This window comes from Globicephala melas, chromosome 5 (genome assembly GCF_963455315.2).
Source record: "Globicephala melas chromosome 5, mGloMel1.2, whole genome shotgun sequence".
NCBI classification, from domain to species: domain Eukaryota; kingdom Metazoa; phylum Chordata; class Mammalia; order Artiodactyla; family Delphinidae; genus Globicephala; species Globicephala melas.
Genome location: NC_083318.1, coordinates 108283992 through 108355790, shown reverse-complemented (window position 1 = coordinate 108355790; position 71799 = coordinate 108283992). Strand labels below are relative to the sequence as shown.

General features: G+C 44.4%; 2 protein-coding genes across 2 annotated transcripts; both read right to left on the bottom strand.

Annotated features, from left to right (window-relative positions):
* Positions 1-15743: 15743 nt before the first annotated feature.
* TMEM154 (transmembrane protein 154) lies at positions 15744-56603 on the bottom strand. The gene is made up of 7 exons (XM_030878238.3): positions 56488-56603; positions 39235-39480; positions 39106-39144; positions 32927-32954; positions 31654-31739; positions 29506-29566; positions 15744-18061 (listed from the first exon to the last, which is right to left on the bottom strand). The coding sequence occupies exons 1-7, from the start codon at positions 56573-56575 to the stop codon at positions 18046-18048; spliced, it is 564 nt and encodes a 187-aa protein (XP_030734098.1). The 5' UTR covers positions 56576-56603; the 3' UTR covers positions 15744-18045.
* Positions 56604-61712: 5109 nt separating this feature from the next.
* LOC132597303 (syncytin-1-like) lies at positions 61713-63281 on the bottom strand. Its single transcript, XM_060298709.1, has one exon. It carries the CDS (start codon positions 63279-63281, stop codon positions 61713-61715), a length of 1569 nt encoding a protein of 522 aa, XP_060154692.1.
* Between the last annotated feature and the right edge of the window lie 8518 nt (positions 63282-71799).

Sequence of the window (71799 nt, the reverse complement as noted above, 5' to 3'; positions counted from 1 at the left end):
TCGTTGCGGAGCACAGGCTCCGGACGCGCAGGCTCAGCGGCCATGGCTCACGGGCCCAGCCGCTCCGCGGCATGTGGGATCTTCCCGGACCGGGGCACGAACCCGCGTCTCCTGCATCGGCAGGCGGACTCTCAACCACTGTGCCACCAGGGAAGCCCGAGAAAGAGAATTTTAAATGGAGAATATTTTTGCTCTTTATTCAAAATCTTCTTCAATGTTAAATGATCCTTAGGGCAAGAAAATGAAAAGAACCCTAGTGATTAGATATTATGCATTATGGGGAGAGAACATCTTTCCCGGTCTGCCTCAGTCTTGTTTAGCTTCTCAGGGTCCTGACGATCGCCTTAGCCTCCCCTGCTTCTGTGCTGAACAGTAACTTCATCCACAGGGTCTCTACAGAGTTCCAGAAAATGCCCTGCTTCTCCCATAGTCTCCAAGGAGAGAGAGGCGAACTGCCTGGCTTACAGGAGAGCATGTAGAAAAATCTATATATTCTGCCTTATGGAGCAAGTTTTTGAAGGTCTCTTACCTTTTTCTTTTTTTCAGTATCCTTTTTCCTACCTACAAAAAAATGGTCCTGGTCATGTACACCTAAATATAGTCAGTCAGCTTCGCAACTAAGTTTCAAAAGACATTTATGCTGCAAGAATATCAGACATAAAATTAGGATTTTTCTATGTTTTGGTTCCTAATAGTTCTGCCTTGGTTAATGAAAACTTACCCACTCTGTTCTTTTTTTGAAAACTTGTACTACAAAGGTAATAGATATTTACTGCAGAACATTTAGGAAAGACTTTCAATGCACAAAGAAGGATGTGAAAAGCATCGGTAAATCCACCATCCTGAGAACCTGGATGGTTCTGGAGCTCTGACTCTCTGCATGGGTAAATGAGTGGAATGGAAAAGAAAAGCAGACCTAGTAGTAAATAACTGTGTACTTGGCTGGGCCCGAATGCCCTTCATCTGGTTGCCACGCTCTGATTCCCCTTGGAAACTGCTTCCCCCGCATCCTCTTCTCCTCCACCAACCAACTAACCAACCAACCAACTAGTCAACCACTCACCTACCCATCCACCCATCCACCCAAGCAACCAGTGCATGCACACACATGCACAGACTTCAGCTTGTGGCCAGAGAAAGAAATGTCCATTGCAGTCAGTCCCAATCCCCATTTTCACGGGGTTAGACATAAAACCCAGATGGTCTAAAATACTTCCTTCTGGGGGACTTTTCTTAATTTGATGCAAGGAAAGAGATTCCCTTCTACTCTGATGGACAAGATGGAAAGATGAGCTCCCTGGAGCTACTAGCTGCAATCGTTATAGCCCTGTGGAGAAAGTTGGTCTCAGAATGAAGGATAGAGAGAAAACAGGAAGCCTGGTTGTGTTGCAGTCCCTGGGCTGGCGTCCCTCTTTCCAGACACCCCTGGCACTGGCTGTCTTCCTGCCTTTCCCCAGTTTGGGTCCAGGAGTCCCTAAGTTTCTTGGTCTGGGCCAGTTTGAGTGGGACATTTTCTTACTGGAAACAACAGTCTTGTTTAAACAAACACACCAACATTTAAGAAAAAAAATAAATTAGGAGAAGTATGTTTATTAAGGGTAATTTTTTTGTTTATTCAAAGGAAAGCATTGGGCCTTGCCCTGTCCACACCTCATGTCACCACTCTGGATCTGGCCAGAGACATAGGTGGCCTGCCCCCTCCCTCAGGTGGCCCTGTCAGCTCTGACAGGAGTCGGGTATGTGCCCTGTGCTGTGGGGACACTAGTCCTAGCCCAGGGTCTGCTGTTCATGCTGTCTCCCTGGAGCTGGGGTCCCTCACCTGACAGGGAGGGTGTGCAACTCTGGCGAAGAGAAAGCATTAGCTCTTCGGTGTCTTTCCCGCCCTCCCACCGTTAGGCCAGGCTGACCACCACTCCCTGTGCATCCAGGGGCCAATAGAGGCAGGCTGTGGACATCTCGGCTCCACTGTGGAATCACCCAGAGCCCCTCATCCCACTCCCATCCCTTTCTAGCCCACTTCTAACTCCTGCCTCTAATCTGTGTCCCAGGCTTTGACTCCTCTCCTGCCTTTTTTTTTTTTTTTCTTGCGGTACGTGGGCCTCTCACTGTTGTGGCCTCTCCAGTTGCAGAGCACAGGCTCCGGACGCACAGGCCCAGCGGCCATGGCTCACGGGCCCAGCTGCTCCGCGGCACGTGGGATCTTCCCGGACCAGGGCACGAACCCGCGTCGCCTGCATCGGCAGGTGTCCTCTCAACCACTGTGCCACCAGGGCAGCCCTCTCCTGCCCTTTTTTGATCTTCACAACGAATCCTGGTTTCTCCTGTTTAACCAGAGAACTCCCTAAGAATTTTTTCTCACATTCTCCCCCAACCCCCAGCCCACTAAGTTCTCCTTGCTCACTTCCCAGCCCCACTGAGAACACAAATCCTGACATTAATCCCTGTGGCTGCTTCCTCAGGTATATCTATCCCAACTCCCTGAAGGTGGAAGTTGGGTGGCATAAGCACAGAGGAAGAATGGAGGTCCCTCTGGAATGAACAGGGGCGGGGATACATTCACACCAGGTAAAAAGTCATCAGTCACCACTTGGAACAAGATGGAGACATTTCTGTCCAGATTCATGGACGTGTGAAATAAATGGGTCTCCTACTTTACTATCTCGCCCCGTCAACTGGCTTGGCTGCCTTCACCGACATCCGGCGCTGGCTGGAGAACATCTCGGCAAGAACGTATAGCACCTCTTATCTAGTTAATCTGTCTTCCTGCCCAGAGAAGAAACAACCCATATCTTGTGCTTGTATCATCACCTTAAATAGATTATTTACTCTTTGATTAATAAAACCTGTATTTCTTTTCTCCATGGACCCTCCAGAGGGCAAAGAAGAGACGCCCAGAGCTGAGGCAGAAAGAACTGTGGAGAGGATCTTAATGATCTGCTGGGCTCCTTCCCCAGGATTCCTTCACCCTCCAAATTGGGGCCACTTTATCTCCTCCAGCTCCACTTCTTGTTAGTTCAGTTATGATTGTTCTTTGGCTCCTTCCAGAATAGATTTAAGGTAGCTAAAAATAAAACACACATACAATAGGACAATTTCAAATAAAGATAAAAAGTGATATCAGAATCCGCTAGATGGAAGGTGAGAAAAAACACAAACTGGGAAACTTGGAGAGAAAATGGTGATGGAAATTGAGTAATTCTTTGGGTTCTGCTCTCTCTGCTGATAAAGACTGACTAGGTACCAGAGTAAGGGTAGTACCGTGACTCTTAGCTCAGTAGGCGATTGGTTTTTCCATGATTATTGAGCATCTACTAGTGCAAAACACCGTTTGGGATACACTTGCCTGAGACTTTTCCACTCCTATCCTCAAGGTGCTCACAGCCAATCCGGTCCCGTCATAACCTTATGTACTGACAATAGTCATACATTTCTATGTGTCTGACCCACCCACAATCTGTTCTGTGCCACGGCTCATGCTCATGAAGTGGGTGAAACCAGTTCTACCACCTACCAAAAATTATTGGACCAGGGATGTATATCTAAGCCAAAGACAGCCATGGGGGCACTGGCTTCGAGAGGTGTCATATATTCCTGAGGACACTTGATGTGAGACCACCTAACATATTTCCTCTGTAATGCTTAGGGCTACACCAATTTGGGCAGATCGTATTTTCCAAAGATGCCTACAGCGTATCTCTTATCTCACTTGTCTTCTCACAATGTGACCTTGGCAACTCTACCCACTGAGGGGTAGAGTGTATGTCCTCTCCGCCTTGAACTCTTTACTGTCTCAGAGTATGACAGAAGTGATGGAATGTGACTTCTGAGTCCAGCTTAGTTGCGGCATGCATGTGGGATCTAGTTCCCTGAACAGGGATCGAACGCGGGCCCCCTGCATTGGGAGTGTGGAGTCTTAACCACTGCACCACCAGGGAAGTCCCGATGCTTGGCTATTCTGAAAGCCAGGATGACTGTGATTGTGAAAGAGGTGATATTTCATGCTATTTTAAATTCTTTCAAATTCTAACATCAACACCCATTCTTAAATTGATTTTATTTGTTTATTTTTGGCTGCATTGGGTCTGCTTTGCTGCGCGCAGGCATTCTCTAGTTGCGGCGAGCAGGGGCTACTCTTTGTTGCAGTGCGCAGGCTTCTCATTGTGGTGGCTTCTCTTGTTGTGGAGCACGGACTGTAGGTGCGCGGGCTTCAGTAGTTGTGGCACGTGGGCTCAGAAGTTGTGGCTCACAGGCTTAGTTGCTCTGCGAAATGTGGGATCTTCCCAGACCAGGGCTTGAACCCATGTCCCGGGCATTGGCAGGCAGATTCTTAACCACTCCGCCACCAGGGAAGCCCCCAACACCCGTTCTTGAGAGTATCTGGGCACGTCTCTCCATTGCAACCTTCAAAAGCATACCTGCTATCCTGCTGACCTCAGCTTCAGCAAGTGGGAACTTCATTTTTTTTCCCAGATGACCAAACCCTTACCAGTACCCGGGTCCAGAAACTAGGCTTTTTCCTTTTCACCCCTATTCTAAGCCCTGGCCTTTTTTCTCAGCATGATACACCATTTCCACTGGCTCTGGGGTCTTGCCTTTACTGCCATGCTGCAGCTTCTGTTATTTATCTCAGGCAGTGCCCATCTTCAGGCCTCCTTGACAATGATTAACACCTTCTGAAACATTTTCCTATTGCTTATAGTGGGGGGAGGCAGTGTCAAACAGCGGTCTAAAGAATGTGCTTTGCAGTTAGGGAGACCTGAAAAGTATACTGTAGCATTAAAATGAGATGACATATTGTTTATCACCTATGGCCAGGATTGCTACTCCATCAAATGCCCAATATTCTTTCACTGCTTTGTGAAACAGAACTCTCACTGTTGGGTGTGATAGGTTCCAACCATAGAGACTACACTTCCCTGCTGCCTTCCAGATGGGCTGGCCAACGAGATGCAGGCCGAGGTGTTTCATTGGGCTGGTGGGGAAGAGTGGCTGACCTAGTTTGGAGCCTCACCCTCGCCCTGGTTCCCTCACTCCCCTTCTTGTGAATATCATGCTGGAGCTGGGGCAACCATCTTCGATCACATGCTGACCCCGTGGCTGGAAGCTCAGCACTGATGGACATGGGGGAGAGTCAGCAGAAGCCCGGGTCCCAGATGACCATGGAGTTACGATACCAACTTACCTCTCTACTCCTTCATGTGTGAGAGAAAAACCATCTTTTCAAAAACAATTTTATTAGAGGCTGAACTTAATCCATATCTGATACACATAATAAATGCTAGTCGAAATTATTGTTCTCTCTAAGCATCATTTCCCTAACTCTGTGAAACTGTGGAAACTGTGTGCTCTTTGGGGCCAAGTCATCTCCAGGCAGATCGGTCCCATCACTTCAGTTGCTCGGTCATTCCAGTTAAAATAAGAAGGAAATCCACACTGCAGCAGACTCTAGAGGCCTATCGATGCCATAACTGACCAGGTTTACTTTATTTATTTAAACAGTTGGTACTATTTAAATATATATATATATATATATATATATATATATATATATATATATATATATATATATATATATATATATTCTTTTAATTTGGCTGCACCGGGTCTTAGTTGCAGCATGCAGGATCATTGTTGCCACATGTGGGATCTTTAGTTGCGGCATGTGAGCTCTTAGTTGCGGCATGTGGGATCTAGTTCCTTGACCAGGGATCAAACCCGGGCCCCCTGCATTGGGAGTGTTGTCTCTTAGCAACTGGACCACCAGAGAAGTACCTGACTAGTTTTACTTTAATTGGGACCATGAGGAGGAATCTTTCCGCTCATCATTTGTCAATGTACTGACTACTTTTAGTGACCTGCAAGAATGCATCCCCATTCAAAGAAGTCTTCGTGTTTTCTACGGCACGAACCTACCAGTCGGCCTTGCTGTAATTGTTACAATGTCAAGGTGTGGAAAATGAGATTAGAATTAAAGGCATGAAGAAAAGTGAGTAATCAGGAAAAAGAGAAGGTTTTATCTCTAAGATTTTTCCATTTTGACTAAAAATATTTTAAAAAATTACATTCCCATAGACAATTAAAATTTTATTCCTCAACTTAAAAACACTTTGTAAGAAAGAAAAAGACAAGAATGGGTAATAATACCTTTTTGATATGCAGATAATCCAATTAATTTTTCGTCTCGACCATTTTGCATAAAGCAGGTTCAATTCGATGAGAATTTTTTGCATTGATATTGCTTCATTTATTTTAAAGGTGTATATGGATCAAAAGAGTATGACTATGAAGGTAACAATCCTTTTTAATAGTCATGGAAGTTAAGTTAAAAGGATTTTCCTTTAGAAAGATGCATAATTCACCTCTTTATACTAAGTCATCAACATTTTAGTAAACAAATATCTTATTTTCAAATAAACATTTATTCTAAATATTGGTATACCTTAATTACCTGCATATTAACGTAGAAGGTATTCTTTTCTCCTATCTTGTAGAGCTTTTACAATTAAATTTAGAAATGCTTTTCAGTCTATCACTGCTGAATGAGCAATTTGGCGTATAAACATATACCAAAAACCATGCAGCTGAGAATAGAATTTTATATATATATATATATATATATATATATATACATGTATACCTGACATTTATGAAGCCATAAGTCATAAAGAAAAAATATTATTATATATATCATTCTCAGCATGCAAGGTAGGAGAAAAAACCTGAAACCTTCAATCACTCTTAAAACTTTGATAGTTTTGCAAATCAGTTGCAGTCATCAGCAATGGGACCACTTCTTGTATGAGGCTTACAAGGTAGAATTTATACGTTGGTGGGACAAAAGCCAAGTGATAAATATGACATCTGATGATCTTAGTGACCTCCTGAGGAAATACTTTACATTGCTTGAAAAATGAGACCATCTAACACAGTATTTTTTTTACATTAATCTCACTTTTAACTTTAAAAGCAAGATATACACATACTAAATTATTGCTGATCTATCAGATTGTTTTTTAACTTGTTGAATCACTACAATTCTTGTTCTTTCTGAAAGCTGACATTTATTAAACATGCAGTTTTCCCATGTTCCTTATGTTATTTATAATTTCAGGGGTTTCACCTAAGTCAGACTAATACAGTGATTACTCTCAACTGATCTTCTTTTCTTTTTTTAACATCTTTGTTGGAGTATAACTGCTTTACAATGTTGTGTTAGTTTCTGCTGTATAAAAAAGTGAATCAGCTATACGTATACATATATCCCCATATCTCCTCCCTCTTGCGTCTCCATCCCACACTCCCTATCCCACCCCTTTAGGTGGTCACAAAGCACCAAGCTGATCTCCCTGTGCTATGCGGCTGCTTCCCCCAGCTATCTATTTTATATTTGGTAGTATATATAAGTACATGCCACTCTCTCACTTCGTCATACCTTGCGCTTCCCCCTTCCCGTGTCCTCAAGCCCATTCTCCACATCTGCGTCTTTATTCCTGTCCTGCCCCTAGGTTCTTCAGAACCATTTTTTTTTTTTTGGTTCCATATGTGTTAGCATACAGCATTTATTTTTCTCTTTCTGACTTACTTCACTCTGTATGACAGCCTCTAGGTCCATCCACCTCACTACAAATAACTCAATTTTGTTTCTTTTTATGGCTGTAATATAATATTGTATATATATATATATATATATAATATATACAATGTTCCATTTATATACGTGCCACATCTTCTTTATCCATTCATCTGTCGATGGACACTTAGGTTGCTTCCATGTCCTGGCTATTGTAAACAGAGCTGCAATGAACATTGCGGTACATGACTCTGAATTATGGTTTTCTCAGGGTATATACCCAGTAGTGGGATTGCTGGGTCGTATGGTAGTTCTATTTTTAGTTTTTTAAGGAACCTCCATATTGTTCTCCATAGTGGCTTTTACATTGGTAAGGGTTGGTGGCTTTTACATTCCCACCAACAGTGCAAGAGGGTTCCCTTTTCTCCACACCCTCTCCAGCATTTATTGTTTTTAGAGTTTTTGATGATGGCCATTCTGACTGGTGTGAGGTGCTACCTCATTGTAGTTTTGATTTGCATTTCTCTAATGATTAGTGATGTTGAGCATCCTTTCATGTGTTTGTTGGCCATCTGTATATCTTCTTTAGAGAAATGTCTATTTGGGTCTTCTGCCCATTTTTGGATTGGGTTGTTTGTTTTTTTGATATTGAGTTGCATAAGTTGCTTGTATGTTTTGGAGATTAATCCTTTGTCAGTTGCTTCATTTGCAAATATTTTCTACCATTCTGAGGGTTGTCTTTTGGTCTTGTTTATGGTTTCCTTTGCTGTGCAAAAGGTTTTAAGTTTCATTAGGTCCCATTTGTTTATTTTTGTTTTTATTTCCATTTCTCTAGGAGGTGGGTCAAAAGGGACCTTGCTGTGATTTATGTCATAGAGTGTTCTGCCTATGTTTTCCTCTAAGATGTTATAGTGTCTGGCCTTACATTTAGGTCTTTAATCCATTTTGAGTTTATTTTTGTGTATTGTGTTAGGGAGTGTTCTAATTTCATTCTTTTACATGTAGCTGTCCAGTTTTCCCAGCACCACTTATTGAAGAAGCTGTCTTTTCTCCACTGTATATCCTTGCCTCCTTTATCAAAAATAAGGTGACCATATGTGCGTGGGTTTATCTCTGGGCTTTCTATCCTGTTCCATTGATCTATATTTCTGTTTTTGTGCCAGTACCATACTGTCTTGATTACTGTAGTTTTGTAGTATAGTCCAAAGTCATGGAGCCTGATTCCTCCAGCTCTGTTTTTCTTTCTCAAGATTGCTTTGGCTCTTTGGGGTCTTCTGTGTTTCCACACAAATTGTGAAAATTTTTGGTCTACTTCTGTGAAAAATGCCATTGGTAGTTTAATAAGGATTGCATTAAATCTGTAGATTACTTTGGGTAGTAAAGTCATTTTCATAATGTTGATTCTTCCAATCCAAGATCATGGTATATATCTCCATCTGTTTGTATCATCTTTAATTCCTTTCATCAGTGTCTTATAGTTTTCTGCATACAGGTCTTTTGTCTCCTTAGGTAGGTTTATTCCTAGGTATTTTATTCTTTTTGTTGCAATGGTAAATGGGGGTGTTTCCTTAAATTCTCTTTCAGATTTTTCATCATTAGTGTATAAGAATGCAAGAGATTTCTGTGCATTAATTTTGTACCCTGCTACTTTACCAAATTCATTGATTAGCTCTAGTAGTTTTCTGGTTACATCTTTAGGATTCTCTATGTATAGTATCATGTCATCTGCAAACTGTGACAGCTTTATTTCTTCTTTTCTGATTTGGATTCCTTTTACTTCTCTGATTGCTGTGTGTAAAACTTCCAAAACTGTGTTGAATAATAGTGGTGAGAGTGGAAAACCTGGTCTTGTTCCTGATCTTAGTGGAAATGTTTTCAGTTTTTCACCATTGAGAATGATGTTGGCCGTGGGTTTGTCGTATATGGCCTTTATTATGTTGAGGAAAGTTCCCTCTATGCCTACTTTCTGGAGAGTTTTTTAACATAAGTGGGTGTTGAATTTTGTCAAAAGCTTTTCCTGCATCTATGGAGATGGTCATATGGTTTTTCTCCTTCAATCTGTTAATATAGTTTATCACATTGATTGATTTGCGTATATTAAAGAATCCTTGCATTCCTGGGATAAACCCCACTTGATCATGGTATATGACCCTTTAAATGTGCTTTTGGATTTTGTTTGCTAGTATTTTGTTGAGGATTTTTGCATCAATGTTCATCAGTGATATTGGCCTGTAGTTTTCTTTCTTTGTGACATCTTTGTCTGGTTTTGGTATCCGAGTGATGGTGGCCTCATAGAATGAAATTGGGAGTGTTCCTTCCTCTGATTTATTTTGGAAGAGTTTGAGAAGGATAGGTGTTATCTTCTCTAAATGTTTGATCAAATTCTCCTGTGAAGCCATCTCGTCCTGTGCTTTTGTTTGTTGGAAGATTTTTAATCACAGTCTCAATTTCAGTACTTGTGATTGGTCTGTTCATATTTTCTATTTCTTCCTGGTTCAGTCTCTGAAGATTGTACTTTTCTAAGAATTTGTCCATTTCTTCCAGGTTGTCCATTTTATTGGCATAGAGTTGCTTGTAGTAATCTCTCATGATCCTTTGTATTTCTGCAGTGTCAGTTGTTACTTCTCCTTTTTCCATTCTAATTCTATTGATCTGAGTCTTCTCCCTTTTTTTCTTGATGAGTCTGGCTAAATGGTTTATCAACTTTGTTTATCTTCTCAAATAACCAGCTTTTAGTTTTAGTGATCTTTGCTATCGTTTCCTTCATTTCTGTTTCATTTATTTCTGATCTGATCTTTCTGATTTCTTTCCTTCTGCTAACTTTTTGTTGTTGTTGTTGTTCTTTCTCTAATTGCTTTAGGTGTAAGGTTAGGTTGTTTATTTGAGATGTTTCTTGTTTCTTGAGGTAGGATTGTGTTGCTATAAACTTCCCTCTTAGAACTGCTTTTCCTGTATCCCATAGGTTTGGGGTCGTCGTGTTTTCATTGTCATTTGTTTCTAGGTATTTTTTTGATTTCCTCTTTGATTTCTTCAGTGATCTCTTGGTTATTAAGTAGTGTATTGTTTAGCCTCCTCGTGTTTGTATTTTTTACAGACTTTTTCCTGTAACTGATATCTAGTCTCATAGCATTGTGGTTGGAAATGATACTTGATACGATTTCAATATTCTTAAATTTACCAAGGCTTGATTTATGATCCAAGAGATAATCTATCCTGGAGAATGTTCCATGAGCACTTGGGAAGAAAGTGTATTCTGTTGTTTTTGGATGGAATGTCCTATAAATATCAATTAAGTCCATCTTGTTTCATGTATCATTTAAAGCTTGTGTTTCCTTATTTATTTTCATTTTGGATGATCTGTCCATTGGTGAAAGTGGGGTGTTAAACTCCCCTACTATGATTGTGTTACTGTCGATTTCCCCTTTCATGGCTGTTAGCATTTGCCATAGGTATTGAGGTGCTCCTACGTTGGGTGCATAAATATTTACAATTGTTATATCTTCTTCTTGGATTGATCCCTTGATCATTATGTAGTGTCCTTCTTTGTCTCTTTTAATAGTCTTTATTTTAAAGTCTATTTTGTCTGATATGAGAACTGCTACTCCAGCTTTCTTTTGATTTCCATTTGCACAGAATATCTTTTTCCATCTCCTCACATTCAGTCTGTATGTGTCCCTAGGTCTGAAGTGGGTCTCTTGTAGACAGCATCTATATAGGTCTTGTTTTTGTATCCATTCAGCCAGTCTACATCTTTTGGCTGGAGCATTTAATCCATCTACGTTTAAGGTAGTTATCAATATGTATGTTCCTATTACCATTTCCTTAACTGTTTTGGGTTTGTTATTGCAGGTCTTTTCCTTCTCTTCTGTTTCCTGCCTAGAGAAGTTCCTTTAGCATTTGTTATAAAGCTGGCTTGTGGTGCTGAATTCTCTTAGCTTTTGCTTGCCTGTAAAGCTGTTAATTTCTCTGTCAGATCTGAATGAGATCCTTGCTGTGTAGAGTAATCTTGGTTGTAGGTTTTTCCCTTTTATCACTTTAAATATGTCCTGCCACTCCCTTCTGGCTTTCACCGTTTCTGCTGAAAGATCAGTTATTAATCTTATGGAGATTCCCTTGTATGTTATTTGTTGTTTTTCCCTTGCTGTTTTTAATATGTTTTCTTTGTATTTAAGTTTTGATAGTTTGATTAGTATGTGTCTTGGTGTGTTTCTCCTTGGATTTATCCTGTATGGGACTCTCTGTGCTTCCTGGACTTGACTACTTCTTTCTCCATATTAGGAAAGTTTTCAACTATAGTCTCTTCAAATATTTTCTGAGTCCCTTTCTTTTTCTCTTCTTCTTCTGGCACCCCTATAATTCGAATGTTGGGGCATTTAATGTTGTCCCAGAGGTCTCTAAGACTGTCCTCAATTCTTTTCATTCTTTTTTCTTTATTCTGCTCTGTGGTATTTATTTCCACTATTTTATCTTCCAGGTCACTTATCCGTTCTTCTGCCTCAGTTATTCTGCTATTGATTCCTTCTAGAGAATTTTAAATTTCATTTTTTGTGCTGTTCATGATTGGTTGTTTACTCTTTAGTTCTACTAGGTCCTTGTTAAATGTTTCTTGTATAATCTCCATTCTATTTCCAAGATTTTGTATCATCTTTACTATCATTACTCTGAATCCTTTTTCAGGTACACTGCCTATTTCCTCTTCATTTTTGGGTCTGGTGGGTTTTACCTTGCTCCTTCATCTGCTGTGTGTTTCTCTGTCTTCTCATTTTGCTTAACTTACTGTGTTTGGGGTCTCCTTTTCACAGCCTGCAGGTTCCCATTGTTTTTGGTGTCTGTCCCCAGTGGCTAAGGTTGGTTCAGTGGGTTGTACAGGCTTCCTGGTGGAGGGGACTGGTGCCTGTGTTCTGGTGGATGAGGCTGGATCTTGTCTTTCTGGTGGGGAGGACCGCGTCTGGTGGTGTGTTTTGGGGTGTCTGTGAACTTATTATGTTTTTCAGCAGCCTCTCTGATAATAGGTATGGTTTTGTTCCTGTCTCACTAGTTGTTTGGCATAGGATGTCCAGCACTCTAGCTTCCTGGTTGTTGAGTGGAGCTGGGTCTTAACGTTGAGATGGAGATCTCTGAGAGAGCTTTTGCCATTTGATATTACATGGAGCTGGGAGGTCTCTTGTGGACCAACGTCCAGTACTCAGCTCTCCCACCTCAGAGGCACAGGCCTGACACCCGGCCGGAGCACCAAAACCCTGTCAGCCACACGGCTCAGAAGAAAAGGGAGAAAAAAAGAAAGAAAAAAATAAAATAAAAAGAAATAAACTTATTAATTTTTTTAATTATTAAAAATAAAAAATTTTAAAGTAATTTTAAAAAAAGAAAGAAAAAGAAGAGAGCAACCAGACCAAAAAAAAAAAAAAAAAAAAAAATCCACCACCAATGATAACAAGCACTAAAAACTATACTAAAAAATAAATAAATGGACAGACAGAACCCTAGGACAAATGGTAAAAGCAAATCTATACAGACAAAATCACACAAAGAAGCATACATATACACACTCACAAAAAGAGAAAAAGTTAAAAAATATATATCTATATATTTAAAAAAAAGAAGAGAGCAACCAAATCAATAAACAAATCTACCAATGATAATAAACTCTAAATACTAAACTAAGATAAACATAAACCCAGAAACCAGTCAGTCACATACAGCAAACCCCAAGTCTACAGTTGCTCCTGAAGTCAACTGCCTCAGTTTTGGGATGATTCGTTGTCTATTCAGGTATTCCACAGATGCAGGGTACATCAAGGTGATTGTGGAGATTTAATCTGTTACTTCTGAGGCTGCTGGGAGAGATTTCCCTTTCTCTTCTTTGTTTGCACAGCTCCTGGGGTTCAGCTTTGGCTTGGCCCCGCCCCTGTGTGTAGGTCGCATGAGGGCGTCTGTTCTTCGCTCAGACAGGATGGGGTTAAAGGAGCAGCTGATTCGGGGTCTCTGGCTCACTCAGGCTGGGGCGAGTGAGGGGGTATGGATGTGGGGCGAGCCTGCAGCGGCCGAGGCCAACATGACGCTGCACCAGCCTGAGGCGCGCCGTGTGTTCTCCCGGGGAAGTTGTCCCTGGATCACGGGACCCTGGCAGTGGCGGGCTGCACAGGCTCCAGGGAGGGGAGGTGTGGAGAGTGACCTGTGCTCGCACACAGGCTTCTTGGTGGTGGCAGCAGCAGCCTTAGCGTCTCATGCCCGTCTCTGGGGTCCGCGCTGATAGCCGCGGCTCGCGCCCGTCTCTGGAGCTCCTTTAGACTGTTCTCTGAATCCCCTCTCCTCACACACCAGGAAACAAAGAAGGAAGAACAAGTCTCTTGCCTCTTTGGCAGATCCAGACTTTTCCCCGTACTCCCTCATAGCTAGCTGTGGTGCACTAACCCCCTTCAGGCTGTGTTCACACCGCCAACCCCAGTCCTCTCCCTGCACTCCGACCTCTCCCTGAAGCCTGAGCCTCAGCTCCCAGCCCCGCCCCTCCCCGGCAGGTGAACAGACAAGCCTCTCGGGCTGGTGAGTGCCGGTCGGCACCGATCCTCAATGCGGGAATCTCTCCGCTTTGCCCTCCGCACCCCTGTTGCTGTGCTCTCCTCAGCGGCTCCGAAGCTTCCCCCCTCCGCCACCCGCAGTCTCCGCCCGCGAAGGGGCTCCTAGTGTGTGGAAACCTTTCCTCCTCCACAGCTCCCTCCCACTGGTGCAGGGCCCGTCCCTATCCTTTTGTTTCTGTTTATTCGTTTTTCTTTTGCCCTACCCAGGTACGTGGGGAGTTTCTTGCCTTTTGGGAAGTCTGAGGTGTTCTTCCAGCGTTCAGTAGGTGTTCTGTAGGAGTCGTTCCACATGAAGATGTATTTCTGATGTATCTGTGGGGAGGAAGGTGATCTCTATGTCTTACTCGTCCGCCGTCTTGAATGTTCATTCAACTGATCTTTACACTGGAAAAGATGTCACCTACTGTTTGTAGTATCTAGAGATCATTATCTTATTCCTTTCCATGCAGACCAAAGAAGTGAAAAATGTGATGAATAGGCTTTTTGTAAAAGTCTAGTTATTTATTTATAACCTACCAAAGGTCAATGATAATAATATGACGGCAATGAAGGAGGATGATTAACTGAGCCTTCTGCACCTGGAGACCAATTGGCACAGGACCCCATCCACCTTTGGTTGTCTTAAGCAGTTCAACATATATTTCTAATCTTGTACAGCAATGAGATTAAAGTCCCTATGTTACTGTAAGTACTTTGGTTTAAGAATTTAACTTCTTAAAATATCATTTCAGAAAGGGCTTAGAGTATCCATAGAGGTGATTTAAAAAGTTTTATTTTATATAATTGTATGGATTGCTGTCTCATGAACATGACGTATTATTTAGAAAAGATAAGAGGGCAAAAAACAATACAAACCCCATCAGATATTTACAAAAGGACTAAGAGGAAAATAAAATTTGGCTACTAGACAAGACAGTATCAAGGCAAGGTGAAAGAGCTGTTCAAAAAAATAAATAATTCAGGCAATTGGGTGTTTGGTTTTAGCAATTATTAATAACCAATTTGACTACGTCCACACCATACTAATATACGGTGATCTTTTGGTTATTGTAAGAGCAAAGAAATATAATCTATGAATGAAGCTACTTTGGACCACCTATTGTAGATATTAAATAGACAGGCCAGATTCATCCTGAGTGTGAAAAAGCAGCATGTGTAAATTTAATTCAGTAGAAAATGTCAATGTTTTCCTCACAGTGAGAATTTCAGCCATGTCTCCCAGTGTGAGCCATGTCTTATTGCTCTACTCTATTCAGAATATGTACTACTTCTGACAGAAGTTGAAACTAATGTGTACACTTTATGTTTACTCAACATAAGGGCCTTCTTACAGAGATGGTGAAAACTGATAGTTTAAACAACCAAAACAAATGAATAGACAAAAGTATTTTTTAAAGCACCCGTTTACATTGCTAGAGCTACAAGGGTGATCAGAAGCATCTGTCACCCCATGGATGTCAAGATTGATCCATGCTATGTGTTCGCTGTTTGGATGACAATGACCTTCCCAGAGAGAGGAGTCACATCGCTGAGTTAAGACTGAGATTTTCACATATTTATTACCACAAGTTTCCTGAGGAGTTCAACAAGGCAATGTTGCTAACTTAGCTTACTTAATATGTACAAAAATACGATAAAATTTACACATTTGAAAATATTCTAAAGTCAGATTTTTCTCTGGTTGGCTACCCAATTAGGGCAAATTATTAAGATTTTTACTAACAGTAAACTGAAACATAAAAATTAAGATTAGGTTTAAATACAATTCTTGGAATGATCATAATCTATGATGCCTCTTGACTGGACAGTAATAAAAAGATACAGAGCACTGAACTTTGGCTGTTTTGACTCATACTAATGTCATATATCTTGCCAGAGTAAACTCTTTTTTTAAAGTGCTTTGCACATGATGCAACTATAGAGGTTAGTACATTTTTCAGATATAAACACAATGACATACTGCTGAAGCTTGCTTCTTCTGGAATTTGAAGTCATTTCAAATACCGAATGAGAATATGTGTACCATATCATAAAATATCACTTCATCAGAGTGAGACTCCAAGACCTCCTATCCTTCTCTGAACCGCTAAAGTCCATTATTTGATAGGGTTGGATGACACTTACGGGCCCAAAAGTTCAGCAAAAATCTTAGCTACCTAGAGAAAGAAGAGACTCTTTACAGAGTCAAAATGTGGATGAGAAACAAGGTAACAAAACAGCCAGAAACGATGATTTGGAAAGTAGCGATTTTGGCATAAATATCTTGAGAGTCACTATGGACCACAAGTTGAATATGAATATGCAAAACGGCAAGGAAAACAAAAATGCCATATCAGGATGTGCTAAAGAGAATACAACAGACAGCTCTGTTGTGCTTCTGTACCATGAAGACTGTCTTTTGCCAAAGCTCTTTGCAACCCCGGGATGGCATAAGAGCAGTGGTTAAACACAGCCAGATAGTTCTATCTTTCACTGCGGTGGAAAGACCTCCCTGGCTTGGAATTCTGCCTTTAAAATTGTGGGCATAGTTCAGAAGGCAAGTGCTGGTTAAAGGGATTCTGAAAAAAAGGACTGTTTTTCATTATGCATTAAGGCAGCCTTTCAAACACAAGACCCCAAATAACAGCAGCAAATATTTGGTGAACCTCAACCCCTCCTCCGTTTATATGCGGGGAGTAAGATACAGTTCTCATTCTTGGTTTCTTTCCTGGAATAAAACATTAGGTGCCGTGGAAGAGCTGAGGGCTCCTAATTTGCTAGATTGCTTTAAAGGTCAGAATTGGAAAATTAAGGATTAAATGGTGATTGATTTTACGTGAGTGGGAGTGATAACTAGGCCCTTCTGCATTTTGCACCATTGCTTCTAGCAGGAGGATGTCAACAAATATCACGTAGAATGTCATCTCTGATGACCGGTGGTGGCCTCCTGGGAGCTGCGTTGAGGACACGAGCCCTGGTCAGGCTGGCAGGAAAGATCCTGAGTATGAGGAAGGGTACCTGCCTCGGGCACAGACAGAGCCTATTGCTGGTCTCTTTGTTCCAAACAACCTTAAAGATCTCAGAGACACAGAAGGTGGCAGAGGAGGCCCAGCTGAACACATCTATCCATACATCACACGCGAGGGAGTTGTGGTGAGGGCGGGGATGAGCCGTGGGGAAATGTGAACAAGCAGCTGATTTTCTCTGAGAAGGAAAACAGGTGCTCTTTCACTGAGAATTCCATTCCTCCCTCACCTGGCTAACTCAGGGTCAACACGTCCCCAAACAGCATCCCTTCAGGACTGTGGGCTCTCACACTGTGTCTCATGGCAGGTGGAAATGAGCTTACCCACCCTCTGGGATGGGGTCCACATTGAAACACTTGCTTTGTTTGCTGTCTATTCCATGACATAACTCACCTTGAGCAAAGTTCCCACTGAATGTAATTGACCTATCAGAGAACTTAACTCATGAGAGGAAATTATCCAAAGCTAGCTAGGTCGCAAGGTGACCCAGAAGGAAACCATAGACAGCTTCCTGATTTGTACCCTGAGGAATGAAGCAGAAAGGTAACAAGGGCTTGAGAGCGTGGCCAGGGTGATGGTACAGTCATCTAGAGGTTGGCTGGGCGGAGGAAACACCCACTGATAAGCGCTGACTGCATCTTATGGTTCCTCCACCCTCAGCGATGGATGGCAGCCACGCCTTTGCCCAGCACTTCTCAATCGAGCATTCTTCCAAGTACAGGTGATGCACTGGGCGTTGGAAGAGTGGGCACTGGAAGCAACAGCAAAAGGTTCTTGTGTTTACATTGATTTGAAATTAATTAAATTCGGATCCTCTTCATCCTCTGCTGGCAGGCCCAGCAGGCTCCCTCCGGGGCTGCTTTCTCTTGGAAAACATTAGCACCATTCAGTTTCAGGATTCATTGTCACTGCAAAAAACAGAACAATAGTATATTTCCAAGAAGCTACTGAGAGCTGGTCACTCGGCTATGGAGGTGACTCAGGATAACATAGCAGTCAGGGAGCCGACGGTGTCCAGATTACAATTTCTGAAACAAAGGTCAGTTCAGTTTGGATTTTATATCTGAACCCTGAGGAGGAAATCTAGGAAAGCCAAGAAATAATCCCTAGCTCTGGTTGTAATATCTTCCCCAGGGCTGATGTGGAGAGAACCAGATGGAGCCGGGGTTCCCCCTTTAAAGAAATCGGATCCCATTCTCTATGGATAGATGCCAAACCGCCTTTTCTTTTTCCTTAAAAAAAAATTTCGATATGTTATTTTCTCTCAAGGGTTTGTGGTCCTGGCGTGTTTTCAAAAGCCCATTTTTTTTCCCAGGCATAGAGGATCTGGAAGTGCCTTCTCAGTGTCATTTAGAATTCAATCATCAGGCATCTTCAGGTGTGAGTAGACATAAGTTATAGACATGGTGTGTGGACATAACCATGCTCGCGGGCTAATTTCTGCTTTTGTTTCTCACTTGGCTCTCTCAGCCACAGGTCTGGCTCTATAGCTCTTCCCCAGTGAGACCATGTCTCCACCCAAGTCTCGTGGAAAGCAGACTACTTGACTTCCCGCACCTCCACCCGCTTTTTAAAAATTTTGTGTCCTTTCACCCAAATTCTAGCATGTCTACACTTGAAGTGACCTGTGTTTCCAAGGAAGTGCCTGAATGACGATCATCAACAGGACCTGGTGTCTCCTTAGCTCAGAGGCTCGTAGAGGCTGCAATAGACCATGTTTTTCTGACTCCTACCTCAGTTCTCGCCTGCTCAGTGACACACCAGGTGTTTCCAAAAGGTCTCTGAAACAACTTGATAGATGATAGAGAGCCAGCTAGCTAGCTAGATGATAGAGAGCCAGCTAGCTAGCTAGATGATAGAGAGCCAGCTAGCTAGATGATAGAGAGCCAGCTAGCTAGCTAGATGATAGAGAGCCAGCTAGCTAGCTAGATGATAGAGAGCCAGCCAGCTAGCTAGATGATAGAGAGCCAGCTAGCTAGCTAGATGATAGAGAGCCAGCCAGCTAGCTAGATGATAGAGAGCCAGCTAGCTAGCTAGATGATAGAGAGCCAGCTAGCTAGCTAGATGATAGAGAGCCAGCTAGCTAGATGATAGAGAGCCAGCTAGCTAGATGATAGAGAGCCAGCTAGCTAGCTAGATGATAGAGAGCCAGCTAGCTAGATGATAGAGAGCCAGCTAGCTAGCTAGATGATAGAGAGCCAGCTAGCTAGCTAGATGATAGAGAGCCAGCTAGCTAGCTAGATGATAGAGAGCCAGCTAGCTAGATGATAGAGAGCCAGCTAGCTAGCTAGATGATAGAGAGCCAGCTAGCTAGCTAGATGATAGAGAGCCAGCTAGCTAGCTAGATGATAGAGAGCCAGCTAGCTAGCTAGATGATAGAGAGCCAGCTAGCTAGCTAGATGATAGAGAGCCAGCTAGCTAGCTAGATGATAGAGAGCCAGCTAGCTAGCTAGATGATAGAGAGCCAGCTAGCTAGCTAGATGATAGAGAGCCAGCTAGCTAGATGATAGAGAGCCAGCTAGCTAGCTAGATGATAGAGAGCCAGCTAGCTAGCTAGATGATAGAGAGCCAGCTAGCTAGCTAGATGATAGAGAGCCAGCTAGCTAGATGATAGAGAGCCAGCTAGCTAGCTAGATGATAGAGAGCCAGCTAGCTAGCTAGATGATAGAGAGCCAGCTAGCTAGCTAGATGATAGAGAGCCAGCTAGCTAGATGATAGAGAGCCAGCTAGCTAGCTAGATGATAGAGAGCCAGCTAGCTAGCTAGATGATAGCCAGCCAGCTAGCTAGATGATAGAGAGCCAGCTAGCTAGCTAGATGATAGAGAGCTAGCTAGCTAGCTAGCTAGATCTAGCCAAGAAAGAGGAGGAGAGACATTGTGTATGTGTTTGTGTGTCTGTGTCTGTGTTGTGAAGACAGGGGGAAGAAGCTGTGACCAGGAAAGCTGACCAATGGGAAAGAAAGGGGAAAGCAGACATGGATAAAAGGACAACTTCTATAGGAAAACTTATTTAATGGAAACCTGACTGCAAATGAAGACATTCTTTATCTGAAGAACGAACGTAACAACCCGTTTCATATGTCACACTGAACAGCTCTTAAACTGGGCAAGGAGGCTTCCTTTCTTGGAACTTGGGTGGTAGCAAGATAATATTTCTGAGATCCAGGAGTTCATCTCTATGGAGCATAAGTCCCTGAAGTGCATGTTTTCCTTCTGTGGCCTTATCTTGACATTTCAGCTACTCTAAGCAGACCAAAATACAAGGCTGTACAGCAATGGGCACAGTCCCTCGTTTGTCCACAACGTTAATCTGTGTCCAGCAGTTAAAATAGAAGTGATTTTTAAAGTTAATTATTATAAGACCAATCCATATTCATTGTTGAAAAAATACAAATAAGCCAAATAAAAATACTAACAACCTCACTACAGTTAACATTTTGGTATTTATTCTTCCAAACTTTTTTCTGTGATAATGATATATATTCTTTTTGTACAAAAATGGAATTATGTTATGCATATTGTTCTGTAATCTGCTTTTCTCACTCTCATTCATATATAGACCTCTTTTCTGGCTAATAAATATACCATATCTTTTTAATTGGCTATAGAGCACACCATTGTCTCACATTGTCTCACCAAGAACATTATTTTTAGGCATATCCTTATTGTTAAACATTTAAGCTATTTCCAACTTATAATTTTTATTTATTATAAAAATTGCTACATTTTTGCATGCTTCCAGTTGTTACCTTTGCATAAATATCTAGAAGAGGAATTGCTAGGTTAAAATGTATGCAATTTTAAAGCTTGACCAGCCCATTGTCCAATTACCCCCCTTCCCTAGAAATTTACCTTCTCTTGACACTTTCCTTTAGGGAAATATCCTTTCCCCAACATTCTAATACTGGATATTATTATTTTTAGCTTTTGTAAATTCAATAGGTGAAAATAATCTAATATTTACCTTAACATATTCTTGGGTTACTTTTTTTTGTTACTAGGAAGACTAAAGTTTTTTTCAAAGCTCTGTTGGTAATTTTAATTTCTTCTTTTGCCAAAATACTTACTAATATTCTTTGCCCATATGGGACATTATCTTTTTATTGATTTATGTATTAATAATAATTCCTTGTTCATCATACATATCGCATATACTTTCCCCCAATTTGTCATTTTCCTCCTAATTTTATATTGTGTTTTTGGAAGTATAAAAAATTTGAGTTTTTAATGTAGTTAAGTCTATCCTTTTCTGATACGGTTTCTGACTGTGTGTCATGTTTTCAACCAGACCTCACCTTACAGTTATAATATTTATCTTTAATTTTTCTGGATTTTCTTTCTTTCTTTTTCACATATAAACTTATCTGGAGTCTATTTTAATCTAAAGTGTGAGGTCGAGTTCTAAATTTTCCCTCCCAATGTTAGTCAGTTGTTTTAAGACTATTTACTGAATAATCCACTTGCTATGAATTGCTACTTTCATAATATATTAAATGTTTACATATACTCGAGGCTGTTTTGAATATACTATTCTATGCCAGTAATACTTATTTGGTTCTGGGTATGCACAGTTTTAATTATTGGAGCATGTTCCCTGCAAATCCACCTCCCCACACACAATTGTTCTTTTTCCTTCTTTTAGAATTACCCTATCTGCGCACAATTATTCTCCCAGATGAAATGCTCACTGGGATCTTTAAAAGACTAAGTTGAATTTAAAAGGATAATTTTCACACTGTTGAGTCTTTCATTCAGAAACACAGTACGTCTCTCTCCATTTGTTTATATCTTTGATATCCCTCCATAAAAATTTGAACAATTTCTTTTTATATTATCCATACATTTTTTGATTAAGTTTTTGCCTAGGTATTTCTCTTCTTCGGCTGCTTCTATGGTTGAGCCAAATGCTGGCTTGTGCTCATGGTGGCTTTTTGAGCCCAGGGTCAGGTGGGCAGAGCTTAAATCAGGGCTCAGCCACTTTCTCGCTGTGTGACCTCGAGCAAGTTAACATTTCTTAGCCCATCTCATCTGCAAAACATGCATAATAATACCATGTGCCTTAGAAGGCTGTTGGAAAAAAATCAATGAGAAAATGTAGGCGAAGCTCTCTGCCACGGGCCCGACCTCCAGACACATGAACGGGTATTCTGATTTTGCTAGATTCTATGCTAGTAAATGTTCAGTTAAACACAAGCTTGAACATTGCTTCAAATATCCACAGCCTTTAAGAAACCATCTTCCAAAACAAACTTTCAGTTTCTGAGGACAGTGTAACCTCAATGCAGTTTGTTTAGAACACTCTACAAACGTTATGAAGGCTTAAAGTGTGACACTGCCCACCAACCAGAACCCATTCATTTAAAGCATCAAAGAGCACAGGACCTCATGCATGATATGTGTGGAACTTACGTGCTTATAGATCTGGCCACTGACAACGTGCCAGGCCCACCACACTAGAGACAGTCCCAGTGTGGGTACAAGTTGCTTCAGCAGTGAGTCAGCAGGTCATTCCTAGTGTCGCAACTCTCACACGCGATTTTCACCGGTGGTGTGATGGCCAACGTGCCTGTTAGTAAGTCAGCAACCCGGGACCTGGCTCCCCACCCATGCCCGAGCCTGGAGGCATTATTCTCCCTCACGCTCATTCCTTTATTGAGTTAGATGTGTTCCCTGCTATCTTTTTGGCTATTTATCATCTCTGTGAAATGATCGAATCAGCCCTGATGTTTCCAGCTCTGGCAAATGCTAGAATTCCCTGTTAAAAATATCTTGGCAAACTGCCACAGAATTGCAACAAATAAAATCAGTGATCCCGCTTCAAACCTCTGTTGTTTGCCTTGATGTTAATTCGTACGGCTTTGGTCACTTATCTGTGACAGTAGCATGAGTGAGTGATTTTTCTCAGAGGGTTATATGTAGATATTTTAAGAATGTGGGGTAGCTTTCCAAAAAGCTGTATAGTAACAAGCCTCCAAACTGTAAAAAACCAATTGAATTGATTAAAAAGCATCATCTGATGATTTTTAAGAAAGCATTTAAGTGGAACACCACCAGTTAAATGAGGAGGTGCAATTGTAACACCTGGTTTCATAACTGCCCCTTGGTTGCGGTCAGGATCAGATAAGCCATCTTTGTCCTTCTGACCAGTTTACCTTGTAACAATCCCTCTTTCTGACCACAGCTAATGTTGCCTGCCTCCCAAGATGTAATAAACCTATGCTAAACCTTTCTCTAATGATGATGCTCTCTAACTTGGTTTGGGGAGGAGTGCAAAGTTCAGTTTAGCACAAAGTCACGGAACAGTTAGATCATGCTCTCTTCCGCGTCATCAGTAGAACGTCCCTTCTCCTTCCCGTAAGAGGCCTGCCCAGGTGGAATTATAGAGACGAGAATCTGGCTGCCATCAGAGCCAGGCCCAGAATTGGTCCAAGACACATAGATCATGCCCACGGTGTAGACACAATCTGGGCTAGTATTCAAACGAGGCTGTGGTGTATTGAATTTAGTGCATCTTCTCTCACCCACCACAGACAGGCATAGACACACACATACACACACACCCCTACATGTTAACCATGTCATTTGAGGTTAGCATCCTGCAGGATTATAAACTGTTACTTTGTATCCCTCATGATACTTAGCTCGGATTTGAGGGAAATCAGTTGGCACTTAATATACTTAATATTTAATACTTGTTGACTTTTAAATGACTAGAGGGACTGGAGAGAAAAAGAGGAAGGAAACTCATAAAGTAATTGGAGGCGGCCACAGAGATTTACTGGAGTGGAGAGGCCAGAACGGTTCACACAAAACTGCTGTTTTCTTGCAATTCATGGTTCAGTCTTGTCAATGTCTGCACTGCATCAGCCACCGAAGACTTTCATAGTTGGCCTCATGGTGGATGGCTTGCTTGCTACTAAGGGTTCTTTTTAAAAGTTTCTAATTTGTCTTTTCATTTATGGAATATCTCTTTTATTTTAACTAATTAGTCAAAGAAAATGAAAATCCAATTTTAAACTCTTCTCTAGATTGAGCTTCATCAAAAACTTGCTGTGCAAACTTGGACAAATCACTTAACCTCTCTGATTTCCAGGTTTACTCAGATGGATTGTTTCATTTTTAGCTGGTTGTCTTGGCATGATGTGGACAATGCCAGGCACATATTAGGCACTCAATAAGTATATTTGAAAAATTACACTGACGATCATACTTTCTCCAAAAAAACCCAAAGAGAAGGGAAGAAACAGGGAGAAATTCAAAAAATTCTCTATTAAGTTAACCTGCATTTTCCTGAAAAATACTAAAGTGATACATTTTTATAATATTATTGAGCTCAGACATGAATCATAAAATGAACAATGGAGGGCTTCCCTGGTGGCGCATTAGTTGAGAATCTGCCTGCTGATGCAGGGGACATGGGTTCGAGGCCTGGTCTGGGAGGATCCCACATGCCGCGGAGCAATTAGGCCCGTGAGCCACAATTACTGAGCCTGCGCGTCTGCAGCCTGAGCTCCGCAACAAGAGATGCCGCGATAGTGAGAGGCCCGCGCACCGCGATGAAGAGTGGCCCCTGCTTGTCACAACCAGAGAAAGCCCTCGCACAGAAACGAAAACCCAACACAGCAAAAATAAATAAATTAATAAAAATACATTGGTGTCTGAGTCTCACACCCAAGATTCTTAAAAAAAAAAAAAAATGAACAATGGAATTATTACAAAAGCAGAACAGGTATACTGTTACTTACCTTCTTTGACTTGGTTAATTTCCTAGGTAGTAGTAGCTAGGTATCTGGTATCTAGAATAAGTGTCTTATTATTGTTGTTATTACTGTACTTTCAAATTTATAAATTGACTTGGATGAAATCTAATTCTCCCCCAATCTTTCCCAATGCTGTTACTCAACATAAAATCATCACTGTGGCCAACAGGCATAAAGGGAAAGAAGACGTGCGCTTGGCTAATATTTGCAATTCCTTTTCTGTGGTTATTCACCTAAGCTTGCAGAGGCAGAAACACCACGCTTTCAGGAAATTGTCTAGTTATAAAGGCCTCAGGAAGAAGGAAGAGACTGCCCAGACTGTAAGCACCAAGATGAAAGGAATTCCATCTTGTTTTTGCCACTGTCGAGTGGCATTAGAGAAGGTATTGTAAGGATGGGGGTAGACAATAAGGGAGTGAATTCTTTCAAGACAATTTAAACAATAATAAAACCAACAAAATGGATCTGTTTTTTGTTATCAACACACGCTGGCAAGGCTGAACAATGTCGGTGATGAAATTCTCTTCAACTCTAGGGCAGACCTCAGCTCCACCCTGACCACCCCTTGGACACTGTTCCACTGACACTGTTCCCGGTACCCCATACGTTGCCTGGCACATAACATGTACGAATTATAGGGAAAAATGCTAAGGTGGGAAATAAGGATATAGAATTCCCCTTCCCCCACCATTCCTTTGCTGTCTTTTCCCACTGATTTTTTTGAAAACATGAAAACCATACTTTAAACTTCCCATGGTACTTTGCACATCCCTGGCCCTTATTAAAATCCTGTGCTAAATTTCAGATTCCACAGCTCGAGGAAAATGTCCACTCAGTGAGGACAAGGCGAAGTAATGAGGAACTGCTGGCTAATGGGATGTGTGGGAAAAGTCCGGAAAGACCTGAGATTATGGACCTGAACAAGAGAAGGTGAAGGGTTGAAGTCTGCACACAGTGTAGTGCATTAAGTGTAGGATGGTGACCGGATCACCTCGTTTTTCCCAGGATCAGAGTGGACTTTATGGATAACAGAGGCTCAATGTCACAGTGTCTTTCTAACATCAAGAAGTAAATGGATTCCAGGAGTCTTAGTTTCCCATCCTCCTGCTAGTCCAAGCAGGATGGGGAAGTGTGTTTTCCACTACGTTCAATCTGCAGTGACTGTTATATACTTTCTGAAGCATTAGAGTCACCCGTATACTGCTTAGACGGTAGAGGAAGGATGATTCACAGAGGTCAAAACCACTGGGGAACTTTGGACGTAATGATGTGTCAAAATAGGTTAACCGATTGTAACGAAGGTCCCGCTCCCCTGTGGGAGCCAGGGGTATGGGGGACTTCTATGTACTTTCTGCTCGATTTTGCTGTGAATCTAAAACTGCTCTAAAATAGAAAATCTTAAAAAAAAAAAAAAAAGTCAGTTGGAGATGATGGGGAGAATTATTGCCAGAGCATAAAAGAATTCATTTCATTTCTGTGGTGCTTTAAAACTTACAAAGTTTTGGGCTTCCCTGGTGGCGCAGTGGTTGAGAGTCCGCCTGCCAATGCAGGGGACGCGGGTTCGTGCCCCGGTCCGGGAAGATCCCACGTGCCGCGGAGCGGCTGGGCCCGTGAGCCATGGCTGCTGAGCCTGCGTGTCCGGAGCCTGTGCTCCGCAACGGGAGAGGCCACAGCAGTGAGAGGCCCGCGTACGCAAAAAAAAAAAAAAAAAAACAAAAAAAACAAAAAAAAAAACTTACAAAGTTTTTTTCTCTCTTGGGATCCTGTGAAACTAGAAGGACAGGTGGCATTATATCCATTATGCAAGATGAGGAAACTGAAGCTTACAGAGTTAAAGTGACTTGTCTTAGTACAAAGAATAAATGATCATCCAAGTCGGGTCTTGAAACCAGTCTTCTGATTCTAAGCCCAGTGACCATTGCACTCACCACCTGGATCTCTAATGATTCACAAGCTTTCAGAAAAAAAATCTTCTATCTGTCCTGGATTCAAGGTTCAAAGTAAATGTTTCGTCAATTATCAATGTAATTAAGACAATAAGAGAAAGAAATGTAAATAAAATCACGACAGAAAAGATTATCCAAACTACAAGATAATCCAAACTACATACCCTTTCAAAAATTCCGGACGGCTGAGAGGACTATTCTGAAATCACCAGCATATTACCTACGCTGGTAATGGATGGGGAACCTAAAGGCTCCAGATCATTACTAGGGGATGAAACAAATTCATAATTTCTCAGGATTGGTAAGCTCCAAAAAGAAGTCCCCCGGGAAACCAGGAGCAAAAAGAATGCTCCACATACTAGATGTGCCTGGACCTTAGGACACAGGCTCATTCACCCAAAAGGCAATAAGTTTATGTATATCAATTCTAACTTTTTATAATAATTAAAAATAACTAATACTTATTGAGAGTTAATTTTGTACCAGGATTTGTTCTAAGTGCTTTGTACTTTTCTGAGTTTTTAGTGAATAAAAATTAAATTTGCTCTGCAATATCATGATACCCTATGAAGTAATCAGACAGTGTCATCAGCACCAAAGACTGGGGACTTGCCACTCTTGGTTCTATAACCCTGGTCCTGGCTTCATCAAGAGGGAATGAGGTGACAGCTTGACAGTTGTCCTGTGAATTAAAACCAGACCAACAGAGGAATGTAGACATTCCCTTTAAAATCAATAATTTAGCATGAAGCAGCTCTCCGACCAGGTTAAAGCTTTTTGCCTTAGAAGCGGAAATGTGGTAGAGCTTACTTCAGAGACCAGCCTCTCGGTATTTCAAAAACATGATTTCTAAGACGCTTTTAGCACCATACAATTCTCTAACGTTAAGCTTCTTCTATGTTGCCAATAATTTCAAGGAACAAGAGGCAGGTATATAAAAACCAATGACATCTCACATCTTTTGAGGGTGCACATCAGAGATGCAGTAATAAGATATTTATAAGGTTTTGGGGGGTGATCTGAGCCCTAAACTGGACACACATAGATGTTCATTTTTAGGTAAAAATGCAAAGGAAATAATTCCTTCGTAATGTCCTCTGTGATACTCCCACGAGCATTCTTTTTTTTCTTTCATCTTCTTGTTAATGTCTGATATCTCCTTTAAATAGGATAGACTCTTTTCTGAACCAGTGGTGAATTCTAACATGCAAGTACCCGCAGAGGTAACAATGACTGACATCTACAATAAGGTGCATATCCTGCATCAGAGCGGAGGCTCACCTCAGTGAGATTATGGTGGCACGACTTCTCAGGTAAGGCTTAGGGGAGGAAGCAGAACAAGGGTCTGGAAGACAAACATCTGACTGCCCCAATCACTGTCTAATAATCAGTCTTTCCTCGCATCGCTCTGGCTTCAGGAACTGCTTGTGACAAGTGACTGCGCTCTGGAAACATTTAAGGGGACTGGTGCAGGGCCTCTGGTTAACTTGGAAGGAGAGACGGTGGGTGGTCTTTATCCTGCTTTGAAAATGTATTCTGTTTATTCCGACAGAAGTGTAATATCTCAGTTACAGGCTCAGTCAAGTTCCCTACTCGTCGGTCATCTCGGAGTTACCCCATCAGCAATTCTGTGCCCCCCAAATCACAGCAGTGCTCTGTGGAGCAAGTCCCTGACTTACTGAATCATCAATCCTATTTCCTGCGAGCATGTCCCAGGTCCTGACCAAAGGATTCTCTGATCAAAAACACCCAGACACGGTAATTTCTATCCTCACAATAGATAATATAATTTAAACAAGACTGTGGAAGGCTAAAGGACGCACAGGCCCCAGTGCGCTAAAATTTTCTATTAAGCAGAGCCACCTAGTGGTAGAATGGAGTATGGGTTTTTTAAAAATTCTCATTTAATTTATCTCATATAACAATCCAATTCAGGCGGGGTTTTCTTTTGTTTATGTTCATTTTACTCACTCTTGTTTACAGTTACCCCTTTGAGATTGTCACCTCCATCTGTTTTCCTTACCAAACATCTACTCATCCAAGGTCAACAAACCTACAGTTTGTCATAATCAGAAAGTTTTAGGACTAAAACAGAAGCCAACTCAACAGTGTCTCTTTAGAAGGGCAAAAAAATGTCACTACTAATTTATTTCTAAAGATAAAGAGTCACTAGGATATTTAATTTGTACCTTTCTATTTTCCATAACTCACACTTTCGTTTCTCCATACACCCATGAAAACTGTCACATAAAATTTATAGGCACAGGGACTTTCCTGGTGGTCCAGTGGTAAAGAATCCACCTTCCAATGCAGGGGACATGGGTTCCATCCCTGGTCAGGGAACTAAGATCCCACATGTCGCGGGGTAGCTAAGCCCGCACGCCACAACTACTGAGCTGGCGCCCTGAACTACAGAAGAGAAAACCCGCACACCACAACTAGAGAGAAGCCCGCGTACCACAACAAAGAGCCCATGTGCCAGCAACTAAGACCCGATGCGGCCAAAAATAATAAAATAAATAAATGAATAATAAAGAAATCTTTTAAAAAATTTATATGCACAGAGAAGGTGAGCAAAAGTCCTCAACTGTGGTCTCCAATCTCCCCCTCCCAACCATATATAATCTGTGGTAGAAATTAGAAGTACCTTGGGTTGCTGTGGTTTGGTTCCTTTTCTTCCTCTAAAGTAGGTAAACACTCATAGTTGGCTAGGACAGAATAAAAGCAAGCTCATTGTTAGTCACTAAAATTCTGTTTTTTATCTACAAAACTCGTGCAGTTGAGTATCACATTTCTCTGATCTGTATGGTTAGTTGTGCAGAAATGGCCTCACCAGGGAGTTTCAGAGGTTAAAAGATTAATGACGGCAAGGCTCTTGAAATGGAAAAAGCACTAACAGCACAGATACAAGACTTCAACGTGCCTCTGGCCCCGTTGGAAAGGGCACAATTCATCACTGCTTGGTTATTCAGTCCCTGAGGAACACCACTGGGGCTCCAAAGGCTAGAATCTGCATGGATCAGAGTAGACACAGGAATAAAACGGCTTCACCCAAGGTCCTGATGTGTCTGCAGAATGATTTCAGTCTGGAGGCACAACAGGAAAGAAGCAGGTAAAGTGGGGAACAGTCGACCTTGTTAAAGTCATCAGAATTCTCTCCTATTACACGACTGCTGTTTCCAAGGGGGAGAAAAATCCATTGGATCTATCACCTATGTGTCAAAGCCACTCTCTGCTTTAGCTGTCAAATGGAAATGCCTTCTTCCAGATTTCTGGTTTTAGTGAGTGTAACAGGATCATGATTTTATATTACAATTATCTGAGTCATAAAAGGAAATACACCAAAATATTAAGAGAGATTGGTTCTGGGTGGTGGAACATTTTCTTTTTTTTTTCCGAAAAAAAAAAATTCTACTGTGTACGTATATTATTTTTATAAACTAAAACAAAACTAAAAACAACAAAATGAAACTACTTTAAGGACTATCTCAATGACCCACTCCATCCTCAAATGCTTTACAGAACCATTCTTCCCTCAATATTGGACTATGAAAAACTGTTCAAAATTGTACAATTTAGTTAAATGGTTCTCATCTTCTGGAAAGCTCATCTTGATAGCCTCTGGTACAAAAATTCTGGTACAAAGCTCATCTTGAAAGCCTCTGGTACAAAAATTCTAACACCAAGCCTCTGGATTTGAGAACTCCATTGTAGATTGTTGAATCTGACAGCTCCCAGGGTATTTTCTTTAAGATAAATGTTAAAAATACAAGTGATAGGATAATATAAATAGTAGATTGTAGTAGTTTAGCATGAGCATTAAAATAATTTATTGATTTTTTAAAGGAATCAAAAATAGAAAAAACAGCTGTCATCATTTTTACATCTAAATGTTGATTTAATGAAAAGTAAGGGACATATACTACAATTACTGCCAGATATCAATTGGAAACTAAGTTATAATTGGATATTTATATTACTATCTCTATTAGTGCTGTCCAGTAGAACTTTCTACAGTGTTCTAGATTTGCACTGTCTGATATAATAGCTGTTAGCCACAGGTGGCTACTGAGCCCTCAAGATGTGGCTGGAATGAGTAAGGAACAAAATTTTAAATTTCATTTAATTTTTTAAATTTTAAGTTAAATAGACATATATGGCTAGTGCCTACTAGACAGACAGATCTATGTAAACCATATTTGATAAAGTTTTATATTTATATACAGATTAAAATCACAGATCTCTAGATTCTATAATATATCAGATAATGCCAGATGGTAACTTTTTCCAGATAGTTTGGTTTCAAGAGATTTCCTTGCTCGAAAATAAGATCATTTTCAAGAAGAAAAAGACCATTTGAAAAACTTGTGCAAAAATACAAAAGAGGGCTTCCCTGGCGGCGCAGTGGTTGAGAGTCCACCTGCCGATGCAGGGGACGCGGGTTCGTGCCCCGGTCCGGGAAGATCCCACGTGCCGCGGAGCGGCTGGGCCCGTGAGCCATGGCCGCTGAGCCTGCGCGTCTGGAGCCTGTGCTCCGCAACGGGAGAGGCCACAACAGTGAGAGGCCCGCGTACCGCAAAAAAAAATACAAAAGAGTAGCAACCATTGATGCAATAATTAAACTGCATATTTAAGGATGGTCAGACACCCTGCTTACTTCGTGCATGTGCCAGATGTAATGTGGGTGGGCTCACAGGGTCCCTCTAGGACTCATGGCATAGTTACAAATTGGGGGCAGCCTTCTCTTACCACAGAGCACAAAAAAACCCACCTTAGGTTATTCCACACCACATACCATTTCTATTCATGCTGTTCATCCACTTATCAAGCTCTTCCATTTCTATTTCCATCACAGAGGGTGTGTCTTCCTCAAAAATAGGGCTGGAGAGAGAAAATAAAGAGCTTGTGGGAAAAAACAAAACAAAAACCCAAACCAACATGTGTGATGTGCTGAATTTCGTTTGAGGAGCGCCTAGGATGTTGACCGTTGGCTGTGAGGAAGGCGAACTTGATTCAGTGTCTTACACTCCAGGATAGGCTGGGGGTTTACCCTATTCAAGAGGACCAAACTCTAATAGGAAAAAAGGCAAAAACGAAAATAAACCGTCATCCATTACTGATGATGGGCTGAAAGGCAGCCCAGGAGACTCTGCTCCTCCGGAAGGTACCAAGCCCGAGACTCCTCCGGGGAGTTGCCACATTTAGCATTTTAGCCTTGCTCAATTTCACTTCCCTTTCTTTGGGGGTTTTTGATCAGTGCTCCACGTCCAGAGGCCACGGTCAACAGGCTACTTTCATCACCTCGCCCTTCCATTCCCAGGCTTTCCTGCCATGAAGAAGTGGAGCCCTTGTGCTAAAAAATCCACCGTCCTCCCTAGCCGGGGCTCAGCGCGCAGTTCAGGGTAGAAGCCCAGGTTAATGCAGGTGGGGTTGGGGGAGGGGACCACCTGCTCTGACTGCTGCGCTGCGTAGGCGCCACCCTGCAGAGGAAGCCAGCCTAGTGTCCAAATAACCGGGGGTGGGTGTGTGTGTGTGTGTGTGTGTGTGTGTGACAGAGGTGGTGGTGACATCGCCCCAGGCCACTCCTCCGGGTGTCATCCTCTCTTCCTCTCTCTCCTCCAACCCCTCCTGCCACCTCCATTCCTCTTCTCGCCCCCTCTCCCCACCACGCACTGCTTCTCAACATACAAACCTCAGGCTTCTACCAGGGCTCCCCTCCCTTAATAACCAGCTAAAGTCTCTTCCCTGGAGATAAAATTTTTAATCAGAATAAATGAACGGATGTCCTTGAAATACACCCAGCGTCAGCATACTCAACCAACAATGCATTTGGAATCAGTAGCAGTCAGAAAAAAAGTTCTTTTCTGAACAAAGGACCCTGCCCTCCTCTCAGATCTCCCCTGGGGTGAGGTGTGGGCACTCGGGCACATCCTCCTGGGGCTGGGGAAGCCAAAGGTCCCCGGAAGGGGTGTCAAACCCAAAACTATTGAAAAGCCGGCTCTCTAATCTGTTCATCCCCTGACATCCTGGCCTATCCCGAGCTGGACTGGAGGCAGTGGGGAACTTACAGTTTCATGTTTTCACTTCCCAGGTCATCTAAAAGAGAGTAAATATAAAAGTCGTGTTAACTTTCAGTGTGTGTAACAACTTTTTATTTCCAACAGCTGAAATCTCCTCTACAAAGAGAGGAAATTACTTCAAGTAGATAACGTTTTGAAAGGAGCAGTAGTTAACCTCTATGTCAAACAAGGGCAGACTGCCATATTGAAATGAGGTCCCATCCACGTGAAATCTGTTCTTTTAGATCTGGTGGCCCTCTGAGAGTGCTCACTTCACAGTGGATGTCCATCCCTCTTGACTATTTTTATCCATAGGAAGAGGAAAACAGTGGTAAGATGGAGAAAGGAGGAGTTGAAAAGAGGGCTTGTTCCTGGGCCCCCAGATGTGCCAGTTCAAACCACTGCTGTCTCATCTCCTTGCAACACACTGTCCCTTTGTCCCGGAGTAGGACGTGGGTTATCAATCACCAGCTCCCCCTGGAACTCTCCTCTCGCCCTGCTCTTTGTGTGGGTGGATCTCTCACAACCTTCTGGTCTCAGTGAAACCAAGTCCCCCCTGAAACAGAAGGTCCCCTACCAAGTGTATGATCAATCTCTCTATCCAAATCTTCATTCCCCTTCTTGTTCCCTCTGACCTCAGTCCTGTGCTAACTGAACACTAACCAACCAGAGTCAGATGACTAAAACTGCTGTTATCGATAACATCGTTAATGGACTAAAATTGCTGTTGTAGATCTCATCATTAAAGCACAAACTCAGGTTGTTTCTCCAGGGCAAGTGGTGCTCACAGACCCCCAGCCATGGACCACCTCGTCAGAGAATCGTAAACCAGAAACGTCCTGACTCCCAGAATCACGATTAAGAAATGTCACAGAGGGCTTCCCTGGTGGCGCAGTGGTTGAGAGTCCGCCTGACGATGCAGGGGACACGGGTTCGTGCCCCGGTCTGGGAAGATCCCACATGCCGCGGAGCAGCTGGGCCCGTGAGCCATGGCCACTGATCCTCCGCGTCCGGAGCCTGTGCTCCGCAACGGAAGAAGCCACAACAGTGAGAGGCCCGTGTACCACAAAAAAAAAAAAGAAAGAAAGAAAGAAAAAGAAATGTCACAAGACGATGATTAATCGCAGCTTCTTTGTTCTTCTTTAAAAACACCCCTAACTCAGTGATCAAGTTGGACTGGATCTGAGGCTTGTCTCCCACCCCCTTGCTTGGCGCCCTGCAATAAATCCTTCCTTTGCTGCAAACTCTGGCTTCCTTTGCTCTTTCAGAGCCTGGCTTCCTGCACCCTGGGCACTCGAGCCCTTTTCCCAGTTACATCAGCTTATACTCTTTCCTCAGAGAGGCCTCCCCTACCTCCTCTGTCTGAAGTAAGGCCCATCTTTCCTACTGCTTCCCAGCTCAGATCCTCGTGTGCTCCTCCATAGTGTCTGCCACAATTTGTCATTGATCAGTTTCTCTGTTTAACTCTTTTTTGTCTGTCACTCCCACTAGACCATAGCTGCCAAAGGGCGGGGATCATGTCTGCCTTGTTCACGGTGGCATCCCCCAGCCCTACCCCATCCAGCTTGCACGGTACCTGACAAACACCCCGTAAATATTTATTGAATAAATGAATAGGTCTTCATCTGGATTGTCCAGCCCTGGGGTTAAATGTGTGCCCAATGTTTTGGCTTTAACATTCTCATAGTAGTGAAACTTCCAACAAGCCTGCTTTTTGTTGCTGTTAGTTGAAGTGAGTCAGGTAACAGTTTGCAAAATGGCTTGAATGCTGACCAGACTCCAGATGAACACGGGCAAGAATTAGAGCCCAGGGCTCAGACTCTGTTTTGTTTGGCAGTGGAAACAATGCACCCAGAGAAACGAGGCAATGATGGCCAGCGAGTGGATAGCACAGCCCCACTGCACCTTCTATGATGTGAAAACCACTGGGAAGGAAACCGCTTTGTAGAGGTCCACTGAATAGTCAAATGGTCTCGATCCTTAGCCATCAGAGGCCGCCTTTGTCTGGCCGGCAGAGGTGCAGGTCCTCAGCGAGGGAACACAACCAGCAGGCACCTGGAACTGAGCTCCTGGCAGCCGGGAGCTGCTGTAATTTCCTGTGGGTTGGCAAGCTTTAATGGCACAGCTAACCCAGGAAAGTTGGGCACAGATGTCAGTTTCATGCCATCACTGCTTCCCTTCGAGGGGCTGTAGGTTGTGTCCTCCTGCCTCTCGGTAGGAATCTGAAGCTTCCTGCAGGTGCCTGACTCCTCAGACACTTCAGTTGGGGAAAGGGGAGTATGTTCATCTCATTTTATATCCATGCATTTTTCATCTAAAATGTACAGGCTATTCCTTAAGGGATTTTACTATAAATAAAGCCCCTATACAGCTGAACCTCCCTACAGGTGACCCATAAAAATGCCCCTGTTTTGTCCCTCCCGCCTTCCCCTCCCTCTTTCCCTGCTTAATAACCCCTTACAGCCCCACCGTGGGGGGGGGGGGGATTTATCTTTCTAATCTGGGTGCCCGCAGGCTTCGCGGTGAGTCAAAGCTAGCCCTGCATGCGGATGATAGAAAAGTTTAAAAACCCATTACAAAAGTGCTCCAGATGCACCAAACGCGAAGCTCCTGTAATCAGTATTCAAAGAGAGCAAAAAGCCTCCTGTGGCCTCGTCTCCCCTGCTCCACGGCCATTACCCCTGCCCCAGTCGCCATGGCAACGGGAAAACATCTGGGAGAGCGCCCAGGAGCCGAGCATTAAGCTGGGAGGGAGACCAATTACCCGTCCTCAGCGATCAGGCCCTGCCCGCTCCACTCCACCTGGCTTCTGTCTCTTTATTAATAGCCACCTACTCCTTCTGCACCGGGAGGCAGACGCAGGTCTCACACAACCCACGACCCGCACTTGATTCCATTTTCCCTCCCACAGCCCTGCCACTTCCTGTCGGCCTCCACACTCCCTCCGCCTCCTTCAGTTCCCCCCTGACACCCACTTAGCCCCGCGAAGCCCCCTGCCGGCTAGACTCCCGGGTGCACTTGACGGTAGGATTGCAGGGTAGAGGTGGGGACGGGGGACCCAGCAGGACACCGGCTCTCTTATCTGGTCTCTGTGCTGAACAGTGAGCAAGAGAGTCTTTCTGGAGCTTGAGCCCAGCCAGGTGTCCTGTAGTTAAAACCTGTTTAAAGGGATGCTTTACTGCCAGCTGTTTCCCCTGCAGCTCTTTCCCAGAGATGCAGCACATCAGGACACCTAATAAATGTTAAATAATAACAACTGCAAATCTAATGCCTGCAAGTCTAGGGAAAAGGACAATAGCACATTAAGTCACTACACAGCCTTCCCTTTCCTGGACAAGGAACGGACAGGCCCAAAGAAAAAAGGTAATTTCCAAACAGGTGAAGTGTTCTTTCTACAAATATTGGCCAAGTGCTCCCCCATTGTCAAATTTAAAGACATTTCTTGGTGTGGAAGAATAGAGCAGGCTCTATTCACCTGAGGACAGAAACAACGTGTCTATTCCTAACCTGAGACATCACCCATGCCCTCCCACAAAACATTCCTTTGGGAACTTTCCAAGCAAAATGCTGGTCTGACGCAGTATGACAGTTTTATTTTTCCTGGAAAAATAAATTTAAAATATATTTAAATCAAATTCCGTTAATTTAAATATATTCTCCTTTTATTGACTTGCATTATAATGCTAAATATGAATGGGGGGACTTCAGTGGGCAGTGGTTGTGAACCTTTTCTCTGTCAGTCTGTCTGAAGAGAGAGTCATCAGTTAACCATCTGAATCTATATTAAAGGAGTGGCAAGTAAAAGAAAATATTCCAATAAAGCGCTCCTTACCAAAAACTTTGGTGATAAGCAGTTGCTTTGAAATTCTAAGTTTTCCATTTGTGTTTTCTTCAAGTGAGGCATATTTAAAGTAAAAACGATATGCCAATTTGTATTAAGAATAATGTGCAAATTTACTTTTACCTCTGAGAATAAGTAAACGTTCTCACGTTCTGTCATCAACTCATTCCTGCAACACTTTTATTGAGCAGCTAATATATGTGTTGGGCTAGGCGTTCCGTTAGATAAAAGGGATAATAATAATTAGCTGACACAATATGCCGGGCACTGTTTTTTCTAAGTGCTTTAAACAGATGAATCCACTTAATTCACGCAACAACTCTATGAGGTAGGTGCTGAGTTTGCCCATTTGACAGATGAGGAAACTGAAGCAGAGGTCATAGAGCTAGGAAAGGCAAAAGCCAACTAGGCAGAGTATTCCAAAGTCTGTCCTCGCCACACTATTCAACAAGATAAATAAGACAAGTTCTTAGTTCTCTCGGACCTTAAAGAGAACATAACCTCGTAAGAAAGAGAGACCAAAAAAAGGCAAGTCACCAACTTATGCCAGTGTAAATACTGTGCACAATAAGTGTGAACAGTCAAGAGGTGGTGATTCATTTTGCCTGGGGTGTGATTACTCAGCTCTTCATAAAATCTTTAGAACTGGGCATTGAAGAAGGGGGTGGCAGTTTGCCAAGCAACAAAGAAGGAAATTCCAGACAGAAGACATAGCATCAGTCAGGCATGGAGGCATCAGGAAAGGGAACAGCAAATACTGCCTGGACCGTGTCTGAGGTCAGTTCTCACTTGTGAATGGCTTTTGAATTTTGAGATTCTCCAAATAAAATTCAGTGAAAAGTCCCTTTCTGGATTTAGAGCCTCAGAGCATGACCATTTGACTAGTCAACCCCGACCTCTCCCTGACCCCATGACTACATTAGGTAAGATCAGCTACAGGTTAGGGTTTGGGCAGGAAATTCTTACTTTCCCTACTTAAAAAAAAAAAAAACGGGTCCAGGCAGCTCTGTTTGCTTTTTCTCTTTCTCTAGCTTACAAAGGAGCTCCCACGTGATGACTGTTATTAGGTCACCCTGAAATTGCAAGCAGTGGAGAAACATATGTATATCTTCTACTTTCTTGGAATCTATTACCCTGCCATGAAAGGTAATGCTCTTCTCTGCTTCCTTCCCGACTCGCATTTGCCCTACCTGCTGGCATAATGGAAAATGACCATTTACAGCTCCACGAGAGCTTAAAGCCTCTCCTGGTACTAGGATGGTGAGGGGGCCCGCAGGCCAAGGGCATGATCTCAAAGCCAGAGGTGCCCTGTTAGTGGATGTGAAGTACACAGAGTGAGTTTTGTATGCACATATAAATATGTATCTTATCACCCTTGAGTGACTTTTGGAATCCCTAAAGGCTTCAACTTGAAAATCTAATTGGGGCTTCCCTGGTGGCACAGTGGTTGAGAGTCCGCCTGCTGACGCAGGGAACACGGGTTCGTGCCCCGGTCCGGGAGGATCCCACATGCCGCAGAGCGGCTGGGCCCGTGAGCCACGGCCGCTGAGCCTGCGCGTCCGGAGCCTGTGCTCCGCAACGGGAGAGGGCACAACAGTGAGAGGCCCGCGTACCACAAAAACAAACAAACAAACAAAAAGATCTAATTGGAGTCACTTTTACCGGCACAAGCCAAAAGAAACCAAGTCTGCTTTGGACTCAGAACTATCCCGACACCTAGTATTTGATAGTCCTGGCATTGGAAGTGAATCCTCTCAGAGTGTATCTCTGACCCCGGGGATGTTCTATCAGATTAGTTTTCCATTGATGATAGTTATCTTTAGCCAATCAGGGATTTCATTCTAAAAGTTAGCATAGATTTAATAGGAATAAGAACCATGCTTCACCCAGGCCTTTTCAAGATTAAATGGGGATGGGGCATAGGGCAGAAAACAGTATCTGTGACAAAGCACAGATGGAAGAATCCTCTTCTTGTGGCGGTGAGTCCAAGGACTCCAGCCTTCCCACCCTGTCTGCAATCTGACCCACATCTTCACCAGCCTAACTGTTTCCTCCAATGGTCAGGAAATGTTACGTTGACCTATTGGCCAAAATTACACAGGGCCCTCATCTAGATTAGATACAGAGATGGCAGCTGTGTATTTTAATTTTCAATTTAGGCTGAAAGCATTTTCTCTCTCTCTTTTTTTTTAAATAGGAAGGAATATGACATTTATAAACTCTGGAAAACTTCATTGAAACAAGTCATTCATCACATATTATTTTACGTAGTTGCTTCACTTAAAAACCTCTCGGTTTCTTTTCCCACACCATCCCAACTCCAGGCAGGTGTTAGGATAATACTTACTTGTCTGTAAAGCACTCTGAGATCCTCGGCTAGAAGGCTCTGTGTGAAAGCAAAAAGTATTGTGTTTTATCATTTATTCATTAACATATGAAGCAGTTGTCTGGAAATGGGAACAGGCAAAATATTTACCTTGTTTATTCCTTTTTCTTTTACGGTAGATTACAAAGAGTATCACGGGTAAAAGTAGGACGGCCAATAAAATCACTGGGATCAACCCCATTAATATAAACTGTAATTGGCCTGCATCTTCACTAATAAGGGTAGGACTCATACTGACAGTGAATATTTCTGTGGTCACCGCAGCAAATATGCTCGGAACCGTAGCCTCTTCATCACTGCTTCCCAATTCTGTTGACAGTTCTGTTTCTTCCATTTCTGTGGGAACACACACAAAATTGAGATTGTCATGGAGACAAAGTTAATATGGTATGTTTTCAATGATTTGAAATTTATCCGACATGCATCCAGTGATAAACTTGATCCGCTGGCTTTGGTCTTCCAGTTCAGTGTGACACAGAATACTATTGATCAAACATAAATGGAGCTCAACCGGGGAGTATATTGAACGTGGATCAGAGCCCAGAGATAAACCTCCCACAAAGGCTGGCAGTTTAGACGCACTTAAGCCAAGGGCGTTGAGAAGCTCTGTTGTGTCAAGGGCGATATTCCAGGATATCCTATAGGGTATTTTAATAACATTTCTGAATAAATCTAAATTCCCTTTTACTGAGAGTTAAGCACTTGACACTTTTAGGTAAAAGGATTGCACTGTGTCCTAATTTTTTTTTTTTTTTAATAGAAGTTTACCTACCAATGGAAAAGAATTCTTCGAAATCAGGGTGACTGATCAGATGTCAGTGTAGGCCTCAGTTCTGCAGAGAACTAAGTCGTCTCTGAAATGATCCTATAGAAATCCTCTTGGACTCTAAATAAAAATATAATGTGTATCTCATTTGTACAGTGAAATTCTCAAGGGGAAGTTCCCTTAGAAACTAAGGAAACTACACCAGTATTTAAATTTATTGAATAACATGCATCTTTAGAACTTTCCCTATTAATAAGCTATACGCATGTTTATTCTGTTGGGACTTCAGATTGTGTTCGGAAACATCCATGGTTCATCACAGGATAGGAAAAGACTAGTAGCTAGATGATTATTTGAAAAATCTTTCCTCACCCGGCTCTGTAGTGACCATGGTGAGGAGAGCCCAGGTTTTCTTCCCATCGTGGTACAGTGTTGCCTATCATTCAGGTGGGGTCCAATGAGAAAACCAGCATATGAGCTGAGGCTACAGACAACTTATCCAATGGGATAATTTATGTGAAAGTTCTTTCTAAGGTGAAAGTTACTCTGCAAAGGAAGATGTCCACTTCCTGAAGCCATGTTCAGGCATATTAGGCCACCACCCAGAGGGTGACCGACTGGGCATGGCAGGGTCAATTCAGTCCTTAGCTCTCCACATGACCGCATGACAATGACTTATAAAAGTATTCCTTTGATCACAGTCTAACTTTTCAGTTATATAAACACTTCAATTTCTCCGAAGGCCAGGGGATCCACTTGGTAATCATATCTGTCAATGCCACCCCAAACCCTCAGAATCGATTACAAACTGCAGAGTCTAAGTAACTGGTGTTCTTCTCGTGTATTTACTGAAAGCAGGATTCAAAAATATCTACCACTTATTGACCTCTGCCTTCAGGGTTAAGTGACTTTGCCCTATACTTATGTCTTTGAAATAAGGTAAGTCAATAACGTATTCACACATTTTTAAAAGCTTTGATATATCACATATCACTCTGGACCAGGAAAAGGTATTTGTCCACCAGGACATCTCCTCCTTAAAATCACCCTGCTTGCAGAACTACTGGGACCAAACAGCATTCTTCACTGGTAACCCAGGCCAGCAAAGACTGGATACATTTGGGGGGGACAGGTGGGCAGTGGGAGCAGTGGCACACACACAAATGCAGTTGGTGACAATGGCCCTATTCCTTGAAGTCAGTGTTGATGGACCTTCCTCCAATAACCAGACCTCCTTTTTATTTGTTCTGTTTATTTACTTCTGCTACTGCTATAGCTGCTGCTATGATTTCAAGTTACCTTTTCAGATAACTTACTAAGAGCCAAGCCCTGTGCTCTGCCTTGTACCCAGATTATCTCATTTTGCCCCCACTATTTTTTCAGATAGAAACCGGGCAGGGAGCTTATACAACTAGCACACAACCACAAAGCTATCACAGGGGAGTGAAGATTTAAACTCAGGAGGGATGATTGCAGAACCTGAGCTTGGAACCTCACACAATATTTTCCTTCCCATCAGGCAGGAATGGAATGATTACAAATCATGAAGTGGTAACCAAGAGAGGGAAACTTGTGTTCTTGCCCCTCAGCCTACAGGAAGGTGGATTTCTGGCACAAAGGCAATGAGGGGCTCTCATTGGCCTCTTGCTAAGCTCCTCAGCCCAGGCAGCTGTGAGCAGAGCTGCCCAGAACAACAGGATCTTTCCAGCCTCTCCACGGAAGGCGAACAATTTCCCAGTAGAATACTCAGAGCTCTGAGTCACACTTGACCTGTTGCCCCAGAAGAGGAGAAAATGGGAAAGGAAATAAGCTAGCAAGAATAATGAGGGTGTTTGGACAATCAGGCATGAAAGAGAAATGGAGAGAAGCACACAGATGGTCCCGGGTCAGCACAAGGGACAATGCTGGTCACAGGTGGCTCTTAGTGGCATTTTGGAGTGAAAAGGACTGGAAATTTTCTCCACAATATCCCTCTTACACACAGCCTAACATACGTTTTCCATGTTAACCATCATTTACTCTCTCTGATTCTCTAGTGACTATTTAAATAAATGAGAGTCAAGGGTTCTCTGTGTGTGTTTTATTTTTCTTTATTCTGCAAGCCTTCATCTCCAGACGCTCCTGTGCCATCCTTCCTCACATCCCTCCGTTCCCAAACAAGAGCATAATAGCTCCAAATAACAGTCATTTATCAGATGCTGATAGTACATGCTAGGTACTAGGATAAACAGGCACCATCTAACTATCTTCACAACAAGTTCATTGTTCACAGTACAAATAAAGAAACTGAGTCTCAAATGTCTCGCCCTGTGGTACAACCCTGATATTTACACTGTCGGCTCTACTGATACACAGAGTTCTTTTTAAATTTTATTGAAGTACAGTTGATTTGCAATGTTGTTCACTTCTGCTGTACAGCAAAGTGACTCAGATATAGATAGATATATAGATAGATAGATATATAGATATACACACACACATATAATATATATATATTCTTTTCCATTATGGTTTATCACAGGATATTCAGTATAGTTCCTTGTGCTATACAGTGACCTGGGAAGAGCCTCTCTCGCCTCCAACCCTCCCTTTCCTTTTGTTGTTTATCCATCCTATATATAATAGTCTGCATCTGCTAATCCCAAGATCCCAATACTTCCCCCCCCCACTCTCCTCCCCCTTGGCAACCACAGGTCTGTTCTCTATGTCTGTGAGTCTGTTTCTCACAGATAAGTCCATCTGTGCCGTATTTTAGATTCCACATATAAGTGATATCATGTGATATTTGTCTTTTTCTGACTTATTTCGCTTAATATGATAATCTCTACGTCCATCTATGTTGCTGCAAATGGCATTTCATTCTTTTTTATGGCTGAGTAGTATTCCATTGTATATATATGCCGCATCGTATTTATCTATTCATCTGTTGATGGACGTTGAGGTTGCTTCCATATCTTGGCTATTGTGAATAGTGCTGCTGTGAACATAGGCGTGCATGTGATATGTAGGGTTTTGAAGCTGCGTTCCCCTGAGCGTAGGTGCCAGTGACAGTGAGGGTTCTAGTCACTTAGTGGTTATGGAAATTTGGGCTCAATGTTCTAATCTGTACAACTAAGGAATGAGACCCAAGATCCCATCTATTTCCACATCTCTATGTTGATTCTAAAGCATTTATCTTGTTTTTAATTAGACTTTTTGAACAAGCACTACACACATGGCACTAAGCTCAGAGAGGACATTTCACTACACCCTTTCCCCAGCCACTCAGTTTTCCTCCCCAGAGGTAACCACTGTTTCTGCCAGAAAACTCTCTGCATGTACAAGTGTAAGTATCATTTCCTGTTTCCTTTTTTTAACACAAATCGTAGCAAAATTTATATACTGTACTGACCCTTGCTTTTTTCACTTAAAATTAGATCTTGAAGATTATTCCTTGTCTGTATACAGAGAGCTGCCTTTTCCTTCCATTATTTGTATATAACACAACCTATTCCTATTGATGGGGACTTAGGTTATTTCTTTTGTATTTGTAGGTTATTTCTTTTGTGTTTCCCATGATGCTGCCACAGTCGCCCCTGCACACCTGTCAGCTTGCACATCTGCAGTGTATCTCCAGACTAGGGAGAGGAGGTTGGGTGCAGCACCAAACTGCTCTTGGGGGTTCTGCCCTCACAACTGCTCCAAGACAACTCCAGCCAGTCCCAGCGCAATGAGAATCGGCAGAAACTGAGTTGGAGAAGGGCTGGGTACGCAGAGGGTCTGTGATGGAAAAGTTGAAAATGTTGGGGATCAGCCCAAGAGTCTGTGCCAAGAGCATCAAATGTCATCAAAGGTGAGCCGGAAAACCAGGGCGGGCCAGGCATCTCTAACCAGGAGTGAGTCGCCAGGGGGACAGGAATCCCAGCTGTGAAAATGCTGTGTGTTCCACAAAGGCCCACGCTCATGCCTGGCGTTGGTAGTTTGCTATTTCCTCCGTCCTCTGCCCACTCTGTTTCCCCATCTCTAGACTGATCTATTCTCTGTTGCCCAGGAGACTAATCTTTCCGGTATAACTTCTTCATTTTGTCTTCTTATCTAAATGTGGACATATTTCATGGAAAAAGGGGTGCAGCCAGGGGTTGGGGGGTGGTACAACTGAAGAAGCTGCAGAAATAGAAAGAGGACCAAGTGTGAGAGTGGAGAGATGGGCGGCAGCCAGCGAAGTGCACAAGAGAAGAAGCAGAAGAAAGAAGGAGGACCATTGTCGAAAGCAGAAGGGCTGTGTGAAGGGCAGCGGGCGTGGCTTTGAACCCCGCCTGCACTGGTATAGGGGCTTGAGGGCGGGTCTGCCGGGACCCCTCTTCCCTCCAGGGGCCTTAGTCACGCTCTCTCCAGTGACCCCAGTGCAAACCTCCCGGGATTCTCCCTTTCACTCTCTCCCTCTCTGCTCAGATAATGGAGCATTAATAGCAGATAATGGGAGTGGTCATGTGAGCGATGAAATTAAGCTGCAATACTTCCCTTTACTTTTTTTTTATTTTATTTTTTTTGCGGTACGTGGGCCTCTCACTGTTGTGGCCTCTCCCGTTGCGGAGCACAGGCTCCGGACGCACAGGCTCAGCGGCCATGGCTCACAGGTCCAGCCGCTCCGCGGCATGTGGGATCTTCCCGGACCGGGGCACGAACCCGTGTCCCCTGCATCGGCAGGTGGACTCTCAACCACTGCGCCACCAGGGAAGCCCTGACATCTTTTTACAAAAATCAGTTGTTCAGTATCTGTGACATCTGACTGTGATGCGGCCAGGGGTAAAACGGGAATACAACAGGAACAAACAAACCAGACTCCCCAGGCCCAAGCTGGGCTGCAGGAGGATGACTGTGCTGATGCAGGGGGTACTAACGCCGTGTGGATGGACCACCTCCTCGGTGCTGGGGTGCTGGCGTGGACCAGACGGTGCCACTGGGACACCATCCTGCATAAGGCACAGGGGGAGCTCTGAAGGGTTCTGCCCTTTCTCTAGTTTACTTGGTTTTGAAACAGTACTATGAGCTGTTAATTACCTGAAATGATTTCCTCCTTGTACTATTTGCTTATTGTCTGTGTCCTCCTTTGTTCTGCTCTGTATCTATCTCCAGCCCCGGGAACCGTGTCTGCTGTATGGTTGCTGTTCACTGAACAGCTATTTAGGAAAAAGGCCAGATGAGCCGGAGGTAAAGTGCTAGACAGGCCTGTCGCCTTTTTATCAAGAGACTGATATCTTCCTCCCTCAATCAACCTAACCCCCTTCCAGGAACACACACAGTGTGTTCTTGGTCACAGAGAGAAAAGGGATCTACGGTGGTTGTCTCAAAAACTTATCTGAATTTTAAAGAAAACACTGGGAGATGAGAGGAATTGTTTAGAGAAAAGATAAGAATCTCTAATGATGAAATTTCACGTTTCTAGCTTTTTGGGTTTTCTTTTTGTTTGCTGGTTTTGGTTTTGGTTTTGGAATCAGGTGTGTCACAGGGTTCCTCACGTGTATAGTCCAGGCACATGAACTCTCTCTGGGGTGCAGGACTAGTGGGGGTGGACTGTTATTTCCTCTGTAAGCTCTGTTGTACTAGGCATCTGACCATCTTTATTAAGTGAATATGTTCACTTAGTATGTTTTTTCTGACATTATAAATTAGTTGGGTGAACAGGCTCAGTGCAAAATCAGCGAAGGTTAGTGGCAGATTGTAAGCACCGAAGGGCAGTCTAGGTAAAGTAGTGCCTGTGTTTCGTACACCCTTTCCCTTCAGCCATCAGACGACGAAAGGTGGCAATGCCTTATGTAGAAAGATCATTAAGAAATGCCTCTTTTGCTTATTTTGAGCAGGGTCATCTGATAAAAGGCTTTCATACAATAGTCTGCTCTGGAAAGCACCTGTGAAGCACCATTGTGTTTTACCCCATTGCCTTGAGAAGCACCCTGCAATTGCAATTTACTATCAGATTACAACATGCCTATCATATGATATCACTCATATGTGGAATCTAATTTTTAAAAATGATACAAATGAACTTATTTACAAAACAGAAACAGACATACAGATATTGAAAACAAACTTATGGTTACCAAAGGGGAAACGTGGTGGGGAGGGAGAAATCAGGAGATTGGGATTAACATACACACACTACTATATATGAAGTAGATAACCAACAAGGACCTACTGTATAGCACAGGGAACTCTACTCAATACTCTGTAATAACATATATGGGAAAAGAATCTTAAAAAGACTGGATATATGTTTATGTATAACTGAATCACTTTGCTGTACACCTGAAATTGACACAACATTTTAAATCAACTATACTCCAATAACATTAAAAAGAAAGAAAAGAAAGGAAAACATGTCCCACCATGGAGGCCCACATGCTCAGATGCATTTTTCATTTTATACTTTTTATTTGGTGTCTTTTTCAGAGAAAGCTTGCTTGTTTCGAAGCAGACTTGCCCAGACCCTAAGGCTGTCTCTGGTTTGAAGTTACTCACCTGGAGAAACTGCATTTTTGACCATCTGAGTACCTTTTCAAACACTGGAATCCTATCCTGGCCTGTCAGTACCTGGCAGTTTTAAGAAATGTACATATTTTTATGACACAGAATACACTTTTAACATTTAAAATTTCTTCCTACCATCAGTGGGATGATAGATACAAAAGTACTTTATTTTTTTTAATTTTTATTTTATATTGGAGTATAGTTGATTTACAGTGTTGTGTTAGTTTCAGGTGTAGAGCAAAGTGGTTCAGTTATACGTACATATACATCTATTCTTTTTCAGATTCTTTCCCATATAGGTTATTACAGAGTACTGAGTACAGTTCCCTGTGCTATACAGTAGGTCCTTGTTGATTATTTTATACATAGGAGTGTGAAAAATACTTTAAAATGAAAAAAGAAAGATTATTAAGTGATAGAAAAGTATTCAGGTTAGTAATGATAATTACTACTTTTATTATATTTCTACCTCTCTTTTGAAGCCAATTTCAAAATTACAATGTAAAAGAGTAACGTGAAAACAAATGTTCCTCGACCTGCCCTGCCCTCCCTGGCTGCTGTGTCAGCCTCCCTCTGGGTGGATAAATGAGGGGAACTCTGGTGCAGGTCACACAGGTCTCTGTGCTGGCCTGGCCTCCTTGCTCAGGTCAGCACAAGCTCAGTGTTACCAGAAGCCACTGCAGGAGAGACAAACCAAAACCTAAATGGTAGATGCATGCTTGTGATCATCAGAGAAGAGGAAGGCAGGGGAAGGAGATGTGGGGGCCCAGGAGCTGCAGGAGGGAAGGGGGGAGGGTATAACCAAAAGTTCTCCGTGCCAGCCTCTGGGGCAGCAGAGGGCCAGAGTGTGTTTGCTGTTGGAAGTTGTCTTACAGGAGGCTCAAGAAGGAAGCAAGTTCGTGAGGTCTTCCAAGTGGCATCTGAGTGGAGAAAACGGTGGATGGGATTTTCTAGGGTCAGCAAAGCCACTTAGCAGGTCTCTAAAGCTGGCCTGGCTTGTGACCCTATTCTACCTCTAAAGAGAATCAATCCTGCCCTTGCATCCAAGATCCTTGCCCATCCATCTAAGTCCTCAGAATTTCAGTATCGCAGCTTGAGCTTCTGGGCTATTCTCACTCTCTTTTGTCAACCTCTTTTCTGCATTTATTAATACAATCCCATGACTTTTTTCCCATTTAGTTTTTTAAAAATTTATTTATTTATTTATCTATTTTATTTTTGTCTGTGTTGGGTCTTGGTTGCTGCGCATGGGCTTTCTCTAGTTGCGGTGAGCTGAGCGGGGGCTACTCTTGGTTGCAGTGTGCGGGCTTCTCATTGCAGTGGCTTTCCTTGTTGCGGAGCACGGGCTGTAGGCGCATGGACTTCAGTAGTTGTGGTGCACAGGCTCAGCTGCTCTGTGGCACATGGGATCTTCCCGGACCAGGGATCGAACCCGTGTCCCCTGCATTGGCAGGCGGATTCTTAACCACTGCGCCACCATGGAAGTCCCTCTCATTGAGTTTTTGATGTGACAAATTACATGAATAGATTCTCTAAAGTTGATCCACTCTTGGATTCCTTGTTTTAGTCTACTTAATCACCAGGGGTTTGTTTGTTTGTTTGTTTATTTTTTAGTGATAATTCCTTTTTATTTGAATGACTGATCTAGGACTCAACTTAGATATTCTAATATTTGTTAACTGGCTACATAGTCAAAATGTCTCTGGTCTTAGTGATATACCAACACAGCAATGGTCTTTGCCTGCCAAAAGATCACCATAATCATAAATAGAGTTACTAGATAAAATACAGGACACCTGTTAAATTTGAATATCAGGTAAACAACAAATAATGTTTTAGTATAAATGTGTCCCATGCAATATTTTATGTATACTTACATTAAATTGCATGGGATGTACAATAGTTATACTAAAAAATTTTTGTTTATTGGAAATTTACATTTATCTGAGTGTTTTATATTATTTGCTAAATCTGGCCATCTGAATCATAGACAAATAAATAAGCATAATTTTTAGAAAAGAATAAATAGATGTTAAAATTAATAAACAGTGTTGTCAGGGGAAAAAAATGTCAACAAACCCTCCTAACAAGTAGACTCCTGTTTCTGAATGCCACAGTGGGGTGGGGAAATAAGAAATAATAAAGATTGTTTTAATTCATATAAAATAAAGAAACATAGAAAAAAATTCAGATTGCACCAAAAAAACTAGATTTGCTGGTTTTGTTTTAAGGAAGCAAACGCAAAACACCACAACCCATGAGATCCTGCTGGGGTGGATAGCTCTCCTTTCCAACCACCTCCTCTAATTTCTCAGGAAATGCTTCTATGCTGTCTTAGGCACCAGAGGCAGACTTTTCTATTCTTTTTATGTTACATAACTTTTTTTTTTCAAGTTTTCAAATCAGCTCTTACTGGCTTGAAATTTCATGTCTATGAAACTAATATTCCCCTTTTTTTTTTCAAAAATACTTCCCCAGGGACTTCCCTGGTGGTTCAGTGGTAAGGACTCTGTGCTTCCATCGCAGGGGGCACATGTTCGATCCCTGGTCGGGGAACTAAGATCCAGCATGCCGCGGGGCACGGCCAAATACAAAAATAAATATGTAAAAAAAAAAAACAAGTACTTCCCCAAAATGTCTGTAACTACCTGGCTTTTCTGCGAATTGTCATGCTGCTCAATGCCTATCTACTGGGTCTGAACTTCCTCTATATTCTGAGAGGGAGAAGGACAGAAGGCTCTCTCGGAACTACTCATAGGTACAGCCACGTAGCTTTCTCTACAGGAGAGGGAGCTATAGCTGTTCCCTGTTTGGTTTGAGGAGCCAGAACTGAACTATTCACACACAAAATGATTTGGGAGACTTTTAACATTTCAGAACAAAATAAAACTGGATTAATGAAAAGTCATATTTATCCAGGTATCACCACAGTTTCATTGCATTATTGAAATGATTATAATTTTGTCACAAACACAAGTAAGTCTTGGGCTATAGAATAAATTTCATGTCATTCATTTCTTTAGTCAGTGAGTTGTGTGCCTGTCCTGTACCAGGAACTATTCTAGAGACGTAAGGGTGAATGAGACCAGGCCCCAACCTCCCTGGGAAGTGACTGGTAAGTAGGGATAATGGCATACAAATCAATAATTACATTACAGTTTCATAAAAGCCATAATATGTTTGGGCACAGAGCATCATGAGGATATGGGAGGGGAAGGCATTCATTGCATCCGGGGTGGAGGATTCAGGAGAACTTCCCAGAGGAGGTGACCACTGAGTTGAATCTCAGGAGTTCGTCAAGCAACGATGGCAAGGAAGGCACTGCAGCTGAAGCACAGCTATAGAAAGCTCCGTGGCCCGACAGAGGTTGGCACATTCAAGTACTTATATCATAGGATGCATGGTGGGAAGTGTCTAGTAGGAAAGGAACACAGCACAAGCTTACAAGGGGCCTCGTAATGAGGCTGAGGGGGCTGGAATCTATCCGAAGGAAATGAAAAACCACTGAAGGGGTGAAAACAAGAGAAAAATAATCACAGTTTTGTTAGAGAACCATCACTCTGGAGGTTATGTGAAATTGGGTTTGAGAAGAGACTAAAGGCAAAGAGACTAGTTAAGAAGTTAATGAAGTAACCTAGGTGAGAGCTAAGAAGGGCCTAAACCAGTAGGGAGCAGAGAAAGAGTTCCGTTTTGGCCAAGCTGAGCCCAGGACTCCTGGGACGTCTCCAAGGAAGACCGATGATGAATATGTAGGGCTGCAGCTGAACAGACATCCCTGATTGGAGTGATTTGGGGAACCATCAGCCTAGGAGGGAGATAAAAACGATGAAAGTGTGTCACGACCCTGAGATGATGTAAGGAGTGAGAAAAGAAAAGATAAATACAAAAGGAACAGGTGGAAGAGAAAGATTCATAACTCCAAACGGGAAAGGAACAATCAGAGTCCTAGGAGACCAGGAGGAAAATGGCCTCATAAGACCCAAGGAAGAGGAGGGTTTCAATAATTGATTATGTTAAGTGCTACAGAGAAAAACAGAAGATAAAGATGGAAATGGGTCCTTTGGGTTCGGCTATTAGAAGGCACTGGTGACCCAGACAGAGCAATTTGAGTGCGGTGCTTGACATGGCAACCAGATCGCAGGGGGTTGAGAAGTGAACGGAGACTGAAAATGAAGATGTGTTGGCTGTCTTTCAAAGAGACTGGGAGTTATAGAAAAGAAAGAGGGAGGAGAGCTCGCGGGGACTCAGGAGAGCTGGAAAAGAGCTCACAGGCTCTCTCACTTTTCATTATGAATGTATACCTACCAAAGGGAATAGAGACGAATGTAACAAATAACAGGGGACCCACCTTAATTATCTTCTATTTCCCCATAATGACTAGAGCAGAGGTTGGCAAACTTTTTCCTAACAGGCCAGAGAGTAACTCTTTTAGAGCTTGTGGGCCAAGAGGCAAAATACAGGCTATTATCTGTTTTTATATAACCATTAAAAATATAAAAACCATTCTTAGCTCAAGCGTTGGAAAAAAGCAGGAAGCTGGCTGAGTTTGGCCCATGATTCTTGGTTTGCTGACCCTGGACCACCATGTATTTTTCTGAAAGAAACATAACATTGTAAACACAGCTGAAGCCCTCCTTCCCCCAATCTCTTCCAAGTTACCCGCTCTCCTCAATTAACACGGATCAGTCCCACACTTTCCAAATACACCCGTGTCCCTAAGCAATAGAAGCAGAATTTGGAGTGTTTTAAAAACTTTAAATAAATGTAATTATTCTGTAATTATTAACCTTCCACTGGTTTTTTGGTCAACATTACATTTGAGACTGATTTATCTTAATACATTTGGCTGTAGTTCATTAAGTGTACCTGCTCTATGATATCTCATTCTGTGACTATACCAAGATTCATGTATTTTTCTTTTGTTAATAGATATTTAGATTGTTTCTATTTTTACAAACAATGCTACAGTCCACATCCTTGGCCATGACTCTTTGCGGTCGTACATTTGTGAGTGATCTGACAGTGAACTGTTGTAGTTGTAGGGTATGAACATCTCCAGTTGACTAAATATTTCCAGATTGTTCTCCAGAATGGTTGTATCAAAAAAAATTCCTTTTCCAATAACCTCATATAGTTAGTAACCTGAAAAATTCGCCCAGTATGCAGCACCTAGAAATACTGGATGAAATAGAAGAAACAACTTCTTAAATGTATAAAGAAATAACAAAAAAGCAAGGAAATCCCAAGGGCCCAGAAAATATGGAGAAAGAAAAAAAAAACTTGTAGAGGAAATTTAAATTCAGAGCCATACCTACCCACCTATGGGGACTTGCCCGAATCCCACAGGATATGAGAAGCTATACAGTACTCTCAGGCATTCCTGTCCACCTACTGGGTCAAAAGTGAAAGCTAAAACACCAGTTCATGGCTTTAAAAAAGAAAGAAAGAAAAAAGAAAAGCAGTTTCAATGATTCTGGCAAAGTTCAAAGTCAGCTGCACTTCCCCCAGGCTGACCTCACCATCATCCTGACACTGTGGACCCCTGACCCACGGCCTGGTTTTGAATTGGGTTTTGTCTACTTCGTTCTCCTTGGCAGTCACTTTGGTCTCTTGGGTCACCTGCTTCTGGTTACCGGCTTGCCTCTGCTGGCCTGCACCTCTAATGAGCTTTTGGTACCTCACACAGCTCTTGGAGGCTGGTCCCTGAGGTCTCCCTCTCCCCAACCCGAGGCTGGGGTTTAAGCCTGAGGTCCAAGCACCCGCTCTCCTCAAGCCCAGAGCACACCCCTATCTGAGTTTCTTCCAAACCCTATTTTGTGGTGACAGGACTGAGGCTGCCCTGGGAAAGTATTTACAGTAGCTTGGTGACAGGATCAGAAAATCTGGGGTTCTGTTAAATAGGGTGGGCCAAGCTCTGTGTGCTGGGTTTTGCCCTAATTCCCCCAAGATTTTCATCATGATGGTAGGTGACAGATACAAGAAGCAACAAGATTCGATCTACATAAACTTCAGATAAAAATGATCAAATAGTGAATAGTATGTTTAAAGACATAAAAGAAGGAATAAATAAGGAAAAATAAAACCAAGACTCTCTCTCTATATTGTACAATATTCTAGGATTTTCTAGAAATGAAAAATATGGTAACTTAAATTCAAAGCCCAATGCATGGGTTCAGCAGCAGGAGACACTAGAGGACTGCACGGATCTGCCCTCCCATGGGCGGCGCCTGGTTCCTGTTTCTCCACATCTTTGCCAACGGTTGAGGGTGGTGCAAACTATATACACAGGTAGGCAAATTGCAGGTTGCACTGTTTCTTTACAGAACTGAGCCTATCCCAGCCAAAGTCCTGCCCTCTCCTGGTTTCCTGGGTCAGCCTTTCAGACACAGAAGGACTTTAAGCCTTAATAAAACCCTCTCTGCTTGTTTGTTTGTTTTTTTTCTTTTCTTTTTGGCCCTGAGGGCTGTTTGGTCCTTGGGGTCAGTTCTTAGCTGGGCTCTCCCACGGCAGTGACTCTGCCTGACAGAAGGCTGGGCTTTCTCTCCCTGGTTCCCACACCCCAAAGCCTCTTACCCGGTGACTTCAACATTCTGTTTTTCCTGCTTCTGGTCTTCACTATGCTAATCCCCAGATTCTCTGTTGCTCACTCTGTACCTTTCAGCCTCTCCCTTCCCCTCCACAGGCCAAAGTTTAACCCAACTCCACTATCCCTTTTCCTGTCAGCCAGTCTCTGACCCAATCAAACAAATACAGCTCCTTTATGAACATGTGATAAACTTACAGCCCAGCCAAGAGTTTGTGTGATACACCTACACAGTCAGGAAGGCACCAGAGACATACTTTTCCAAACCTAAAACTAGACACAGAACCTGAAAACCCAGAGGTAATACAGTGTATTGTTAGAGCGTGGACTCCTGAGGCTGAATCTTACTTAGATCCACTACTTAGCTGTGTGACCTTGGGCAAGTCAGTTAACCCCTCTGTGCCTGTTTTCTCATCTGTAAAATAGGAATAATAGTAGCCACTGTATAAGATTTGTTATGAGAATTAAATGAGTTGGTCCTGTGTTCAGAACAGGCATATACTGAGCAGTATCTATGTTGGCCATCATCATTTTTACTACTTGAAATTGGGACTGTCCCAGGAAATAGCAGGTGGCAGTCACATTCACTGAAATAAGAACAGTATCAGAAAGTGCAGTTTCATCTTTGCAACCCGTATTTTCTTCTCTTCTTTCTCTTCTTCTGAAGGTTCGTCCAATAATTATATGATCCTTACTGTTCTGAAACAGCCCAGAAAAATCTCCTAGTCCCCTCTGTCAAATTCCACGTTTAGCTCTGGTCACCAAAACAGTTACAGAGGCCTTATTTCTGCCTTGTGACTTTTTGCTCTTTTTTCTACAGACCGTTCTGCTTTTAGCAGCTAATAAATCCCGTGCTTGTGGTATCTGGAAGTTGCTTTTAGCTTTCTGATAGTGTTAAGCTGACACTGAGAGGGCACAGGGTAAGGAATGAGGTGGCCCTTCATTCCACGGGCAGAATGTTGCCTTGAGTCTGAACTTTCTTAGCATCCTACACTGGCCAAGATACCTAGGCCCAGAGCTTTTCTTTAATTATTCTCATCTGTTTTGTCAAAATCCCAGAAAAGCTATTTTCTCATTTCTCTCACTTCCAAGTGGATTATTTCACTTGTGATAGTAGTCAGTTCTGCACCAGACTCTCTATCTACATAAAGCAAAAAAGATGCTGACTCAACCATAATGATGCTGGTCTCAGGTAACTGCAGTTATTAAATAATGTTGCCTATTTGTGGTTAATAAAGGCTTGACTTGAGATAAACCTGGATTATGCTTGCAAAGGAGAATCAGGCTGTTCAGTAGATCGGATTCTTTTACCAAATATCTCCAAGGTATTTTTTGAAGAATTCAAAGAAATAGATACAACTGTGACACATTTAAACGAACTCACGTCCTAAAGTCTTAGGCACCATTAGCTCAAAAGGATATACCTTATTTAATTTTACAATATATATTCAGTCCTTAATTTAGAAGAGCCTTTCCCTTGGCTAATCTCAAAGTAATAAGCTTTGATTATACAGCTGCTTGCAAGTGGGCAGTTTTGCATTTTCAGGCACTGGGAATGGAGACAGGTGAGTGTGTGGGATGATTCAGATAATGCCTGTGCCCCCCTGAAATGCAGCTTTTCATCTTCCACTTCTCCTGACATCCTAACACTACCTGCTCTCAGGAGCTCATCAGTCTTTAGTGATCAGTCTCATATCCATTCTAGGACGATTTTAGTATTTATCAAGAATAACTGAGTTCCTAATTTATGTTGACCCCTTACAAGATTTGGGGGAATCAAAGGTGAACAAAAGGGGATTTTCTTTTCCCTGGAGGTGCTCACAGCCTGGTGGGAGGCATGGACATAGACACAGTTATGATTCCAGGTGGTTGGCTGGGTTTACAGAAGTTTAGGTCTCTGGGGGCATAACAGGCAGCGTGCCAGGGAAGGGGCAGTGAGAGAGACACCGAAGAAGAGGTAACATTCAGTCTGAGCATAGGCATAGGCATAGGCATTCATTCAGTAGAAAAAAAATGGAACTTGTCATCACTTGTGGCCAGAGCCCCAGAGGCCTGGAGCATACACTCTGTACCGTGACTGAGGGGCTGCAGCTGGGGAGCAGAAGGGAGACAGAAGGAGATACCGTGGAAAGGAGGTTGCAGTGAGAGGCTAGGGGCCATCAATGAGGAGCCACCGGAGCTCTTTCAGGGGAAGAGTCACTGATCAGATACGGGTCTCAGAGGGACACCTTTCACTGAGTCCTTTGCATCTCCTGAATTGCAGACACTTTGAGTCAATCATTTTCAGATGCTCAAGAAACTACTCAGGCAGGTTAAATGTCATTCTCAGGAGCGTGTTTGAGGCAAACACGCTGTGGTGGCTGTGAGAGTTAAAAGGGGTGAAGAGGGGTGGCTGGGCCCTGCTCCCGTGGGTGCTGAGGGACGCCCCTCAGGGGAAGGAATATGGTCCAGAGGTCCGGGCAGGGGGCGTGGTCGATCCCCTGCGGGGAGAGGGGAGACCCTGGAGTCTAAATCAGGAGAGCCGACTGTCGGTGGGTCTCACCTTCCTCCACCTCAGTTTCTTCATCTGCACCCCCAGAACAGCTGGACACTCAGTGTAGCTGCACCCCCAGTACAGCTCTACACTAGCAGCAGGCAGTGTTCACTAACAGGAACCACAGGCAACTAGCTTACTTACCCAAGGGCAAATCCACACAACTGTAAGAGGCAATGGAGGGTGATTGGACTTGTTGTCAGGGTAAAAATCAACTGCTGCTCTTAGCTCATAATTATGAGATTTAATATTTTGTCTTTTCTGGTACCTTTGATTCACTACAGTCACATTACTTTTTTTTTTTTTTGTCACATTACTTTTTAAAACAAAGCTTCATTTGTCGTAATCAATGCAAAGAAAAATCTCTCCCAAAGTAACAAGATCAAAGGAAAGCATATGAAAGACTTAATAAGTTACAGTGGATGCCTGGTAATTCCTCAGATAATTTCCTGTTTACTTTTTTTTTAATTTAATTACGGTGTTTCTTTAGTCTACTTTCCAGTAGTAAATGTCCATACCCCAGTTTTCCAGGAATTTTTGGAAGCAGCAGACTTCTCAGCCCACATCATTAAAAGTAAATTCATAATTTCTCTGTTTCAGCTGATTGAAACGTTCTTTTACAGGAACTGCCAAAGAGTTGATCATTTTCTTAATATGCCCATTAAAGCCGGTAAATGACTGGGACCGGTAAATTACATCTTAGAAAACAAAGACTGCGGGAAGGGGGTCAATTCAGTGAGTTGAGCTGGAGCTGGATTAGCCGGCTGCAAACGAAGCCAAGTCCCTCCTCCCTCCTTCCCCCCAAAAAAGACAGTTCGACTTTTCTCCACTTTTTTCACAGGAAGGCTTAGATTTTTCTGGGTGTTACCCTCCCCGGCAGAGTTCTGTAGCCTCGGCACGAGACAAGCGTTCATTATCCTCCCCGCCTGGAGTGGAAAGCCTAGGGGTGCTTACCCTGCGCCTGGCGGGTGGAGAGGAACGCGATGACCAGGGCGAAGATGAGGGCGGCGCGGCGAGCCTCGGGATACGCGCGCCCCGGCATCGTGATGCTGCGCGCAGTTTCAGCCCCGCAGAAACGTAAACGTTTCCTGTTTCCTGCTTGTTTGGGTCGGTGCTGACTTGAAGCAGAGGTGTTTGCCTGTTTTTTAGGAAGTGATGTAATTCGGCAGGAGCCTGTCAGACCAGCAAGAATTGCCAAAGAGAAGTTGCTCTTCAAGCACTGATTTAGTTAACACGCCTCTCAAGCCCTTTTCTGTCCCAGCCCCGCATGGGCCTCCGTCTTTTGACATTGTCCCCGTGGAAGCAGTGTCCGTTGCTCAGATGTCATTCAGAATCTGGGACTGGGGGTCGGTTCTCGATTTGTGATTTTATTGATCCTCAGACTCCAGGTCAGCCTCCGGGGCTGCCTGGAGTCTAGAGCAGCGCTCTCCGGTAGAACTTGCTGACATGATGGGAATGTTCTGAATCTGAGAGGTCCAATACAGTAGCCATTAGCCACATAGGCTGCTGAGTACTCGAAATAGGGCTAGTGAGAAGTGAATTGTTAGTTTTTATTTTTCTTAATGTAAATTTAAGTAACTCCATGTGGCTAGTGGCTACCATATTGGACACCAGACAGTAGGGACACCTGTGCTGTCAGGAAATGGCCATCCCACTTCTCTCTGGCCGGGCACATGCTCCTCCTTGGGCCCTGAATGCCCTGCCCCCCACAGCTCATCAGAAGGGAAAGGACAGTGCTACACCCATGCCTGAAGGGTGTGCTCTTCTTCTCCAGAGAGAAATCATCTTTTTAGGTTTGGTTGGTTTATCTTTTTTCATTATAAAGACTTTATTTTTTAGAGCAGTTTTCAGTTCACAGCAAAATTAAGAGGAAAGCACAGAGATTTTCCATGTACCCCCAGTCCCCAAACATGCACAGCCTCCCCCATTATCAATACCCCCTGCAGAGTGGTACATTTGTTACCATGGATAAACTTACATGGATACATCATAACCACCCCAAGTCTACAGTCCACATTAGAATTCACTCTTGGCGTTGTATATGCTGTCGGTTTGGACAAAGGTATAGTAATGATAGGTATCATCATTATAGTATTATACTGAGTAGTTTCCCTGCCCTAAAACTCCTCTGTGCTCCACCCGTTCATGCAGCCCTCACCACCACCACTGCTGACAACTACTGATCTTTTTACTGTCACCACAGTTTTGCCTTTTCCAAAATGACAGGTAGTTAGACTCATGAAGTACGTAGCCTTTTCGGACTGGCTTCTTTCACTTAGTGAAATGCACTTAAGTTTCCTCCATGTCTTTTCCTGGCTTGAGAGCTCATTTCTTTTTAGTGCTGAATAATATTCCATTGTCTGGATGGACCACAGTTTATTTATCCATTCACCTACTGAAGGACATCGAGGTTGCTTCCATGTTTTGGCGATGAGGAACAAAACTGCTAGAAGCATCCGTGTACGGCTATTTGTGTAGACATACATTTTCAACTCCTTTGGGAAAATACCAAGGAGCTCGATTGCTGGATCTATGATGAGAGATAAATGATCTTTTAAGGGGCCTATTTCCAAAGCAGAATATGTTCTCGGGGGGGGGGAAATTCTGTATTTTACCTTTCTTCCTTCTTGAATGACTATTTTCTCAGAGGTTGTTAACAACAAACAAAATAGAACTGAGTTGGATTAGAATGGGGGTGGAAATCCTACCCAATTGAAACAATACAGGAAGGAGGTGATAGTTCATAGCAGTGTTTGGGGCGATTAGAGTAGGTTAGGTTTTCTGTGTCCTATTGAAGTCCCCTTGGTTGAGGTCTAGGTCCTAAACACTGCAGAATGGAATTTCATCATAAATGTTGAGTATTTATCTCACAAATATCATAAGACCGTTTTGAGAAATAAAGTTTATAGAAAAACCACAAAAAAAGAATGGAATTTCATAATCATGTTTGTTATGGTGCCAAGAGAGACAGGCAGACAGAGAGAGGCATCAGACACCCATCTCATCTCTAACCCTTTGCCGGCAGCCTATCGTGAGTCACCAGCTTCTGGTCCATACCATCTTCACTGATCCAGCTGCTGTGAGCGCACAAGGTGACTGGATCCTTCAGCCCCTGACATGGCCATTAATTTTTTGTTTAGTGAATTTGCTGCTCTTCACTGTCATTAGTCACCGCTTATCTCAGTTCTTATCCACAGAAATAGGTTGACGATTCACGTACTAATCCGTGTTAATGGATTCACCGTCTGCATTTCGATATTTTAAACTGGCAGTTAAGTCAATTCCTGATAAAATATGCTTTTGCGCTCTAGGTGACAATACAGAACAAACAGCAGAAGAAAAGAGTTCAAAACTGGATGATCGATTTGAAAACAATGGAGGAAGTCCTGTTAATCAGACTATCGATGAGCAAATGAAAAGACCACTGGCTCCAAGACCCTCTAGTGCTAAGTTTGAGGGCGATCACCCCTGCACTAGCAGGCATTTCTCCCGCTGCAATGCACGTGTGCCAGAGAGAAGACCCAGGGCTTGGGAGAGCTCTTCATTTTGCCATTTACGCTCTATTAAAACAATCTTGGATCCCAGGCTTGAGGCATGTGTTTGGCAACAGCAAGGTGTGAGCCTTGGTTTCTTTGATTTTTCTTTGATTTTAAAATACAGCTTGCTGGAGGCTTTGCAGAGTCAGGTGTCTGCGGCTGGAGCACAGACCTCCGTGGAGCCCACACCCTGCCAGCCAGTGTCTCAGTGTCTCTAAGGGTGCCCGGTGTTGCTTCTGAGCAGGCAACACTACATCACTTAGAATGATGTGCAAAATAAGCCGCAGAGAAAGCCTGCATCACCCTGTACTTTTCTCTTGACTCCTGTGCGCTCTAAGACCCTTCGAGTGATAAGCTGATCTCCAGGGGAAGAAAATTACCATCATTGATCAGAAAATTGTGGCACCTCTGTGATCTCTTTGCTGCAGTTAAATCCCAGGGTGACTGTGCACTAGGTAAAGGGCTGTTTACCTTTGTTTGTTCTAATTTTACCCACCATTCATTTTGGCAGTGGCCACCTGGCCTCAGATTAAATCCTGATACACTCGTGGCAGGAAGTCAGGGCCCCAGTCACAGCTGTGAGGCAGCGGGGAGCCTCAGAGAGAATGGCAGGCACACGGGCCAGGGGTGAGGTCAGCGGTGCCTGCCTTCGGCTCTCAGTGCAGGTAGGAGGAGGGGAGGTAAGGAGGTAGGGTGCCTAGGAGGTGCCCTGAGGCCCCCTCCTGCTCAGGAGGGCAGGAAGAGAAGCCCGTTATTGGTTGGAGGTGCTCTTTACGACTTTCACACAAGAGCCTGGCTTTTACAATCAACTCTCATCCAACTCCTCCTCCCTTCCCTTCTGCCCCTCCTCCTCAGCCCTAAAGGAAGAGAGACTCCAAGGGAACAGCCCAGAAGTGATAAGATCTTGCAGGGAGTGCACCCGCCCCCATTTTCCCCCTCTAGCTGCCAACCTCGCCACGTCCAACACACAGGCACACCCCCTACACATGCTTACACACACTCACGGACGCTGTGGAAATACAGGAAGGCCAACCAAATGATGGCAAAGGCCATTTATCGAGAGCTTGCTACAGCAAGGGAGTCGGCCACCGTGACTTGCATTACGCAGAAACTCAAAGTCTAGCAGAGGAGTGGGAAAGCTCTACAGTGGAAAAAAGGGGAGGCTTCAGTGCCCTGATGGGAGCCGTTGGCATGGGGAACTAGAAGCCAGTTCTAGTGACTGGTTCCAGTGGCTGGTTAGGCATTACATATCTGGCTTCTCCTAAATTAGGAGCAGAGGAATAATTAGGGGCCACTCTTACTGGGATTGTGGCTCAGTTTCTTGGACCAGTTGCTAGAGGTAAGGTCTGAGTTCTGTTTTCATGTACATATATATGCCCTGGCCGTAGTCTGTATACAGTCTCTCAACACCCACCCACACGAACACTCACATACTCATAAATGTTCATGCACGCTCACATGCACACACACAAACTCACACTTGCACACACTTTCTGGGGCTCCTTTCTCTGTCTAAATGCTAGCTGGTAGTAACTAAAGACTCTGCACTGTTTGCTTAACAAGGGGGTAGGCCCTCAGACAATGTAATAGTAACATCAGGTGGGGCCTGTAGATCGCTCTAAAGCCAGCTAGGAGGGTACAGGTTAAGGTCCCAGGGTCTAAAGGAGTGCCCAGAGAGATGAGTGGGCAGGGCAGGGGCTGGGGCAGGACTCCAGAGCATTCAGAGAATCCCAGCCAGGAGAAGCCCTGACAGCACTTCCACTGTGTCTTAGGCAGCTGGGCTGCCATGCAGAATACCATAGACTGGGCAGCTTAAACAACAGACACATTTTCTCATAGTTCATGAAATGCCCAAGGTCGCGAGGCTCCTCCACAAGACCACCAGAGTCGAGAGTCAAAGCCAAACGGCAAGGGTCATTTATTGCAGGTTCGAACCTGGACCTCCGCGCACTCGTTGCCGGTGACGCTAAGAGGTCCTGGCGGAGTTTAGTACAGCTCTTTTATAGACCGGTACAAACATAGTCGCCGATTGGTTGACTTTTAAACAGAGACACTAGTCGCCGATTGGTTGACTTTTAAACAAAGACACTAGTCGCCGATTGGTTGACTTTTAAACAGAGACACTAGTCGCCGATTGGTTGACTTTTAAACAAAGACACTAGTCGCCGATTGGTTGACTTTTAAACAGAGACACTAGTCGCCGTCTGATTGGTTGGACGGTTGCGGGGGGGGGGTCAGCAGGCGTAATTACAGAAGCGAGAGCGGCTGGTTAAGTTTCGGTTTCCTGAGGTTTTGTTTCTTAATTAGAAATACTTAAGGTGGGGCCATGGTCGCAAAAAGAAATAGTGCAAACAGGAGGACTGATACAACCCTAGCAGTGCTGCGGCCTCCACCAGCCCAACGGCAGGGCGTCGGGAGGCTGTGCGCCCAACTTCAGGCGGCGCTCCCAAATGTGGCAAGCCCAGCGCCGCGCCCTGGAATGGTCCTTTTTCGGCCCTTCCCCTCCGGAAAGAACAGAAAAGAAATTCCAGGAAAAGCACAAATTGAATGCAGGGCGTCAACTCAGTCCTATTCTCACCAAACTAGAACATAGCCCCCTCATTCCCCCCTTTCTCATGAACCAGAGGAGCCAATCTTGGGTCCTCAAGGCTCCGTTTCTTCAATTTCTGAGGCCTCGCAGGGCTGATATTGTGTTCTTAATATCATTAGCTGGACTGTATTTATTCTTTCGCGAACAAAATTCATGACTTTACTGAGTATACAGGGGCCTATAGTGAGGAGGAGAAGGAGGCATAGTAGAGGGCCCAGGATGGGGAGGAGGAAGGGGAGCATCCCATGAAATCCTGACCAAAGGAGATTATCCGCTAATTCTTGCTGGCGGCGAGCTAGGTCTTCCTGGAGCTGGTGGATCTTGTTTCTTACAATGCCTGATTTATTTGCATAGAAACAACATTTTTCTTTTAGGGCGAGGCATAGCCCACCCTGTTCAGCTGTCAGCAAGTCTAAGCCCCTCCTATTCTGTAGGACCACCTCGGCCAGCGAATCTAATTGGTCCTGTAAGTCCTGAATGGTCCCAGAGAGAGTTTCTACATCTTCTATTAATTGCCTAGACAGCTGACTATAGGAGTGAAGGGAGACCCCAAGACCTGTACTCCCTGTGGCCACAGCTCCTGTAATTCCTAATCCTACCAGGAGGGGTAGGACTGTAATGGCTCGTTTGGTTCTCCCTGCCCAGAGGTCAAAGCTGGGAATGGGCAACGGGGTGTCTCCCGAGATCAGGTCTACATTGGGGAGAAGGGTGGCCAGGGTGCAGACCCCTGTCCAATTCGGGGGTAAATAGGTGTATGCTAGGTTACTTCCACAGACAAAGACAGTGGTATTAGGACTACAGAGGGAGGAGTTCACGGGGATATATTGACTACATCCAGTGGATGAAAGGATTCCCAAGTCAATGCTGGCGTTAGAGAGGGAATCGTTCTTGACAAAGCATGAGGTATTAAAGGTGGTTGAAAATTTTGAAAATTGTATGGGGAACGGCTCGGGGAGTGAAGTAGGGTTACATCGTTCGCTGATATTTAAATTGGCGAAGGTGGGGATGGCTATAGGGCGGGGCGGTCCCTGAGGAAGGCAGAGCCAGCAATCCTGTGCTAAGTTGGGGTTGGTGGTATTCAAAAGCGCAAAAGTAGCTTCTAGTATGGACATGGTCTGGGAGTCTAATTCAGAGGGATCGACCTTAGGGAGAATTAGGGGGTGGTAGCTGAGCTGTGGGTACAGATGCCGATAGGCCTCTTCTATTTGTCTTCGGGTTTCTATCTGGCGCACTGCGTCCTGGGGCCCCCCACTGTCTGACATATGTGTGGGGGCCCTGGTATTCCAGCATACCGGGGTCCCGGGGGTGCCAGTGCATCCAGCCTGAAGGTATTTATTATCATCACTAATGGTGGGGCTTTTATTATTCTGTAGTATGGCTGTGAAATAAGTCTTGTTATTGGCCCCTATACATTGCTGGTAAGAGGAATAGCACATGCTATGCATCGATTCCTGGAAGGTGGAACAGGGGCAAGTAGCTCGAGGGGGGAGTGGCTTAGGCTTATGGTAGCATTGCCAGCTTTGAGAGGCCCCGGTAACCCTATATTCCTGAACAAGATACGCAGTTATGCCCCCGCAGTCCTGCATATGAGTATACCCTCGGGGAACAACAGGAGTCTCCATAGTACCTCCCCTGCACTCGCACGGTGCACCATATAGTAGTTGTATTAAAGTATTCTTATTGGGGGGAGGGACGAATCCTCCCCTCGTGGCCCGAGGGTTGAGGGTTAGGACTATCATTAGGGCTATCAGCAGTACCTTGGTCATCATGGGGGAGAGTACGGCGCAAAGTCAGTTTGAGGGGATTGTTCTTACTCCGGTCAACAGTCCAGGTGACGTCAGCTTTAGTGGACTTGATGAGGTCAGAAAATGGGTCCACCGGCTTGACGTGTGTGTGATGGATCCAGGCAGCTATGCTGTCCACCTTGATGGCTGTCGGCGTTGTCAGGATGATCTGGTAAGGTCCTTTCCACCTGGGTTCTAGGGTCTCTTGTCGATGGCGTTTGACAAGGACCCAGTCACCTGGCCGGAGCTGGTGTGGAGTAGGTGGGGGTCCTGTTGCATATAGCTCTTTTAGTTTGGGCCAGATTGTCTCGTGTATCCGCTGTAAGGCTTGGAGGGAAGACAGGAGATTATTTTCTGGGTCCAATTGGATAAGGTTAGTCTTTAGATTAGGGATGATAGGAGGAGGCCTACCATGCATTATTTCGTAGGGAGTAAATCCTAGCTTATAGGGGGAATTTCGCACCCTAAACAGAGCGTAGGGGAGTAGGACTACCCAGTTAGCGCCAGTCTCCATGGTCAATTTAGTCAAGGTCTCTTTTAGAGTTCTATTCATCCTTTCTACCTGTCCTGAACTCTGGGGGCGGTATGCACAATGTAATTTCCAATTAGCCCCAAGTATGGAAGCCAGATCCTGACTTACCTTAGAAACGAAGGCTGGCCCGTTGTCGGACCCTATCATAACTGGAAAGCCATACCTGGGCAGGATCTCTTCTAGTAGCTTCTTAGCTACTATTCGTGCAGTCTCATTCTTGGTTGGGAATGCCTCAGTCCAACCTGAAAAGGTATCTATAAACACCAGTAAATATTTATACCCATATTTGCCAGGCTTTACCTCCGTGAAGTCCACTTCCCAGTAGGCTCCAGGCTGGTTTCCTCTCTCCCGGATGCCAGTGGTTGGCGGGTGGGTGCTGGCATTATGGAGTTGGCAGACTGCACAGTCAGCAACCAGTCGTTCAGTCTTCTCGGAGACATTTTTAATTTTAAGTCCAGTCTGCCTGATGAGATCCTGTAGCCGTCGGGCGCCCAAGTGGGTGCTACGGTGGATCCGTTCAAGGACCAGGGTTCCTAGTCTCTCAGGAAGGAGGATATTGTTTTTAGCGTCCCGCCACCATCCGTCTCTAACCTGGGTTAGAGGAAGCTTGCTCATCCATCTGATGTCATCCTCCGAGTAGTCGGGTTGGGGCGGTAGTTCCCGGGGGCCTGGATCCGGCAGTTGCAGGGGAAGTAATGGTATTGGAGTGTGTGCCGCCTTTCGAGCCGTCTGGTCTGCCAAATTGTTGCCTCGGATGACTGGATTCGTGGGTTTTTGATGCCCCGGGCAGTGTACAATGGCTAGCTTTTTGGGTTCCCATATGGCCGCTAGCAAGGCCAGGATTTCCTCTTTGTTCTTGATGTCTTTGCCCTCTGCTGTGAGTAGTCCCCGCTCTCGGTATATTGCCCCATGTATATGTGCGGTAGCGAAAGCATACCGGCTGTCTGTGTATATGGTAGCTTTTTGGCCTTTGCTCATCTTGAGAGCTTGGGTCAGGGCAATTAATTCAGCTTTTTGGGCTGAGGTCCCTGGGGGGAGAGTCTCTGCCCATATCACCTCAGTTTCTGATGTTACTGCTGCCCCCGCATACCTCTGACCTTGCTGGACAAAGCTGCTGCCGTCAGTGAACCATGTGACTTGTGCATCCGGTAGGGGCTGGTCACGTAGGTCTTCCCGAACCCCATGGATCTGGGCCAGTACCTCTGCACAGTCATGGAGTGGGGAGTCCAAATCTGGGTCAGGTAATAGGGAGGCAGGGTTTAATGCCCGCGGCGGAGTGTAGCTGATTCTGAGGGGATTTAACAGTAGACCCTGGTAGTGGACCAATCGAGCATTGCTCATCCATCGGTCGGGAGGCTGTTTGAGAACCCCGTCGATGGCGTGGGGGGTGGTGACATGTAACTCCTGCCCCATAGTTAGTTTGTCAGCATCCTTTACCATTAGGGCCGTGGCGGCGATCATCCGGAGGCAAGGAGGCCAGCCGGCAGCCACTGGGTCCAATTTTTTTGATAGGTAAGCAACAGGCCTGGGCCAAGGACCGAGGGGCTGGGTCAATACGGCCTTAGCTATGCCTTTGCTTTCATCTACAAAGAGGTGGAAGGGCTTGGAGACATCAGGGAGACCCAGGGCGGGTGCGGATAGCAAGGCAGTTTTGATCTGCTGAAATGACTGCTCAGCCTCTTCTGTCCATTCAAAGGGCGTCTGCTCTTTGGTGGCTAGGTATAGCGGTTTGGCCATTTCAGCAAATTTGGGTATCCATAAACGGCAGAACCCAGCCGACCCCAAAAATTCCCTCACCTGTCGAGGCGTGGTGGGTCTGGGGATGCGGAGGACGGTTTCCTTCCGTGCATCTGTGAGCCATCGTTGCCCCCCTTTCAATAGGTATCCCAGGTAAGTTACCTCAGGCCTGCAGATCTGTGCTTTCTTGGCAGAGGCTCGGTATCCCAGGGTGCCGAGAGTCCGTAGGAGGTTTCTGGTTCCCTTCAGGCAGGCTTCAGCGGTCTCAGCAGCTATTAAGAGATCATCAACATACTGCAGGAGGGTTACATTGGGGTTTTGTCTCCGGTACTCACTGAGATCCTCGTGTAGGGCCTCATCAAACAAGGTAGGCGAGTTTTTGAATCCTTGGGGAAGTCTGGTCCAGGTGAGTTGTCCGTTTATACCTCTCTCGGGATCTGACCATTCGAAGGCAAAGAGTTCTTGACTTTTGGGCGCCAAGGGTAAACTAAAAAAGGCATCTTTGAGGTCCAGCACAGTATACCATTGTTTTTCTGGACTAAGGGCGCTCAAAAGAGTATATGGATTGGGCACAGTAGGATGGATGTCTATGACCCGTCTGTTGACTTCCCTCAGGTCCTGCACTGGGCGGTAGTCTTTACTGTTAGGTTTGCGGACTGGCAGCAGGGGTGTATTCCAGGCTGACTGGCAGGGACGCAGTATCCCCAGGTCAAGAAGCCGGCGAATATGAGGAGTGATACCAGTCTTGGCCTCTAGGGGCATGGGATACTGTCGGACACGTGCAGGATCTGCCCCCGGTTTGATCTCTATGAATAGGGCTGGGCGGTGTTTGGTTAGTCCCACCCCCCCTGTTTCTGCCCATGCTTCGGGGAACTGCTGAAGCCATGACTCTATATCTTGATTTTGGGAGGGTGGTTCCTGGTGAAGTCGGTACTCATCTTCCAAGTTCAGGGTGAGCACAGATATGGGTTGGTCGTGAGGGTCTGTTACGATTGGCCCCTCTGGCCGAAAATGAATTTGTGCTCCCATTTTAGTGAGTAAGTCTCTCCCCAGTAAGGGGCAAGGGCTATCGGGAATGACCAGAAAGGTATGGGTTACCCTTCCCGTGCCCAAGTCCACAGTTCTCTGAGTGGTCCAAAGGTAACGTTTGACTCCCGTAGCTCCCTGGACCCAGGAGGATTTGTTAGAAATTTTCCCGTGGGGCTTAACCAAGACCGAATGCTGTGCCCCTGTATCCACCAGGAATTGGACTGGTTTCCCCTCCACTCGTAGGGTTACCCTGGGTTCGGGGAGGGGGTCCGAACCCCGTCCCCCCTACTTTGTATCATGCGTAAACAGGACTGGGGTGGCGTTCGGTTGCCATTGCCCCTGGTTGGGGCGCGGCTGCCTTTTCTTGGGGCATTCCCGAGCCCAGTGGCCCTTTTCCTTGCAATAGGCACATTGATCTCTGTCCAATGGTCGCCTGGGAGGTCGAGTGGCTGGGGGGCCCTCTTGATCTTTCTGAACAATGGCCGCCAAGACTTTAGTCATTTTCTCAGTGGCTTTAAGTTGTTTATCCTCTGGGGCGTCCCGGTTATTAAAGACGCGCTGGGCGATACGGAGTAAGTCCTGTATCTGTTTGCCCTCCAGATCTTCTAACTTCTGGAGTTTCTTTTTAATATCAGGGGCTGCCTGGTTAACGAAGGACATTACAATGGCGGCCTGATTTTCGGGGGCCTCTGGATCCATAGGGGTATACTGCCTAAAGGCTTCCATTAATCTTTCTAAATAAGAGGAGGGACTTTCTGTTTTACCTTGTACGATTGAATATACCTTGGCCAAATTAGTGGGCTTGCGCGCGGCAGCCCGGAGACCCGCCATTAGAGTCTGGCGATAAATGAGCAGTCGTCCCCCACCTTCTCCGGTGTTATAGTCCCATTCATCCTGCGGGGGGCGAGTTAAGGGAAAAGCTGCATTGATGAGGTCAGGGTTAGCGGTGGGTTGACCATTATCTCCAGGAACCAGTTTTCTCGCCTCCAGCTGGATTCGCTCCCGTTCTTCGGTAGTGAATAGGATCCGGAGGAGCTGTTGGCAGTCATCCCAGGTGGGCTGATGAGTGAACATAACGCTATCTAGAAGAGCTATCAAGTCTTTAGGATTATCAGAAAAACGGGCATTCTGGGTTTTCCAATTATATAGGTCACTGGTAGAGAATGGCCAATACTGGAGTCGGGGGTTCCCTGTCTCATCGGGAGGGCCTATTTCTCGCAGGGGTAGGGCTATGGTGGAATCAGGATGGCGGAACCCTGGGTCGCGCTGAGTGCGTCCGCGAGTGCGCCCAGCCGGCCCCTGGGAATTATTTTCATTGGGCAGGGGGACCGGTAGTGCCTCTGCCTCTCAGTCCTCCGGTTCTGGCCTGGGTGGCCCTCCGGGAGGGGCCGCAGGAGGTTCTACCAAGGGGAGAGGAGCAGAGCCAGGAGCAGGAAGGGGGACTGGTTGTGGGGCCACAGGAGGAGATTGATATGGGGGGGGTCTAGGAGAAGGAGGTCTTGGCTGTCAGAGAGTATGGGTGCAGTTCGGGTCTGAGGCTTGGGAGGTTTAGTTGGTCGGGCGGCAAGGATCTTATATAACCCTGATGACAAAAAGGGGGTCATCCAGGGAGGAGGGTTTTCTACCAGGTCCTGCCATACCAGGATGTAGGGGATCTGGTCCGGATGGCCTTCTTTTCCTGGCAAGAAAACTCTAGATTTAACTTTTAGGATTATAGGAAGACAAAAGGTACCCTCGGTGGGCCAGCCAACCCCGAAAGTTGGCCATTCAGAGCGGCAGAAGGTAATTAGTTTTCTTCTCCGGATATCCAGACTGAAGTTGTGTCCTCGGGACTTTACATCCCCGAAATTAGCGAGAAGGAGGGAGAGGGGGGTACTCTGTGCTTGGCCCATGTCTAGGTCCTGGAAGAGATTGATTAGAAAAGGTTACTCTGAAAACAAAAGTGATTAAGAGCAGTCCCAATAGCGGAGTCTGTAAAAGGAGGAAGGGGAGGTTATCGCGTGCGCGCTTCAGATGGGCTGTCAGCCCCAGATGGGTCGTGGTGGACGTCTCCAACCACACCCGACTAGGTGTCCTATAGCGCGTCCGCCAGGACTGTCCTAGTCCCCAAAACAGAAGGTACCCTGAGCCGGCTTACTTACCGATCGGTTGTCAGCGATGACCCGTTGACCTGATGTCTGGTGGGCTTGGGGGCATCCCGGACGAGCCCCCAAATGAAATGACCAAGGTCGCGAGGCCCCTCCACAAGACCACCAGAGTCGAGAGTCAAAGCCAAACGGCAAGGGTCATTTATTGCAGGTTCGAACCTGGACCTCCGCGCACTCGTTGCCAGTGACGCTAAGAGGTCCTGGCGGAGTTTAGTACAGCTCTTTTATAGACCGGTACAAACATAGTCGCCGATTGGTTGACTTTTAAACAGAGACACTAGTCGCCGATTGGTTGACTTTTAAACAAAGACACTAGTCGCCGATTGGTTGACTTTTAAACAGAGACACTAGTCGCCGATTGGTTGACTTTTAAACAGAGACACTAGTCGCCGTCTGATTGGTTGGACGGTTGCGGGGGGGGGGGTCAGCAGGCGTAATTACAGAAGCGAGAGCGGCTGGTTAAGTTTCGGTTTCCTGAGGTTTTGTTTCTTAATTAGAAATACTTAAGGTGGGGCCATGGTCGCAAAAAGAAATAGTGCAAACAGGAGGACTGATACAACCCTAGCAGTGCTGCGGCCTCCACCAGCCCAACGGCAGGGCGTCGGGAGGCTGTGCGCCCAACTTCAGGCGGCGCTCCCAAATGTGGCAAGCCCAGCGCCGCGCCCTGGAATGGTCCTTTTTCGGCCCTTCCCCTCCGGAAAGAACAGAAAAGAAATTCCAGGAAAAGCACAAATTGAATGCAGGGCGTCAACTCAGTCCTATTCTCACCAAACTAGAACATAGCCCCCTCATTCAGAGGCTGGAATTCCAAGATCAGAGGCCAGAACATCGAGTCCTGGTGAGGACCCCCTTCCTGATCTGTAGACGGCTGCCTTCTTACTGGGTCCTCACACAGCACTGAGACAGAGCGAGCTCTCTGGCATATCTTCTCACAAGGACACTAATGTCATCGTAAGGGCCTCACCGTAACAACCCCATCTAATCCTAATCACCCCCCAAAGACCCTGTCTCCAAATACCACCATATGGGAGGTTAGGGCTTCCAATCTGAATTTGCTGGGACATGAGCATTCAGTCTTTAGCACACTGCCTTTGAAGCTGGGAGTCCACACTGCCAGGTTCATCTTGACCAGCCCCTGTGACTCATCAGAACCCTCAGTGGCTCTGTCCCTGCATCCTGGCTGCTGACCCTGGTCACTCACCCTTCAGCTGGTCACTCCGAGAAGCTGTTGCAGGATTTGGGGAATTCCAGCAGCTTCAGCCTGGACCTCCTCTGTTACTGAGTCTAAGGTCATACTGCTGGCTGCATGACAGGCCAATAATCGAGAGACGAGTTGCTGGGGCGAGGAATAATGACTTTATTTGGAAAGCCAGCAGACCGAGAGATGGTGGACTCATACCCCAAGGAGCCATCTTGCCTGAGTTAGAATTCAGCCTCCTTTTATACTAGAAGGGGAGGGAGTAAAGTCAAACACTTCCTGGTTCCCATCAGCCTCCAGAGGGGAACGTGTTCATTTCTTCCTTCCTGCAGTCATTCACTGGCGGACCTGGTCAGGATGTTTCCTGTGAGCCAAACAAAGGTATTTTAGCTTGATGCTCATTACCTCGGAGGCAGGATTCCCGGAGATGGGCCATTATGTATAATTTAAGCTTACAGGCAACATCCCTTTTGTGATTAACTTGCAATAGAATACAAAAGATTCTTCCCTATTACACCTCCACGACAGAGTCTTCAGGGCCTAAGCAGATGGTCTGGTCACCAAAAACGAAACTGAGAAGGTTTGAAGTTAGGAGCTGAAGTGGCGCGTGGGCTCTGGTCTGGAGGGTCCTGTGGGGAGCGCCTGAGGAGAAGAAGCTGGCTGGTCTGGGGATTCAGGGCCCTCCTCTCAGTGATCAGCAAGCCCCTGCGGGCAGGGGGCTTCTCTGTCTGGTTCTCCAGTCTAGCCACAGCATTTAGGACAGTGTATGTTTTGTTCTGTTTTTGTTTTTGGCGGTACGCAGGCCTCTCACTGCTGTGGCCTCTCCCATTGCAGAGCACAGGCTCCGGATGCGCAGGCTCAGTGGCCATGGCTCACGGGCCCAGCCGCTCCGCGGCATGTGGGATCTTCCCGGACCGGGGCACGAACCCGCGTCCCCTGCATCGGCAGGTGGACTCTCAACCACTGCACCACCAGGGAAGCCCTGGTTTGTTTTTTTGAATGAATGAGTAGGCAGATAAAAAAATTCCCTTTACGGCAGTATTTTTTAGGTGGGCTGGGGGTGGGGGCACCTACCCCAGAATTATTCGGGGAGTTTGTTCAAATGGGTAGCCTTGGACCCCACCCCAGCACTGCTGAGTCTGAGTCACTGTAGCTGAGCTCCAGAACTCTGCATTTTTAATGATGCTTGGGGGCATTTTCACACACGATAAAAACTAGAGAATCACTATACTGGCGTTTCATTTTTGGTTCCTAGAAAGTTATGTCCCCTTTGTCACACAGTGAGAAATAAATAGCACGATGTATTTTCGTTTTTGTCTTGTTTGCCAAAAAACCTGGAACTAGAAGTAAAGCTTGGGTGTAGAACTTTCATTAGCCCAGGTTTCCTTACCACTTCTATGGACATTCCTTTCCCTGGCTAACTCTCATCCTTCAGGACTTAGTCTAGGAGACATCTCCACCAGGGAACCTTCTCAGAAGCCTCCCCCTGCCCCCAGCTGGCCTAAGGGGCCTTCCCCCACCTCATCCCACAACACACATCAGAACGTACCAAGAAGATCCGGTTGGTCAGTCTCCCCACCTGACTGCCCTGGTGGCCTCCCACACCTGTTAAAAGGAGTTAAACTTCCTTCCACTGCTGTTTCAGTTTTGATCAAATCATATCTTGATAGCTTTTCTTTCTAAGTCCCTTCAAGTATTTTTGAAGTAGGACAT

Excerpts from the sequence above, each read along its gene's own strand:
- TMEM154 (XM_030878238.3), bottom strand. The coding sequence starts at position 56,575 with ATGCCGGGGCGCGCGTATCCCGAGGCTCGCCGCGCCGCCCTCATCTTC. Across the intron at positions 39,145-39,234 it reads AAGAAAAAGGAATAAACAAG|AGCCTTCTAGCCGAGGATCT; the intron begins GTAAATATTTTG and ends GCTTTCACACAG. Across the intron at positions 29,567-31,653 it reads GAACAGCATGAATAGAAATG|CCAACTATGAGTGTTTACCT; the intron begins GTATGTGGTGTG and ends ATTCTGTCCTAG.
- LOC132597303 (XM_060298709.1), bottom strand. The coding sequence starts at position 63,281 with ATGGAGACTCCTGTTGTTCCCCGAGGGTATACTCATATGCAGGACTGC.